Here is a 72,089-nt window from a genome sequence, read left to right as displayed (position 1 = left end):
GAGAATGAATTGATAGACACTGAATTGATCTGAGAGTCACAGGGTTGTGATAGAGCTCATATAATTAAAGATGGACTTTGATAACTAACTCTGACTTGTGTGTGTGGTTTGCTCTCATGATTTGGTAAATAGAGGAAATTTCCACGACACTTCGCTGATAGCCAGGTGTAGTGTTACGTTGTGTTGTGTAGTGGCTTTGCTGGCATGTGTAACAGTATAGCTTCCGTCCCTCTCCTCACCCCAACCTGGGCTCTGCACACATCAACCACGGTCACTCACGAAGCATCGTTACCCATCGCGCCACAAAAGCCGTGGCCCTTGCAGAGCAAGGGGAACAACTACTTCTAGGTCTCAGAGCGAGTGACTGTTATGGGTGTAAGATGGCACAGTGATGCCATCTGTTGGTAAATGTTCATTACTGCAACTCATGTGTTTTACCAGTGTGCTTGAGATACCCGGATGTATTGTGATGTACTGAACAAGACTGGTTACTCGCATCAATGCCTCTGTCTCGTCATTTAACATTCAAACAGTGACGTCACCGACTGAAACACTATTAGCGCGCACCACCGCTAACTAGCTAGCCATTTCACATCGGCCACACTCACCCCCCTTTTGACCTCCTCCTTTTCTGCAGCAACCAGTGATCCGGGTCAACAGCATCATTGTAACAGTATAGCTTCCATCCCTCTCCTCGCCCCAACCTGGGCTCAAACCAGGGACCCTCTGCTCGAACAAGGGACCCTCTGCACACATCAACCACAGTCACTCACGAAGCATCGTTACCCATCGCGCCACAAAAAAAGGCGCGATGCTGAACAGGGGAACAGCTACTTCTAGGTCTCAGAGCGAGTGACGTCACTGACTGAAACACTGTTAGCACGCACCACCGCTAACTAGCTAGCCATTTCACATCGGCCACACATGCATCTAAAATATTTTGGGGGAGTTTGCTCCACCAAGATGTATATGCTAAAATTGCCACTGTCTGAAATATCAATATGGAGATATAATTAAATTGTGTTTTTGAAAAGATGGTCCTGGCTGAGAATAGAACATTTCGTTTTTTACTTTGGTTTGGCACTGTTTACCACAATTTTCTGGAAAAGTCCATAATTAACATATATAGCTCTGGATCCAATGTCATACCACTGTAACACCTTGTGAATTATTTACCCCTTTATAGAATACACTTTTTTTACTCATGACTCAACACTGTGTTACCATTAACATTGGCTGCATATCCATTGTCCTTCTCCCAAAATGTGGACTTGCACATTTATTCTCATCTCAGGGATTTAATAATGTTGTAAAGTAGCTCAAGCCAATGCTTGGATGAGGAGAGTGATGAACAATTGTATATGCAGACATTGATTTCAGCTGGCTTCATAAACAGAGGGTCTGTGTTCCAAATGGCACCTTGTTCCCTTTACATAGTGCAGTCATTTTGACCAGGGTGGTCAAAAGTAGTGCATTATACAGGGAAATGTTATAGGGAATAGGGTCCCCTTTTGGATGCATTCAGCCTCATGAGCCCCACACCGCTAATTGTAAACCATTCCTCCATCCCATTCGCCCAGTCAAGCAAATGAAGGAGTGAGACTGTGATTTTTTTCACCTTTGTTTAACCAGGTAGGCCAGATGAGAACAAGTTCTCATTTACAACTGCGACCTGGCCAAGATAAAGCAAAGCAGTACGACAAAAACAACAACACAGAGTTACACATGGGATAAATAAATGTACAGTCAATAACACAAAAGAAAAAAACACAATAGAAAAATCTATATACACTGTGTGAAAATGTAGTAAGACTAGGGAAGTAAAGGCAACAAATAGGCCATAGTGGCGAAGTAATTATAATTTAGCTTTAACATTGGAGTGATAGATGTGCAGATGGTGATGTGCAAGTAGAGATACTGGGGTGCAAAAAGAGAAAAAATAAATAACAATTAGGGGAATGAGATAGTTGGGTTGGCTATTTACAGATGGGCTGTGTACAGGTGCAGTGATTGGTAAGCTTAAAGTTAATACAGTTGAAGTCGGAAGTTTACATACACCTTAGCCAAATACATTTAAACTCAGTTTTCACAATTCCTGACATTTAATCCTAGTAAAAAATCCCTGTTTTAGGTCAGTTACAGTTTTTCTCAATTGCTAAAACACAATTTCTGAAACCTTGCTCCATTTCCTGAAAACATTAAACACAAAACCTCATCTTCAAGCACTATTTACATAACCTCTGACTCCTCATGCAAAATGAAACATTCGCCTCAAAACAGTTTTTACCTGTGTTCAAAATCAAACACTGCTCTCAAATCATAAACAAAGTGATCAAAATGATATACACTCTCAAGCAGTCAGTAAACAATACACCGAAAAATAGAAAAACGCATTGTTCAAAACATACAATTCTCAGGGAGAAGTACATTTTTAATTAAAAAAAATATTCATATTTTTACGTCAGTCTTTTGATGAACGAAAACATGTTCTATCATAGTAGCTCAAAATTTATCAGAAATTATTACTCTGCTTTGCTCTTTGCAATTTAGTTTTTTGTTCTTCCTCCTCCTTGTACCCCTATTTTTACAGTACTGTACCCTGCATCTCACAAACTTGTCCTTTGTCTCTGGGATACTGTAATACTTGTTCTTTGTTGATATGAACCTGCAACCAGTCAAAATCTATTGAGCAGTCAGTACTGTTAACAAATGGAAAGCACAATGTTCAGGACCATACAATTTGTCCATTGTACAGTATACAGCCTACAATGCACTGTACTACTGTATCCATTCTCAGACTTTCTCCTTCCCACCTTAAACAACCTGTTTGCTCTCTGAACTGGCTTATATTGGTTGTGTCGCATCATTTGAAACAGGTTAAATAAATTTTGAGTGGTTGTGTTCAATCAATGACATATGTTCTCTATTTGTATTGTATTTGCTTGTTGCCACTTGTGTTTACCAGTATGGATGACATGTGCATTAGAGTGCAGAATGTGTTTTGAGAATGAGAATGTGTTTCGAGTTTTGCTGAAAAGTCTGCAAATTGTGTTTTACCATGTGAAATGGTTTAAGGTATTGACAACAGACTGCATAATTAGCTAAATGAGTCCAGGCAACTGAGAACTTTGTTCAGCCAATGGGTTTAGCAATTGAGAAAAACTGTAAGATCACCACTTCATTTTAAGAATGTGAAATGTCAGAATAATAGTAGAGAGAATGATTTATTTCAGATTTTATTTCTTTCATCACATTCCCAGTGGGTCAGAAGTTTACATACACTCAATTAGTATTTGGTAGCATTGCATTTAAATTGTTTAACTTGGGTCAAACATTTTGGGTAGCCTTCCACAAGCGTCCCACAATAAGTTGGATGAATTTTGGCCCATTTCTCCGGACAGAGCTGGAGTAACTGAGTCAGGTTTGTTGGCCTCCTTGCTCACACACACTTTTTCAGTTCTGCCCACAAATTTTCTATATGATTGAGGTCAGGGCTTTGTGATGGCCACTCCAAAACCTTGACTTTGTTGTCCTTAAGCCATTTTGCCACAACTTTGGAAGTATGCCTGGGGTCATTGTCCATTTGGAAGATCCATTTGCAACCAAGCTTTAACTTCTTGACTGATGTCTTGAGATGTTGCTTCAATATATCCACAGAATTTTCATGATGCCATCTATTTTGTTAAGTACACCAGTGCCTCCTGCAGCACAGCACCCCCACACCATGATGCTGCCACCCCCATGCTTCACAGTTGGGATGGTGTTCTTCGGCTTGCAAGCCTCCCCCTTTTTCCTCCAAATATAACAATGGTCATTATGGCCAAACAGTTCTATTTTTGTTTCATCAGACCAGAGGGCATTTCTCCAAAGCGTACAATCTTTGTCCCTATGTGCAGTTGCACACCGTAGTCTGGCTTTTTTATGGCGGTTTTGGAGCAATGGCTTCTTCCTTGCTGAGCGCTCTTTCAGGTTGTCAATATAGTACTTGTTTTACTGTGGATATAGATACTTTTGTACCTGTTTCCTCCAGCATCTTTACAAGGTCCTTTGCTGTTGTTCTGGGATTGATTTGCACTTTTCGCACAAAAGTACGTTCATCTCTTCGAGACAGAATGCATCTCCTTCCTGAGCGGTATAACGGCTGCGTGGTCCCATGGTGTTTATACTTGCGTACTATTGTTTGTACAGATGAACGTGATTCCTTCAGGCGTTTGGAAAATGCTCCCAAGGATGATCCAGACTTGTGGAGGTCTACAATGTCTTTTTTGTGGTCTTGGCTGATTTATTTTTATTTTCCCATGGTGCCAAGCAAAGAGGCACTGAGTTTGAAGGTAAGCCTTGAAATACATCCACAGGTACACCTCCAATTGACTAAAATAATGTCAACTAGCCTATCAGAAGCTTCTAAAGCCATGACATAATTTTCTGGACTTTTCCAAGCTGTTTAAAGGCACAGTCAATTTAGTGTATGTACATTTCTGACCCACTGGATTTGTGATACAGTGACCTATAAATGAAATAATCTGTCTGTAAACAATTGTTGGAAAAATTACTTGTGTCGTGCACAAAGTAAATGTCCTAACCAACTTGCCAAAACTATAGTTTGTTAACAATACATTTGTGGAGTGTTTGAAAAACTAGTTTTAATGACTACAACCTAAGTGTATGACGCGTAATTCTAAATTACCTGTATCTGGGAATTCTCAAAAGTTTCTCCCTTCATGGCTGGTGTAGTAGGAACTGGTGCAGCGGGTAAATTAAATACCACAGCAGAGGACTACCTTGACTGCAGCTGAACTGCTGGGGGTTTCAGATCTAATAGAGAGAAACACAATTTTCTTAAATGACAATAATCATAGAAGTAAACAGACTGAAATGAGTGCAAGGCCGTGATTCAATCAGATCAAGCATTTACTGCCGATAGCCAACATTCACATAGGTGATGTTTAGGCCATGTCTGAGGTGTAAACTGCATTGGATCTGTCAAATCAGTAAGCAGCTGCTCTTGATCATTGTCAAGAAGCTACACCCGTCCTACTCACGTCACAAGTTCAGAACGAGAAAGTGTAGGCAAGATAGAAATAATGACACTCAAATAAAAAATAGCTGTGCAGCGACACTCCCCATCCAACCTGACAGAGCTTGAGAGGATCTGCAGAGAAGAATGGGAGGAACTCCCAAAATACAGCTATGCCAAGCTTGAAGCGTCATACCCAAGAAGTCTCAAGACTGTAATCACTGCCAAAGGTGCTTCAATAAAGTACTGAGTAAAGGGTCTGAATACTTATGTAAATGTCATTTCAGTTTTCTATTTTTTTTAAATAAATTTGCAAAAATGTCTAAAAATCTGTTTTTCTTTGTCATTATTGGGTATTGTGTGTAGATTGATGAGAGGGAAAAGAGAAATGTAATCAATTTCAGAATGAGGCTGTACCATAACAAAATGTGGGGAAAGTAAAGTGGTTGAATACTTTCCGACTGCACTGTATACTATTCTATCCTACGTATTCTACATATATACTAAATATTCTATCGACATACTAATGTCTATACATCCCATCATATATATATATATATACATATATATATATTTATATATACAGATCTAAAAGTAAAATAATGGACCATTCACAGACTCTGACATTGCTCATTCTAATATTTCTTAATTCCATCATTTTACTTTAAGATCTGTGTGTATTGTTGTGAATTGTTAGATATTACTGCACTGCTGGAGCTAGGAACACAAGCATTTCGCTACAGCCGTAATAACATTGCTAAATATGTGTATGGACCAATACAATTTGATTTGAAAAAATGTAATTTGATTTGATTACTTTTCGTACGGTTTCAGCTAGGGAGCAGCGTCATTTAGTTACTAATGGTGCGTGCAAGACAACTGGGAACTCGGAAAAAAACGAGATCAAATCGTCCGTAATCATAAGGTCGGAAATTATGAGCTTTAAAAAGAGGCACGAATTCCTGACTTGGAATTCGGATTTGGATGACCGTTCAAACTAACTTTCCCAGTCAGAGCTCGTTTTTTCTCGAGTTCCCAGTTATCTTGAACGCATTGAAGTCGTTTTGATTTCCGAACTCCAGTTGGAGTGCTTCTGTTGGGATGACGTTTGTTGTCTCCTCTTCAAAAAGCGTGTCCACACCTACAACCCGTCCTAGTATGCCATACTCCGACACTGATAATGTATTAGTCTAGTAATTCGTTCTGCGTTTCAGAGGAGAAAGAATGATGAAGTCTGGCTCAGAGGCTCCCATTCAATCAGAGGAGAGCGAGACGCAGAAGCATGGATTTGGGAAATCGCTTCCAGAAACGCACAGACCATGCAGCATACACAGAAAACGATGGGGCTACATTTCAACAGGTAGACCTAATGTCTTAAATTAGTACAGTGTTATTTTTTCACCAAGCGCAACATAGCTTCAGTGTGTAAATCAGCTCGAAAGATGTGTCAGCATCGAGTAATTGTCTCTGGCCCCCTCCTAGTTAGGGGGAGTGATGAGCTCTTCAGCAGAGTCTCACAACTCATTCGCTGGTTGAAAACTGTTTTCTGCCCCTCCCAAAAGATAGAATTTGTTGATAATTGGCCCTCTTTCTGGGACTCACCCACGAACAGGACCAAGCCTGGCAAGTTGAGGAGTGACGGACTCCATCCTAGCTGGAGGGGTGCTCTCATCTTATCTACCAACATAGACAGGGCTCTAACTCCTCTAGCTCCACAATGAGATAGGGTGCAGGCCAGGCAGCAGGCTGTTAGCCAGCATAGTGGAGTCTGCCACAAGCACAGTCAGTGTAGTCAGCTCAGCTATCCCCATTGAGACCGTGTCTGTGCCTCGACCTCGGTTGGGCAAAACTAAACATGGCGGTGTTCGCTTTAGCAATCTCACTAGGATTAAAGACCTCCTCCATTCTTGTCATTATTGAAAGAGATCGTGATACCTCACATCTCAAAATAGGGCTACTTAATCCCTCACTTCCAAGGCAGTTATAGTCAATGAACTAATCACTGATCATAATCTTGATGTGATTGGCCTGACATGGCTTAAGCCTGATGAATTTACTGTGTTAAATGAGACCTCACCTCCTGGTTACACTAATGACCATATCCCCCGCGCATACCGCAAAGGCAGAGGTGTTGCCAACATTTAAGATAGCAAATTTCAATTTACAAAAAAAAATATGTTTTCGTCTTTTGAGCTTCTAGTCATGAAATCTATGCAGCCTTCTCAATCACTTTTTATAGCTACTGTTTACAGGCCTCCAGGGCCATATACAGCGTTCCTCACTGAGTTCCCTGAATTTCTATCGGACCTTGTAGTTATAGCAGATAATATTTTTATTTTTGGTGACTTCAATATTCACATCGGAAAGTCCACAGACCCACTCCAAAAGGCTTTCGGAGCCATAATCGACTCAGTGGGTTTGTCCAACATGTCTCTAGACCTACTCACTGCCACAGTCATACTCTGGACCTAGTTTTGTCCCATGGAATAAATGTTGTGGATCTTAATGTTTTTCCTCATAATCCTGGACTATCGTACCACCATTTTATTACATTTGCAATCGCAACAAATAATCTGCTCAGACCCCAACCAAGGAGGTAAATTGGTAAATGTACATTTTATGTTGCATTGGTTTAAACCAGAATGCAATAGAAGTCGGTCTCTGTCTTTCTCTGATCAATCGAACCTAGTGGTTAGAGTAGTGGGCCTGTAACCAAAAGGTTGCTAGATCAAATCCCTGAGCTGACAAGGTAAAAATCTATTGTTCTGCACCGGAACAAGGCAAGTAACCTAGTTCCTAGGCCATCATTGTAAATAAGAATGTGTTCTTAACTGACTTGCCTAGTTAAATAAAGGTCAAATTAAAACATCTATCCCAATATGATTTGTTTGAATGCATTTTACACACACAATCCTGTCACAGTATCTCCATAGCAACTCAACATAGACATGAAGCTCCATCCTGAGTCTCCACCTTACCACAACAGACCTCCTGTGACCAGCAAGACTCTTTCATAAACCTTGGTCGTAATTCACTAGACACCAAACAGAAGAAAACAGACAAACGTGTGCACTAATAAATATGACCTTGGATACTGTGTAGCATCAGTAAACTCACTCACATTCTCCTTCACTTAACAACTATGAACAACAAGGTACTTCTGACAGTCTTCCATTAAGAAGGAAGATTGGATCTCCATTCATTGCCAAACCACTGACCAACTGGACTCAGCATCTCTTTCTCTCTCGCCATCTCTCTCGGTTGAATGTTAGCACAGACAGACTGGTACCCAGTGCCCAGGCTACTCACACCCTCAAAGCACTTTATTCTTTCATTTATGCACTTTTGTGGCATTGTATTGTCTATGCTGGCTCTATTCATTGTATTGACAATTCCGTGTCTTGTCACCATTGTCTTGTAGACATTATACACCCATTTGTAATAAACTGTACAAAGATATTAACTACATAGATATCAACTGTACATAGTCACTTTCACTCCCGCTCTTATCCCTTATTGATCCCTCTCTATTCTTTCTCTTTCTCCTGCTGCAACAGAATACAGCACTTTCTCTTCTCATGTTTATGCACCTTGGTAGCATTGTGTTGTTTAATGTGCTCAGCTGGTAATAACAACAATCTCCCCTTGTATCAAAGTGACTCCGAACACCTCACTGCACCACGTTATGCAAGTATGATCAGTAGAGAGACAGACGGAGAGAGAAATGAGAGGGGGGGGTCAATGAGGGGTAAGGGGGGGAGCGAAAGTGACTCAAGTTATCTATTAATCCATTGCCCCTGGGCAGTCAGACAGAGCAGAAGTCCAGCTAGAGTATTAGAGGTGGTAGCTGGCGATAGAGGGAGAAAAGGGAGGGAGTCCTAGACATCCGTCGCAGAGATTCAGGGGGACATTAACCAAGCCTGATCAACTTATCCCCCAGCCATCACAAGCTGGACTCGGTAGACATATGTTTGCTATCAATGTGGGGTAAGGAGCTGAAACCTGGCATCCCTCCCCACCCAACTTGTTGCTGGAAACCCTGAAACCAAACCCTCTCTACAATGTTCCCCATGTTGCTGTAGAGCTGGTGTTCCCTAACCTTTTCACGCAGGCCCCCCTTCCAGCATTGGGGAACGTCCCGCGCAACGTCTCTTTCTATGGGCACAAGCACTGTTCATGATATAAACTGTTCAGACCCCTCTTGTTGGTGGATATTTTTTTTCTTCTTGCAATTCTATACATTTTGCCATGTTTAATGTGTATTCATGTGATATTTCAGTCAAACATTACACAGGTGATCAAATATTCAAATCTTGGTGATGAGTTGGTTGTTTGAATCAGCTGTGTCGTGCTAGGGCAAGCAAAACAATGTGCACCCAGGAGGAGCCCCAGGGCAGAGTTTGAGAAACACCAAGCTAGTTGACTGCTGTGGCTAGCCAAAAATGACTTGTTTTGAAAGTTGGATCATCTTATTTAAGTGTTCTTACACTATGATTTGTAAGATTCAAAGCAACTGGTAATCGTCCATGTCAGGCATTGTTGTCACCTTCGCTTGCTACATAACTTCTGAGTGATAGGAAGCATGAGCACCAACACCAATCAGCCTACATCACTGCACACACACCCGTTGTTACTATGACTAGTGTAGCCATGTCAGCAAATGACTGCTGTCTGAGCACACACATCTGATTTGGTCACTTGTAACTTTAAAAAACAATACTGATTTGAGCATTAAGTTCTGCAGTGTGAAGAAGGCTTTAGAGATGGGCCCGATCCAGGAACAACCCCTAGTCCAGCTCGATGTAAAGCTCACTAATTGGCCAGTCCACATACCCGGTGTCCCATTTTCCTGATTAGATGGAGACAATGAGAGCCAGCAGTACTTTGGTCCTCAAGTGTACAGTACATTTGAACAGACTCACTTTCAGCCAATTACGACGCAATCTGGATGCAGACTAGTAAAAAAAATTACATTTTTACTTTCTGACATTAACTTTTTGTCTTGTTTTATTTACAGATCCTTGCAATACCACCAAGTGGACCAATGTTCCCAAGGCAGTTGGTATGTATACTGAACAAGAATATAAACGCAACATGTGAAGTGTTGGTCCCATGTTTCTTGTGCTGAAATAAAATATTTCAGAAACTGCAGGAATGCCCACCAGAGCTGTTGCCAGAGAATGTAATGTTAATTTCTCTACCATAAGCCACCTCCAACGTCGTTTTAGAGAATTTGGCAGTACGTCCAACCGGCCTCACATCCACAGCCAACATTTTTGGTGTCGTGTGGGTGAGCGGTTTGCTGATGTCAACGTTGTGAACAGAGTGCCCAATGGTGGCTATGGAGTTTTGGTAAGGGTAGGCATAAGCTAGGGACAACAAACATAATTGCATTTTATTGATCGCAATTTGAATGCACAGAAATACTGTGACGAGATCATGAGGCCCATTGTGAGGCTCTTTTAAAGGTATCTGTGACCAACACATGCATATCTGCATTTGCAGTCATGCGAAATCCATAGATTAGGGCCTAATGAATTTATTTCAATTGACTGCTTTTTCTCATATGAACTGTAAATCAGTAAAATGTTAGACATTCTTGCATGTTGCGTTCATATTTTTGTTCAGTATACCATATAAATTGTACTATATTTACAAATTGTTTTGACAATCTTAGATTATAATAGTTGGTTAGGGTGTGCATACACACTGATTTGTGAGATCATCAGCACTCTGGAACAACTCATGATCATTTACTATCACCAGTCACTTTTCTCCCAGTGCTGTACATAGCCTATACTGTATACTGTGCATATGGGCCTACTTTCTTTTTTTGACTGAGGATGTAATAATGCTACCATGCACTTTCATATGTTTTTTTGTAGTGTTTCTCCAATATCAACAGTTGTCTGATGCCACTTTTTGTTCTTATTTTTCAGAGTAAATAACTCACGGACACTGGAGAAGCTTTAACCAAGTTGAATTCTGCCCGAAGGTTCTGTACAGCTGTAATTCAGACAGCCAAACATTTCTCACCATCACAGTTATATACATCCAACTTAAGACACTCCTTCTCTCCAATTCTTACATCTTATGGTTCTACGGGAAGAGGGTAACCAGATACTAAACCCTGATTATTCCCTTAAGGGGATCTGACCACATCACCTCAACCCCTCCTTCCCCTAATCCACAGGTACCCATCTGTCTCCCCTATCTCAACACTTTGCTCTCCTCCCTTCCACCCAACACATTCCAAAGCTATTTGTCTTCCTACAGAGAACCATTAACTTCTGACATTAAAACCCAGTATCTTTCACCACTTCTATTCTAGGCTTCTTCTCTATCATTTATTTAATATCTCAATGTCCAAAGTTTAGCCGATTCCAACAGTAGTTACTTAATTTGTAGTGCATAACACATTTTCTTTCATTTGTTTGAATAGCAGCTGTGTGGTAGATGCAAAGATGGATGTTTATTTTGTGTTTGCTTTTAATTAGTTGCGTCATTATTCAATACCTAAATCTGTCACTTTTAAATGCTTTCTTAATCTTGCGGCTATTTTTTGGACAGATGCCCTACTCCAGAAGCTCTTTGAGACTTCCGATGTCCACGATGAGGTCTCGCCACCATCGCTCACAGCCTCATCAGACTGGGCTAGCAGACAACAAATTACTTCAGAAAGGCTGAGGAGACCATATCTCATTGACAACTGGTAACAGTGTGGTACCAACCCAGCTGTCTTGCACTGTTTCGACCGCCTTCCATGTCCCTTCTTTGGTGCTGATTTTGACAGAGCCAGGCATTCTCTTTTTGTGTTCCACAATCGGGATGCCATGATGAAAGGCTTCCTACAGCCACTGCCTCCTACTGCAGGAATCAGCCATTGACAGCAGCCCTGGATTGCATTGCTGGTTAAGGACTTGTAAGCATTTCACATGCTCCTAATATACCTGTTGTATTAGGAGCATGTGGCAATTAAGATTTGATTTGATTTTCATTTATCCAAACCAACTTGGTAACTTTTACTGTTTTAAAGATCACTAATTCTATTTACCTTCCTTGCCATGTTGAATGTCATTTGGAGTTGAATATCCTTTGTCATTAATTTGTCATTAATTGTATTTGGATATCTGATGTCTTCTGCCTGTAGAGATCCTGCAACGTTTTTGTCTGTGTCCACAACCAGCAATTAGGGTTTGCCATGGCAGATCTGTTGCACTTGTAACCATGGATACTAAGGATGCAGTATACCTTTATTTAGTTTGTCTTATTCCAATATGTTTGAATTTTAAACCAATCAACTTTACTGACCCATTCCTCACTTTTAGGTTGTTATAATCTGGCATTGCCAGAGCTCCATTGTGAGACCTGCAAGGAGACCGGTACAGCAGGCATGAAAGAACTGCAAAGGAGTGGCAACTGGCCTGTCACCATTTTAACTTTTGCCTCATTTTATATATATATATATATATATATACAGTGCCTTGCGAAAGTATTCGGCCCCCTTGAACTTTGCGACCTTTTGCCACATTTCAGGCTTCAAACATAAAGATATAAAACTGTATTTTTTTGTGAAGAATCAACAACAAGTGGGACACAATCATGAAGTGGAACAACATTTATTGGATATTTCAAACTTTTTTAACAAATCAAAAACTGAAAAATTGGGCGTGCAAAATTATTCAGCCCCTTTACTTTTAGTGCAGCAAACTCTCTCCAGAAGTTCAGTGAGGATCTCTGAATGATCCAATGTTGACCTAAATGACTAATGATGATAAATACAATCCACCTGTGTGTAATCAAGTCTCCGTATAAATGCACCTGCACTGTGATAGTCTCAGAGGTCCGTTAAAAGCGCAGAGAGCATCATGAAGAACAAGGAACACACCAGGCAGGCCCGAGATACTGTTGTGAAGAAGTTTAAAGCCGGATTTGGATACAAAAAGATTTCCCAAGCTTTAAACATCCCAAGGAGCACTGTGCAAGCGATAATATTGAAATGGAAGGAGTATCAGACCACTGCAAATCTACCAAGACCTGGCCGTCCCTCTAAACGTTCAGCTCATACAAGGAGAAGACTGATCAGAGATGCAGCCAAGAGGCCCATGATCACTCTGGATGAACTGCAGAGATCTACAGCTGAGGTGGGAGACTCTGTCCATAGGACAACAATCGTGGGTATATATCGTGGGTATAGTCGTATATTGCACAAATCTGGCCTTTATGGAAGAGTGGCAAGAAGAAAGCCATTTCTTAAAGATATCCATAAAAAGTGTTGTTTAAAGTTTGCCACAAGCCACCTGGGAGACACACCAAACATGTGGAAGAAGGTGCTCTGGTCAGATGAAACCAAAATTGAACTTTTTGACAACAATGCAAAGCGTTATGTTTGGCGTAAAAGCAACACAGCTCATCACCCTGAACACACCATCTCCACTGTCAAACATGGTGGTGGCAGCATCATGGTTTGGGCCTGCTTTTCTTCAGCAGGGACAGGGAAGATGGTTAAAATTGATGGGAAGATGGATGGAGCCAAATACAGAACCATTCTGGAAGAAAACCTGATGGAGTCTGCAAAAGACCTGAGACTGGGACAGAGATTTGTCTTCCAACAAGACAATGATCCAAAACATAAAGCAAAATCTACAATGGAATGGTTCCAAAATAAACATATCCAGGTGTTAGAATGGCCAAGTCAAAGTCCAGACCTGAATCCAATCGAGAATCTGTGGAAAGAACTGAAAACTGCTGTTCACAAATGCTCTCCATCCAACCTCACTGAGCTCGAGCTGTTTTGCAAGGAGGAATGGGAAAAAATTTCAGTCTCTCGATGTGCAAACTGATAGAGACATACCCCAAGCGACTTACAGCTGTAATCGCAGCAAAAGGTGGCGCTACAAAGTATTAACTTAAGGGGGCTGAATAATTTTGCACGCCCAATTTTTCCGTTTTTGATTTGTTAAAAAAGTTTGAAATATCCAATAAATGTCATTCCACTTCATGATTGTGTCCCACCTGTTGTTGATTCTTCACAAAAAAATACAGTTTTATATCTTTATGTTTGAAGCCTGAAATGTGGCAAAAGGTCGCAAAGTTCAAGGGGGCGAATACTTTCGCAATGCACTGTATATATATATATATATATATATATATTACTTTTTCCCCAATTTCGCGATATCCAATTGGTAGTTACAGTCTTGTCCCATCACTGCAACTCCGGTACAGACTCGAAGGTCGAGAGCCATGCGTCCTCTGAAACACGACCCGCCAAGCCGCACTGCTTATTGACACACTGCTTTTTTTTCTTTGCAACTCTGCCTAGAAGGCCAGCATCCCAGTCGCCTCTTCACTGTTGATGCTGAGACAGGTGGTGTTTTGCGGGTACTATTTAATCAAGCTGCCAGTTGAGGACTTGTGAGGCGTCGGTTTCTCAAACTAGACACTAATGTACTTGTCCTCTTGCTTAGTTGTGCATCGGGGCCTCCCACTCCTCTTTTTATTCTGGTTAGAGCCAGTTTGCGCTGTTCCTTGTATGGAGTATTACACAGCGTTGTACGAGATCTTCAATTTCTTGGCAATTTCTCGCATGGAATAGCCGTCATTTCTCAGACCAAGAATAGACTGACGAGTTTCAGAAGAAATTTCTTTGTTTCTGGCCATTTTGAGCCTGTAATCGAACCCACAAATGCTGATGCTCCAGATACTCAACTAGTCTAAAGACGGCCTGTTTTATTGCTTCTTTAATCAGTACACAGTTTTCAGCTGTGCTAACATACAGTTGAAGTCGGAGGTTTACATACACTTAGGTTGGAGTCATTAACTTGTTTTTCAACCACTACTATCTACTGTGTGCATGACACAAGTAATTCTTCCAACAATTGTTTACAGACATATTATTTGATTTACAGTCACTGTATCACAATTCCAGTGGGTCAGAAATTAACATACACTAAGTTGACTGTGCCTTTAAACAGCTTTGGAAATTCCAGAATATGTCACGGCTTTAGAAGCTTCTGATAGGATAATTGACATCATTTGAGTCAATTGGGGGTGTATCTGTGGATGTATTTCAAGGCCTACCTTCAAACTCAGTGCATCGTTGCTTGACATCATGGGAAAATCTCAAGAAATCAGCCAAGACCTCAGACATTTTTTTTAGACCTCCACAAGTCTGGTTCATCCTTGGGAGCAATTTCCAAATGCCTGAAGGTACCACGTTCATCTGTACAAACAATAGTACACAAGTATAAACACCACGGGACCACACAGCCGTCATACCGCTCAGGAAGGATACGCTTTCTGTCTCCTAGAGATGAATGTACTTTGGTGCGAAAAGTGCAAATCCATCCCAGAACAACAGCAAAGGACCTTGTGAAGATGCTGGAGGAAACAGGTTCAATATCCACAGTAAAATTAGTCCTATATCGAAATAACCTGAAGGCCTGCTCAGCAAGGAAGAAGCCACTGCTCCAAAACCGCCATAAAAAAAGCCAGACTACGGTTTGCAACTGCACATGGGGACAAAGATCGTACTTTTTGGAGAAATGTCCTCTGGTTTGATGAAACAAAAATAGAACTGTTTGGCCACATAATTACCATCGTTATGTTTGGAGGAAAAAGGGGGAGGCTTGCAAGCTGAAGACCACCATCCCAACTGTGAAGCATGGGGGTGGCAGCATCATGTTGTGGGGGTGCTTTGTTGCAGGAGGGACTGGTGCACTTCACAAAATAGATGGCATCATGAGGACAGAGAATTATGTGGATATATTGAAGCAACATCTCAAGACATCAGTCAGGAAGTTAAAGCTTGGTCGCAATTGGGTCTTCCAAATGGACAATGACCCCAAGCATACTTCCAAAGTTGTGGCGAAATGACTTAAGGACATCAAAGTCAAGGTATCGGAGTGACTGTCACAAAGCCCTAACCTCAATCCTATAGAAAATTTGTGGGTAGAATCTGAAAAAGCGTGTGCGAGCAAGGAGGCCTTCAAACCTAACTCAGTTACACCAGCTCTGTCAGAAGGAATGGGCCAAAATTCACCCAACTTATTGTGGGAAGCTTGTGGAAGGCTACACAAAATGTTTGACCCAAGTTAAACAATTTAAAGGCAATGCTACCAAACCTACTGGGAATGTGATGAAAGAAATAAAAGCTGAAATAAATAATTCTCTCTACTACTATTCTGACATTTCACATTCTTAAAATAAAGTGGTGATCCTAACTGGCCAAAGACAGGGAATTTTTACTAGGATCAAATGTCAGGAATTGTGAAACGGAGTTTAAATGTATTTGGCTAAGGTGTATGTAAACTTCCGACTTCAACTGTATATATACGAAAGTGGTTTCGGCTATTTCATCCACACCTATTGCTGACAGGTGTATAAAATCAAGCCCACAGCCATGCAATCTCCATAGACAAACATTGGCATTAGAATGGCCGTACTGAAGAGCTGTGACTTTCAACGTGGCATCGTCATATGATGTTATCTTTCCACAAGTCAGTTTGTCAAAGTTCTGCCCTTCTAAAGCTGCCCCAGTCAACTGTAAGTGCTGTTACTGTGAAGTGGAAACAGTGTTCAGCTGTGCTAACATAATTGCAAAAGGGTTTTCTCATGATCAATTAGCCTTTTAAAATGATAAACTTGGATTAGCTAACACAACGTGCCATTGGAACACAGGAGTGATGGTCGCTGATAATGGGCTCTACACTTATGTAGATATTCCATTACAAATCTGCCGTTTCCTGCTACAATAGTAATTTACAACATTAACAATGTCTGCATTGTATTTCTGATCAATTTGATGTTATTTTAATGGACAAAAAATATGCTTTTCTTTAAAAAAAAAAAAAATATTTCTAAGTGACCCTAAACTTTTGAATGGTAGTGTATATCAAGCAACTATTTGTATATTCCACAACTATTATCAGATTAACTGTTTTTGTACAGATAATTATCAGACTACTTTCACAAAAGTAGTGTACTGGGCCTTTACTGGTGCTGTGTGTGGCTCAGTCGGTAGAGCATGGCTTTAACGCCAAGCGTCGTGGGTTCGAGCTGGGGCCACCCATATGTAAAAGTAGTGGCTCCAGCCGACTTGTAAGTCGCTTTGGACAAAAGCGTCTGCTAAATGGGATATATATATGTCTTTAGAGCAGTCATTTTTTTTCCTACTGCACCCCCCAAAAAATGTTTTTAACGAATTGCAGCACCCCACCCTAAACTACTTCCCGCGGCTATGCGTGCTGGACGGTGCCTGAACCCGCCTTGTTGGTTCTTGACTGGGGTTAGCTAGCTAGAATTAGAGCCTTCTGGCTAGCCTGTAATTTATGGTTGTAATTACGTTGTGTAACAGCAAAATGTCTATGTACTTGTCATTTGGTTGTAACTAACATTTGTTTAAATTGGCTAGCTAATGTTTTGAAGAGAACAGGCTAGCTTCCTGTAGAATCTAGACCAGAGTGGATGCCCAGATGTGAGGCTGATGCAGTGCCCAGACGAGATGAGAGCAATCTTCTACAGAGTTAAGGTAAAATCTCTCGGATTATATCTTGATTTCAATGTTAAACAAATTTGAAGATTGACATTTTTTTGGTTTACTAATTGAGCTGCTTTTCCTGGGCTCGCGAGTAGCGCAGCAGTCTAAGGCATCACTACAGACCCTGGTTTGATTCCACGAGCAGCCGTGATTTTAATTTACTAGGCAAGTCAGTTAAGAACTAATTCTTATTTCCAATGACGGACTAAGAAGAGTGGGTTAACTGCTTTGTTCAGGGGCAGAACGACAGATGTTTACCTTGTCAACTCGGAGAATCGATTTTAGAACCTTTCGGTTACTAGTCCACGAGGCCTCTATCTCTATCTGCCTCTCCGGAGTCCCATAGGGCAGCGCACAATTGGCCCAGCGTCGTCCGGGTTGGCCCTCATTGTAAATAAGAATTGTTTTTTAACTGACTTGCCTAGTAAAATAAAACAATCCTGAAATTGTCTATCAGATAAAGCTAGGTAGTTGTTGCTCTAATTCAATGTTCATGAAATGAAACAGCCACAACATCATAATCAAGTTGTCAAGCATCTGCAGACCAGCCTATAGAACAATAATAGCTAGCTAGTTATTGTTTTACATTTACATTTTAGTCATTTAGTAAAGTGCCTTGCTAAAGAGCACTTCATATTTTTCCCCTAGTCAGCTCAGGGATTAACTAGATCTGTATTATATTCCATAGTTTTTAATCTAATTGCTATCTGTCTCATGCTATACAGATAATTCGCATGAAGATTGAATTCTGTTGAATTGTAAAGTGGACTAAACTCATTAAAATAACATTGTGCCTCTTTCAGATCTGCCAAACACAACTCTGTCTCTGACAGCTTCTCCCTGTGCTGACCACCGATGGATCTTACACATGAGAGCTGCCGTTGATGGACTCCTGGTCAAGCAACACAGGGAGAAAGACATCCTGAAGCGGGTGGATGGGACATACAGCTCTACCACCAGTGTCATGACTGTGTCATTAACAGCTAAACTAATTTACTCATGTTTATTGTACCATATAGTATGTTTTTTTATCCATACAAGATCTAGGGCAACTGTGCCTCAGAGTGGTTGGCTAAGCTCCTTCCTGGTTGGCCCTGTCCGTTGAACAGCACCAGTAATTATGCTGCAATAGTTTGTACCGGGGGCTAGGGTTATCTTTTCTTATCTGGTGTACTGTGTGTTTTTAGGCATACTCTCACTAATCCCCTCCATTTGTCAACAACAGCTTCAACACATAGCAACATGCTTGACTGAAAATCTTTAAACATGTATATAGACTTCAGTGGAGGCTGCTGTGGGGAGGACGGCTCATAATAATGGCTTGAATGGAGTCAATGGAATGGTATCAAATGTGATTTCCATGTGGTTGATACCATTCCATTGAAACCATTACTGTGAGCCATCCTCCCCTCAGCAGCCTCCACTGATAGACTTTATGGAGGTGATGCTGTTGCCCATCAAATTTCATATGTTATGCCAATATGTCAAAGTTCTCAATTAGGAAGATGATGTTCAGAATGACATGTTCATGACTGTTGATGTTCACAGGACTCTCCAATGCTATGTTGAACGAGCACCACAGATGAAAACAGATAGCTTCTCTCTATCACACCAAGTCATCCAATTTTTGCTTCATTTTCTAAAATAAATACAGAATTAATTTGGTTTCTAATAGTTTTTTATGCTAGATGTGAGTTAATTTAGCAGGTCTATAATGTATTGTCTTGGAATGTTATTAAATATATACTCAGTCACAAGTCATTGCCTTTTTAAATATTTGCTACTTTGTAGATGCTGAAACAGTCATTAGTTTTGGGCTAAGACTATGATCTGTAAATGTCTACAACCCTTTGTAAAAAGTTGAGTGAAATGATTTGTTTTGCTACTGTCTGGTGAGAAAGTGGGCAATATGTAATCAGTTTATGGATGTATAAATGGAGGGCATCTGTAAAAGACATGGACAACGCCAGGGAATAAGCAGGTAAATGTAGAGGCTGTCAATGGCGAACGATGCAGAGAAATAACATTCCTTAGGATAACAGATATTAGATAAGTTTGTGTGTGTGTGTGTGTGTATATATATATATATATATATATAGTGTATGTATGTGGACACCCCTTCAAATTAGTGGTTTCGGCTATTTCAGCCACACCTGTTGCTGACAGGTGTATAAAATTGAGCGCAAAGACATGCAATTTCCATAGACAAACATTGGCAGTAGAATGGCCTTACTGAAGAGCTGTGACTTTCAACATGGCACTGTCATAGGATGACACCTTTCCAACAAATCAGTTTGTAAAATGTCTGCCCTGCTAGAGCTGCCCTAGTCAACTGTAAGTGCTGTTATTGTGAAGTGGAAACGTCTAGGATCAACAACGGCTTAGCCATGAAGTGGTAGGACACAAGCTCACATAACGGGACCGCCGAGTGCTGAAGTCGAGAAAAAATGGTTTGTCCTCGATTGCAACACTTACTACCAAGTTCCAAACTGCCTCTGGAAGCAATGTCAGCACAAGAACTGTTCGTTGGGAGCTTCATGAAATGGACTTTCGTGGCCCGAGCAGCCGCACACAAGCTTTAGATCACCGCCATTGGATTCTGGAGCAGTGTGAATTCATTCTCTGGAGTGATGAATCACTCTTCAACATCTGGCAGTCCAACGGATGAATGTGGGTTTGGCAGATACCAGGAGAACGCTACCTGGCAGAATGCACAGTTCCAACTGTAAAGTTAGGTGGCGGAGGAATAATGGTCTGGGGCTGTTTATCATGGTTCATGCTAGGTCCCTTAGTTACAGTGATGGGAAATCTTAATGCTACAGCATAAAATGACATTCAAGACGATTCTGTGCTTCCAACTTTGTGGCTCCTGTTTCAACATGACAATGCCCACGTGTACAAGCCAGGTCCATACAGAAATGGTTTGTCGAGGTCGGTGTAGAACTTTACTGGCCTGCACAGAGCCATGATCTCAACCCTATCGAACACCTTTGGTATGAATTGGAATGCCAACTGCGAGCCGAGCCTAATCGCCCAACATCAGTGCCCGGCCTAAGTGGCTGAATTGAAGCAAGTCCCAGCAGCAATGTTGGTTATAGCAGCAAAGTCCGTGACTTTGGAATGAGAAATTCGACGAGCAGGAGTCCACATACTTTTGGTCATGTAGCTGGGCGTGGCTAACTAGCTATTTTCAAAACAATGGACCAACTTGAGCAATGAGATCCCAGTTTGCTACTGTAGATGGCATAGCCTATCCAAATATAAACCTTTTAGAAAACAATTTTGTAAAATACTGTTAGCTTCAACTAACATAACAAGCACATAGACCTATTTCCCTGTAAAACAACGTTAGATCCAGTCTATGATATTAGCCAGAAGGCTCTGATGCAACTTTGTTGAAACACTCGTTTTAAAAAATGGCTAAAATGTTTTCCAGAAGCGTATTGCTGTAGCTTTTAAATCATGTGAATGTAATTTAGCAATTTTAACGAAATCTCCTGTTGGATACCTGACATCGCATCCGAAACGGCTTCCCCAGTATGAAGAGCGGTTGGAGCGTAGAATGTGCATTGAGGGTAGTGCGTCCTTCTCTTTAGTCCTTATAATTCGAACGATTGCTCAGAGAACAAGGTGTTTTAATCGGCGTAGGCCTTGCGATTACTAAAATAAGCAGAACGATTGCTCAGAAAACTAGGTGTTTTAATCGGCGTATGCCTTGCGATTACTAAAATAAGCAGAGTAAGGTGTTTACATGGCTAATTACATACTCGGCCTTCTGCCATAATCAGTTTAATATCGAGTGTTTTGTGAATCGTTTCATGAACATTGTGCAGTACTGTACTCGGCCTCTAGGATGTGCCATTGATTCACATTAGGTCTGTAGGCGCACACTGCGTCCATACGGAGACTTAGGAGCTGTCAAAATGGCTACGACTATGTCATGGGCATCATATCTCCTTATTCATTTAGTAATATTTTCATGGTATGTCTTTACGTTATCGGCGAATTGCTCATTGAAAAGCACAGAGATACATCCAGGAGCCAAAACATTTGGAGGCCGCTGGAAATATCTGACTTTCCTCAATCTGGTAAATGTGCTTGGTTGTTGACATCGAGGGCGACGCAAACGAAATGTCATTGGAATGAATGGGACATGTACAGTAGTAGGCAAAAAACGACAGCGTATGTTAGAAATCGGTTCCACATCCTCGTCTGCATTTACATCCCTTTTGATCTACCTGTGGCTTCAAGACATGTTAGACAATGATTAATTCACTGCTTTATTTGTATAGCTAGCCATAGTGTTCAGAGTGGCCTAACCATCACTGAATCATTATTCCACAGGTTTTGCAGACCGTATTCTTCGGACTCGTTGTTTTGATTGACATCATCCACCTGATATTGCCATCCAAAAGTTTGAAGTGTGGTGTACCGCTCCTCCTAGTGAAATTAAGAGACACCATTTTCACTATTTTGGCGTTTCCTATTGGGACAGTAAGTGCCTTTTTTTCTACATTATATGTATTTATATTTTCTGTTCGCGCATAAGCTACCTTTATTACTGATAACTTGCTTTGTATTGGACAAAATATAACCCCTTTCCTCTTCTGTTCTCCCCAGTTTGTGTTCTTGTCCTTCTGGTCGATATATCACTATGACAGAGAGATGGTCTATCCTAAGTTTCTAGATGACATTATTCCTAGCTGGCTGAACCATGCTCTGGTAAGCACACCATCATTTGCACGTGCTAGACTTTGTACTAAAGTGATCCCAATGTATTAATTTAAAAATTGGGCTTCATCCAATTGGCAGTGCTGCTCAGCCTGGCTTTGTATCACATTGCTCTTGCTAGAAATTTCTTGCTAGAAGTTCAAGGGAAGATATTTTTTTTATAGGATCATACTCAAGATTCACATAGCTTTGTCTCCTATGATCATTATATTATGGTTGCATTGTAAATTAATTTATGTAGCCAGTCACACAGCAATTTGGTGTTCCCAATATTTTAACCAACTGAGCCCAATTTAGAGCTACATTAGTAATCTGTCAGTGCATAATGGACACTTCTCACTCTTTCTGGCCCCTTTCTCCACTACACCTATACAGTACATACTTAGCCAGTTTTACAAGTTGACAGTAGAATACTTTGTCAGAACTGGTTTTAACCAGTTGCGAGCTGTAAAACAGTCTAGCAGACACTCTCTGTAGATGTTTCACAACAACGATTACACAATAGCCGGACCTCTTTCTCCATTTCTCCAGTCTATCTCGTTGTTTCTCAATCTGTTCCAGGAGGTGCATTGGTTTTGTTCTGGCCCAACACTAACATGTCATACCCTTGTTTATGTGGCCACAATGCATTAACACGTCCAATGGTCTACACATTTGTTACACATGGGGCTATGATGATAGGGTTGTTTTATGTCATTCTTCAATTGGCATGTCTTTTCCCTCTGTTTGCAGCACACTATCATCCTGCCCCTGGCTCTGCTGCAGATGTATATACAGCCTCATCGATATGGCAGCAAGATGAGAGGCATCCTAGGTCTGGCCTTCTTTTCTGCTGTATATCTGGGATGGTAAGCATAATTCAACCAATCATATTGTTAAGTTGTTGTGGTTTGATTAAACATTTTCCATTTCTTCAAGTCTTCATTGTCTCGCTCACTCCTCCGCTCTCCTTTCCTTGACTGAATGTTATGATACTTTGACAACATTTAGAAAATCTCCTAGAACAATCCTCCATCCCCATCATAGGGTTCTGTGGGTGCACCATGCGGCTGGTATCTGGGTCTACCCCATCATGGAGCGCCTGAGTCCCGTGGGCCTGGTTATATTCCTGGGGGTGGCTTGCATCACCCTGGCCCCCCTCTACCTGCTGGGGGAGAAACTCAACCACAAAATTTGGAGGAGCACTGCGGGATCTGCAGGTGGGACCGCTCTCATACTTTATGACAGGGAATAACCGCACACCGTTTAGATGCCCCCACCATTTTAAAGTAGCAGTGTCTCTCTTCTAGAGTGCCACAAGGCTTATGAATTTGATTTGGCAGTTTGTCAAAGAAGTTTACCTTTGATGTTAAGACATGGTTATGGGTGTGTTATTACTTTTATAAAATGGGTTACCAGCATTAAAAAGCAATATTCTTTCCCAAACCATACATTTTTCAACTAAACGTGATGCTACATTCACTAACACTGGTTGTCAAGTGCAATTTTAGGCGTTCTCTAGTCGTTAGTTATTCGTATTGACTGCCATGTCAAGGAAAACCACCCAGAACTTTGCAGGTTGCTATGGCAAACAAACAAAAATGTTGCTCTGTCTTTCCCCCTTGCTAGCTAGACATCTACACAGTTAACACCATCACTTTAGGCTGAAGTTGTAAAGACGGGCAAACTAGCTGCGTTTTGTTTGACCTGTTTTTTTTTATATAATTACTTTGTATCTATAAAAAATCATGCTGATTCGTGATTTTGACTGGCTGCCTGTCTGACTTGTCCCGACTCGTCCTTTGTTATGGGATACAATGGAGATCGACTTTTAATATTGCAACAATGCTACAAATGTTGGAGATAATGTCTAGATGCTTTTTACAGTGGAGATCAAGTTTATGCATTGCATGGGAGGGCAGATGACGATGGATCTGTCAAAGTAGTAGCAGTGCGTTGCTAAGTAACGACAAACAATGGCACTTTTTATGAATGTACTGGGCATGTGTATGTTTTCTATATCATGGGCAGGATAGACTCTAACACTGAGAATTCCAAACCAACCTTTGAATAATTGTAAATGAACTACTACTACTCTCTTTCGCTCTCTTTAAAAGGACCTCAGAAGAAAAAGAAGAAGTAAGCATGTGCTGACATGAGGGGACCAGAGAGGCCTATATGATGATATCACACGAGGACAGACAGACAGGACACAGCACCCCCAGCACTGATTACCTCAACCAGAAGAGACTGGTGGATCTCTTGTTGGAGGTAGAAGTTGCCCCAAACCACAGATCTAGAATCAGATTACCTTATCCTCAGTCCTCATTTTAACCATTAAGATGAAAAGAAGTATATTATTCTGATCCTATATCAGCAGTTAGAGGCAACCTGTGCCTGCTCTGTATCGCTCAGGCAGATCTCAGGCAGTGGGCATAATGTGCTTCTATGGTCAAGCCAAATTATTTTAAGATTAAATTCAATACTTAGACTTAATTTACTCCACAAGGGGTTATTGTGCTACTTGTCACAGTGAGATAACAGCTCAATATAAAACTTAATATTAAGTTGATCCTTATTGGTTGTGTTAACCCAATTGTTCTCTCACCATCCGTAAAGTAGACTTGCACTGACAGTAGAATAATACTTTAGTATATGCAACTCTAGTGATCTCTCTCATTTTGTGACGCTATTTCCTTTATCATGATACTGTTTAACTTGATACTGTACTGTTGGTTGTGAAAGGGACAGACCCTTATGTGCACTTGCTAGTTTACCCTTTGAATTCATGCGTATATGCTCACTTTTAGAACACAAAGTCCTTATGTAATTTGGAGAGAAATAAGATGAAGACAATTAAAAAGATTTGAAATATACACATTGATGTCACTCCCTTTTTATTAGGTGAAATATTCAACACATTGCAATCTGAGCTGCTTTATGACCAAGGTGAGGATTCATTATATTATACCGCGCTGGAATCTTTGCCCATCACTGCCATTTGTAGCCAGGTGATGGAGCCATCAGGTCAACATTTTCTCCTCTACAGGCAACCAGGGTAAACCTTGTCTAAGGCAAATATCCCCACTCCTAGGGTATCGGAGGGTAGAATGGAGCTACTACCATTTTGTTTTAAGTAAGTACAGCCCTGTTCACACTGCAGGCCTTAATGCTCATCAGTTTTGTTTTTCAAATCTGTTTTGGACTACTGACTGTCCAAACAGCATGTTGCAAGTGACCAAATCGGATTTCTGTGTTCAGACAGCAGTCATTTGCTGACATGGCTACGCTAGTTGTAACGACAGGTGTGTGCGCAGTGTTGTAGGCTGATTGGTGGTGGTGCACATCCTTTCTATCACTCAGAAGTTATGTAGCAAGCGAAGGAGACAACAATGCCTGAAGTTTTCCAGTTGCATAGAATTGTCTAAATCATAGTGCAAGAACACTTTTAAAGGATAAGATGATCCAAATTTCCAAAGAAATCCTGTTTGGCTAGCCACAGCAGTCAACTCGTGAGCTACGTAGCTGTTTTAGCTTTTCTAGCACATTCACTAATTTGTTTGCAAACAAATAACAAGCTAGTTAGCTACCACATGTTATTGTAAAACTGTCAACCGTGTAGCTAGCAAGATACAAGATATACCAAATAACAGTCTAAAAACCACTTGAGGGCAAATAAATCAGATTTAACCCTTCAGACAAGTCACATGACCAGGAATCTGATTTCAACCCACCTACGAAGGTGGTTTGAAATGTGGCTTGAAATATCAGAGTCCATGTGATTTTTAGCTGTTCCGACTGCAGGAAAAAGAACAGATTCAAATCGGATATACAAATAAATAGGATGAGTCACTTCAAACTGCCAATGTGAACATGGCTTTTAGTAGTCTTCTCTGAGCCAGACTGGCCCATAGGAAAGGTTCCTGTTTATGTAACGCTAGGCAGCTTGATGTACAAGTTTACCACCTGGACAGGGCGCTAAGTGTGTCGCAGGGCCTTAATGGGGCATCATTTTAATAATCTTTGGTATGACTCAACCGGGGATTGATTCCCCATCCATCTAAGGGTGGACACTAACCACGAGGTGACTAAGCTGGTATTACCATTTTGTTTCCCTACCAAAACAGGTCTATATGAAGTGACTAGCGGTGGGGACTATAAGTTGTTTATAGATGTTAATTTAGTTAGTGTCTATCCCTGGGCAGCTGTGATCTCACTCATCAGGCCAGGGTAATCTTCTCAACAGCATTCTCTCACCCAGAGGTCATGTATCACCCTCTTTATGTAAGACTGTAAGACTCCTACACAATTAGATATCTGTACAAAAGCGTGTGCAACTAAGCAGAAAAGTAGTGGTATTTGGTCACACTTTAAATGAGGTGATGAGGTAATGGCACAGACCTGCACAATGGTGCATTGTGTCCCCAGAGGATCCAACAAGACTGAAATACTAAGCTTAGATATTAACTAAGATCCTTCTCATCAATTGAGCCCCCTGATCCTGTCACACATTCATGAATCATCTGTTGTGAAAGCCATTGCTGGCAACACGTTCTACCATACCAGAAGGTTCTACTTTACCAGAGGGACGTCAAGGAAACCTGAGGTAACACTTTCTCTTCCAATTTAAGAAGACCCAATTACCATTAATTGTGGAGTCGTTAAAGAGTGGCCAAAGATAAATCAGCGTCATATCTTTTACTTCTTCTTTCCTTCTTAGTGGATGTATACATAATCAGCTTTCACGTACCTCAGGTAATCCAATCAGGAGCTAACTTGACAGTGCTTCCTATGTCATTCAGGCTACTCTGCAGTATCTGAGACTGGATGTCACAGTTAATGAGAGCTGCTTCAGTTAGGTTGTTATTCACATCAACAAACAAACAAATGTATTGTAACTTGAACATATATATATATATATATATATATATATATATATATATATAGCATAGCACCCCAGCATAGCACCCTGAACGATTCCATGAGATTACAATTAATATTTTGGTATTGTAGTGGGGAGCATTTTACATACAACCTTTTCCATATAGTGGACAAGAGCAAAAAGAGACAGATCAATGGTCAATCAGTACTTTTATACCATTTGACCTGTTTGTATTTGAAATCAGTTGTTGACCAACCACAGACCAAATCAGAAGTAATACAACTATGATAGCCAATCAGATCAAACCAGCTAACATTCTCTAGGAAGGGGGTCACGCCTTAGTGTGATGGCCTGAGAGGGACATCTGAGTACAATAGAGGTTTACTCTGAACAGAATACAGATGGCCACAGACATACAGCATATTAAACCTCACATATCCATATAGATGACATCAACGTTCTCAGAATAACACTATTGCACCCATGTTTGGTATCTAACACACATTAAAGTAGTCAGTCCTCTGGATACTGTAAGGCAGAGAGGAATTTTGTCCTCTCAATGGGGAAAGGGATGACTGGCCCTATAAAATAACCATTTGTATTGTTTGGGGAATTCATCTATTTGGACCGAGGTGAAATTGAATGTATTGATTTCTGATCACATGATATCCATAGCTGGTAATGACATGTCAAACAAATAGTATCTCACTGTGGTTATCAACTGAAGGGAGTTCAAACAGATGGTCAGAGATGATCAGTCATTTTTGCTCTACTGTGAGGTGAAGTGGCCACGTGGGCCTTTGCCTCTTGAGCCTACTTCTACAGCAATGAGATTAGTGGGTTAATCCGGAGGGAGGAGTCAGGAATGGATCTAGGTGCAGTGCATGTCTAATGAATAAGGAGTAATGAGGAGCATCCAATGAGGTGTGTTACCATTCAGAGCCATGTTCCAGATGAACCTACACCTCTGATGGTCCTCCTTTCTCTGACACCTCACAATGGAGGCCAGGCCAGGGTACTGTATTCCTATGGCTGAAGCTAAATGCCTGTTCCTGGTGAACATAAAGGATGAAGTGGATGGTGTTGTTGCCACACCCCTAATTTACAAAGATAATCTGGACTAAATTAACTGAAGACCCGAGGTGGTGCAGGACTACCAAAACTGAGAAAGAAAGCATTTGAGGACATTGCTGTGTCAGTGGTCCAATGTGGGAAAGTGGAGTAGTTTTATGTTGATGTCTGAAGATGCTGACGATCACTAGCTCCACAATCTTTTTGCTTCAGGTAAACGTGCTGAGGATACTTTATTGGGAGGTTGCTGTGTTCCAATTCCAAAATGGATTATTACATTATGGATTATAATGGTTGATGTCACCTAGGTCATCATGGATTTTCATCTTTGACAGCTGACACTGCACTCTGATTATGTGTGTACACTGTAAAAAAAAACACACGTTTCTACAGTAAGTTACTGGCAGACAGTTATCTGTAAATTACTATAAAAAAAGTAGAGTATGTTACCGTAAATTCAAAATAAACCTTGGTTTAAACAGTACATTACTGTAAAGAAGTGCTTTCTTTGGAATTTACAGTAACATACTGTACTTGCTTTTACAGTAACTTACAGGTAGGTAACTGCTTCCAGTATGTTTTTTACAATGCAGCCTCGTAAACTGATCAATATAAGGACCTACCACACTATTTCACTATTATGAAATGTAAATGAGGTTTTATCTTAGACTAACGTGAGTGTGTGTCCCAAGGCACTGCCATGGCAGTGGAGGTCTGCTTGAGTATTCGGTCATACAACACTCCACCCTCAGACAAGCAGTGGAGTCCCCTACCCCCTCATGGAGTCAGGTATTGATATACTATATCATTACTCACATTTCTAACATAAAGGATCATGTAGTATCGTTAACTAATATGATTTATCAATCTATTTGAAGAGAGTTTGGGTGTTGCGTTGCTATTTTTATTGTAATACTGTTAAGCCTGGTGGTGTGTGCCAGATGACAGATTAGCTTGCTGTAGATGGCACATTCCCTGCTGAACACCTCATAGTTAAGCTTGACACTACTTCTTTACATTGGGAACACCTCATAGTTAAGCTTGACACTACTTCTTTACATTGGGAACACCTCATAGTTAAGCTTGACACTACTTCTTTACAATGTGAACAGCTCAGTTAAACTTAACACTACTTCTTTATATTGGGAACACCTCATAGTTAAGCTTGACACTACTTCTTTATATTGGGAACACCTCATAGATAAGCTTGACACTACTTCTTTACATTGGGAACACCTCATAGTTAAGCTTGACACTACTTCTTTACATTGGGAACACCTCATAGTTAAGCTTGACACTACTTCTTTATATTGGGAACACCTCATAGTTAAGCTTGACACTACTTCTTTACATTGGGAACACCTCATAGTTAAGCTTGACACTACTTCTTTACATTGGGAACACCCCATAGTTAAGCTTGACACTACTTCTTTACATTGGGAACACCTCATAGTTAAGCTTGACACTGCTTCTTTACAATGTGAACAGCTCAGTTAAACTTAACACTACTTCTTTATATTGGGAACACCTCATAGATAAGCTTGACACTACTTCTTTACATTGGGAACACCTCATAGTTAAGCTTGACACTACTTCTTTACATTGGGAACACCTCATAGTTAAGCTTGACACTACTTCTTTACATTGGGAACACCTCATAGTTAAGCTTGACACTACTTCTTTACATTGGGAACACCTCATAGTTAAGCTTGACACTACTTCTTTATATTGGGAACACCTCATAGTTAAGCTTGACACTACTTCTTTACATTGGGAACACCTCATAGTTAAGCTTGACACTACTTCTTTACATTGGGAACAGCTCAGTTAAACTTAACACTACTTCTTTATATTGGGAACACCTCATAGATAAGCTTGACACTACTTCTTTACATTGGGAACACCTCATAGTTAAGCTTGACACTACTTCTTTACATTGGGAACACCTCATAGTTAAGCTTGACACTACTTCTTTACATTGGGAACACCTCATAGTTAAGCTTGACACTACTTCTTTACATTGGGAACACCTCATAGTTAAGCTTGACACTACTTCTTTACATTGGGAACACCTCATAGTTAAGCTTGACACTACTTCTTTACATTGGGAACAGCTCAGTTAAACTTAACACTACTTCTTTATATTGGGAACACCTCATAGATAAGCTTGACACTACTTCTTTACATTGGGAACACCTCATAGTTAAGCTTGACACTACTTCTTTACATTGGGAACACCTCATAGTTAAGCTTGACACTACTTCTTTACATTGGGAACACCTCATAGTTAAGCTTGACACTACTTCTTTACATTGGGAACACCTCATAGTTAAGCTTGACACTACTTCTTTACATTGGGAACACCTCATAGTTAAGCTTGACACTACTTCTTTACATTGGGAACAGCTCAGTTAAACTTAACACTACTTCTTTATATTGGGAACACCTCATAGATAAGCTTGACACTACTTCTTTACATTGGGAACACCTCATAGTTAAGCTTGACACTACTTCTTTACATTGGGAACACCTCATAGTTACTTGACATAGTTAAGCTTGACACTACTTCTTTACATTGGGAACACCTCATAGTTAACACCATTGGGAACACCTAGTTAAGCTTGACACTACTTCTTTACATTGGGAACACCTCATAGTTAAGCTTGACACTACTTCTTTACATTGGGAACACCTCATAGTTAAGCTTGACACTACTTCTTTACATTGGGAACACCTCATAGTTAAGCTTGACACTACTTCTTTACATTGGGAACACCTCATAGTTAAGCTTGACACTACTTCTTTACATTGGTTAAGAACACCTCACCTCATAGTTAAGCTTGACACTACTCTTTACATGGGAACACCTCATAGTACATTGGGAACACCTCATAGTTAAGCTTGACACTACTTCTTTACATTGGGAACAGCTCAGTTAAACTTAACACTACTTCTTTATATTGGGAACACCTCATAGATAAGCTTGACACTACTTCTTTACATTGGGAACACCTCATAGTTAAGCTTGACACTACTTCTTTACATTGGGAACACCTCATAGTTAAGCTTGACACTACTTCTTTACATTGGGAACACCTCATAGTTAAGCTTGACACTACTTCTTTACATTGGGAACACCTCATAGTTAAGCTTGACACTACTTCTTTACATTGGGAACACCTCATAGTTAAGCTTGACACTACTTCTTTACATTGGGAACAGCTCAGTTAAACTTAACACTACTTCTTTATATTGGGAACACCTCATAGATAAGCTTGACACTACTTCTTTACATTGGGAACACCTCATAGTTAAGCTTGACACTACTTCTTTACATTGGGAACACCTCATAGTTAAGCTTGACACTACTTCTTTACATTGGGAACACCTCATAGTTAAGCTTGACACTACTTCTTTACATTGGGAACACCTCATAGTTAAGCTTGACACTACTTCTTTACATTGGGAACACCTCATAGTTAAGCTTGACACTACTTCTTTACATTGGGAACACCTCATAGTTAAGCTTGACACTACTTCTTTACATTGGGAACAGCTCAGTTAAACTTAACACTACTTCTTTATATTGGGAACACCTCATAGATAAGCTTGACACTACTTCTTTACATTGGGAACACCTCATAGTTAAGCTTGACACTACTTCTTTACATTGGGAACACCTCATAGTTAAGCTTGACACTACTTCTTTACATTGGGAACACCTCATAGTTAAGCTTGACACTACTTCTTTACATTGGGAACACCTCATAGTTAAGCTTGACACTACTTCTTTACATTGGGAACAGCTCAGTTAAACTTAACACTACTTCTTTATATTGGGAACACCTCATAGATAAGCTTGACACTACTTCTTTACATTGGGAACACCTCATAGTTAAGCTTGACACTACTTCTTTACATTGGGAACACCTCATAGTTAAGCTTGACACTACTTCTTTACATTGGGAACACCTCATAGTTAAGCTTGACACTACTTCTTTACATTGGGAACACCTCATAGTTAAGCTTGACACTACTTCTTTACATTGGGAACACCTCATAGTTAAGCTTGACACTACTTCTTTACATTGGGAACAGCTCAGTTAAACTTAACACTACTTCTTTATATTGGGAACACCTCATAGATAAGCTTGACACTACTTCTTTACATTGGGAACACCTCATAGTTAAGCTTGACACTACTTCTTTACATTGGGAACACCTCATAGTTAAGCTTGACACTACTTCTTTACATTGGGAACACCTCATAGTTAAGCTTGACACTACTTCTTTACATTGGGAACACCTCATAGTTAAGCTTGACACTACTTCTTTACATTGGGAACACCTCATAGTTAAGCTTGACACTACTTCTTTACATTGGGAACACCTCATAGTTAAGCTTGACACTACTTCTTTACATTGGGAACACCTCATAGTTAAGCTTGACACTACTTCTTTACATTGGGAACACCTCATAGTTAAGCTTGACACTACTTCTTTACATTGGGAACACCTCATAGTTAAGCTTGACACTACTTCTTTACATTGGGAACAGCTCAGTTAAACTTAACACTACTTCTTTATATTGGGAACACCTCATAGATAAGCTTGACACTACTTCTTTACATTGGGAACACCTCATAGTTAAGCTTGACACTACTTCTTTACATTGGGAACACCTCATAGTTAAGCTTGACACTACTTCTTTACATTGGGAACACCTCATAGTTAAGCTTGACACTACTTCTTTACATTGGGAACACCTCATAGTTAAGCTTGACACTACTTCTTTACATTGGGAACACCTCATAGTTAAGCTTGACACTACTTCTTTACATTGGGAACACCTCATAGTTAAGCTTGACACTACTTCTTTACATTGGGAACACCTCATAGTTAAGCTTGACACTACTTCTTTACATTGGGAACAGCTCAGTTAAACTTAACACTACTTCTTTATATTGGGAACACCTCATAGATAAGCTTGACACTACTTCTTTACATTGGGAACACCTCATAGTTAAGCTTGACACTACTTCTTTACATTGGGAACACCTCATAGTTAAGCTTGACACTACTTCTTTACATTGGGAACACCTCATAGTTAAGCTTGACACTACTTCTTTACATTGGGAACACCTCATAGTTAAGCTTGACACTACTTCTTTACATTGGGAACACCTCATAGTTAAGCTTGACACTACTTCTTTACATTGGGAACACCTCATAGTTAAGCTTGACACTACTTCTTTACATTGGGAACACCTCATAGTTAAGCTTGACACTACTTCTTTACATTGGGAACACCTCATAGTTAAGCTTGACACTACTTCTTTACATCAGGAACATCTTTTAGTTAAGCTTGACACCACTTCTTTACAATGAGCTAATCACAGATACTGTCACGACAGTTTGTTTCTGTAAGAAGACACACTAGTGTATGTTTTATTACATTGATTGGGCTCCACTAGTCAAACTTACATGCATGGTAGTCCATTGAAATATCAGTTCTTTCCAGACTGCAACATAAAATATAATTCTGAATGTATACTGCTGAGGTCAGCTGGTTGAAATGACAGAGGACATTGTTTTACAACACCCCTCCTGTCTCCTTTTAAACCCTCCAACCCTCCATGCGTACCCCCAGTCAGGACACCCCAGTCGAAGTACACATTGGTGGGGGAGGTGATACGTCACGTCATCCCTGGAGCCACACAATGCTCCATAGGGTGTGGAGGTCAGAACTGCAAGTATGAGAACCCTGACCGCTGGAGCAAGGACAAGCAAGCCATCAAAGGCCTTTACTCCTCCTGGTAGGAATCAGAAAGGCTCTATAAAAATGTGTATGATGAATGTAAGTGGATTATACCCGTAAGTTTAATGCAGAAACATGTCTTTCCTTTCAGGGTCACGGAAAACCTACTTGCCATGGCCAGACCATCTACTGTATTAATAGAAAAGTACAACATTATTGACCAATTTAAAAGGTAACACTATATTTTATTTCAGGGTTTGCTGTCACCATAAGTCAATTCAATGCTCCTAGTATAGATCAAATAAATGAATTGATGTGTTATTAATTGTGTGTGTGTGTGTGTGTGTGTAGATGTGGCCTGAAGACAGTGATAAACCTGCAGAGACCTGGGGAACACGCCAGCTGTGGTCCCAATGCACTGGAATCAGAGAGTGGATTCTCCTACCAACCTGAGGTCTTCATGGAGAACAACAGTAAGTCTATGACCATTCCTCTACAATGAGAAAAACTGAAGGGGGCCAATGCAAATTTACTGTGTGAATGGTTGAATAATGACTGTCCTTATATTCCAGTATATTTCTACAACTTTGGTTGGAATGACTATGGGGTGGCCTCCCTCGCATCCATCCTGGACATGGTGAAGGTCATGTCCTTTGCGATGCAGGAGGGGAAAATGGCTGTCCACTGTCATGCTGGTCTGGGAAGAACAGGTAATGTATAGGACAAAAAAGTTGTATTATTAATCAAATGATTATGCTTTGTGGTCACATGACTGACCCTCTCGCTAATGGTTTTGCCACTGTCTTCCATCAGGTGTGTTGTTAGCGTGTTACCTGGTCTTTGCCACCAGGATGACCGCTGACCAGGCCATCGTGTTTGTACGTTCCAAACGACCCAACTCCATCCAGACCAGAGGTCAGCTGTATTGCGTGCGGGAGTTTGCCCAGTTCCTGGTCCCTGTCAGGAGTATTTTCTCCTGCGCTGAGCCCAGGACTAACCCCATCACCCTGTCCCAGTTCCTGACCCGCCAGGGACACATGCTGCATGGCTATGAGCGCCGGGAGCTCAGGCACCTGCCCAAGATCATCCAGGTGATCTGCAAGCTGCTGCTGGACATCGCTGAGAACCGGCAGGTCATCGAGGAGGACATGCTGGACATCCATGACATGACGGCCGAGGAGGAGATGGAGTTTGAGCGCTATCGCGACTTTGGATTCACCAAGGGAAGCTTCGGGGGAGGCGGCCTCGGAGGGCAGCCCCGCTTACCGGGACCCCCAACCAAACCCCGGCATGCCAACGAACCGCCCCTGTTCTACCACCGCAAGAGCCTGAGCTACAGCGAGTCGGACCTGCGGAGGCTGGGCTCTGAGCTGAACCTGCCGACCCTACCTCTCTCCAACTCGCTGTCCGCTTGTAACATGTCTGTGGCCTGTTCTCCCTCCCTGAACACCCTGCCTAGGACCCCGGCCACAGGCAGCCCCATGGGGCCCAGGCAAATAACCACCACCTACGGCTCCCAAGATGGATCCCTCTGGGAGCAGAAGAGCCTCGCGGAGGGATCCCCGCTCCTAAAGAAGACACAGAAAGCCTGCCAGCGCAGCGAGTCCGAGTGCAACCCAGAGAAGAAAGGGTATAGCAGCATGTTGTTTAGGTGGAAGGAGGAGCAGAGGGACAAGTTAGCGAACAATGGTGATGTGTCTCAGATAGAGGAGTCAGAGGTGCCCTTCATCACCATCCAGACAGAGCTGTCCAAGGAGGCCAGGCGGCTGCTGGTGGCCCAGGCCCTGGCTGTGGATCTGGAGCAGGATGGAGAGGAGGAGCACAGGGAGAGACTACAAGCCTGGCAGGTACAAACTTTATGTTGTATACTGTATCTACCTTTTGGAATACTGTACATACAATATTATATATTGAAATAGTCTAGTCATTGACGAATCCTGTTAACCTGAACAGTATCTGACAACTACATTTGTACATGATGTGGGTTTTGGTGACACTGATTGTGTATTCTGTGTGTTTTTGCAGTCAGAGTTGAACATGGGAGGGGCATGGGAGAGGCTGTGTACATTGGAGAAGGACCCGTTTGTGCTGTCTGGGCTGATGTGGACCTGGCTGGAGCAGCTGAAGGAGCCAGTCATCTCCATCAAGGCTATACAGAATCTAGACCGTAACAACAGTGACCCTGCAAACCCAGAGGCTGTCTTCAAACCACTGGACCAGGTCAGCAGCACTTACTGTAGGCCATTACATTTACAAGTACCAGTCAAAGGTTTGGACACATACTCATTAAAGGGTTTTTCTTTATTTGTTATCTTTTCTACATTTTAGAATAATAGTAAATACATCAAAACTATGAAATAATACATATTGAATCATGTAGTAACCAAAAAAATGTGTTAAACAAATCAAAATATATTTTATATTTGAAATTCTTCAAAATACCACCCTTTGCCTTGATGACAGCTTTGCACACTTTTGGCATTCTCTCAACCAGCTTCATGAGGTAGTCACCTGGAATGTATTTCAATTAACATGTGTGCCTTGTTAATTTGTGGACTTTCTTTCCTTCCTAATGCATTTAAGCATTATGTTGCATTACAATATGTTGTGTTGTGAAAAGGTAGGAGTGGTATACAGAAGATAGCCCTATTTGATAAAAGACCAAGTCCATATTATGGCAAGAACAGCTGAAATAAGGAAAGAGAAATGACAGTCCATCATTACTTTAAGACATGAAGGTCAGTCAATACGGAACATTTCAAGAACTTTGAATGTTTCTTCAAGTGCTGTCGCAAAAACCATCAAGCTCTATGATGAAACTGGCTCTCATGAGGACCGCCACAGGAAAAGAAGACCCAGAGTTATCTTTGCTGCAGAGGATACGTTCATTAGAGTTAACTGCACCTCAGATTGCAGCCCAAATAAATTTTGTTCTGAGGAGTCCAAATTTGAGATTTTTGGTTCCAACCGCCGTGTCTTTGTGAGACGCAGAGTAGGTGAACGGATGATCTCTGCATGTGTGGTTCCCACCCTGAAGCATGGAGGAGGAGGTGTGATAGTGTGGGGATGCTTTGCTGGTTAACCAGCATGGCTACCACAACATTCTGCAGCGATACGCCATCCCATCTGGTTTGCGCTTAGTGGGACCATCATTTGTTTTTCAACAGGACAATGACCCAAAACACCTCCAGGCTGTGTAAGTGCTATTTGACCAAGGAGGAGAGTGATGGAGTGCTGCATCAGAAGACCTGGACTCCACAGTCATCCGACCTCAACTCAATTGAGATGGTATGGGAAGTGTTGGACCGCAGAGTGAAGGAAAAGCAGCCAACAAGTGCTCAGCATATGTGGGAACTCCTTCAAGACTCTTGGAAAAGCATTCCTCATGAAGCTGGTTGAGAGAATGCCAAGAGTGTGCAAAGCTGTCATCAAGGCAAAGGGAGGCTACTTTGAAGAATCTAAAATATGAACTATTTTCATTTGTTTAACACTTTTTTGGTTACTACATGATTCCATACGGGTTATTTCATAGTTTGATGTCTTCACTATTATTATACAGTACATTGTAGAAAGTAGTACAAATAAAGAAAACCCCTAGAAAGAGTAGGGGTGTCCAAACTTTGACTGACACTGTACATTTGTCATTTAGCAGACACTTATCTAGAGTGACTTACAGTAGAGTTCATACATTTTCATATTTGTTCCCCGTGGGAATCGAACCCACAACCCTGGCGTTGCAAGTGCCATGCTCTACCAACTGAGCCACACCATGGCTTCTCACTCTGGACCCAATCATACTGTACATGACAGATTTACTACAGAAAACTTGGAATAGCGCCATACTGTATGAAATTAATTTCTACTGACTACTTCTGTTCAGTTAACCAACTCATTTAGGGTGGCAGTAGTCTAGAGGTTAGAGAGGCCGACCAGCAGCTGGAAGGTTGCTGGTCCAACCCTTGGGCCAGGCAACACAAAATGGGAATGGAACTGGCAGCTAAAAGGGTGCTGGTCTTTGATCCCATGTACGATCTCCTGCAAGGCACTTAATGCCCACAGTTGCTCTTCATCCAAGGATGTGTGTATCTGGGGGTGTTGTGAAAGGCAGAAGACACATTTTAGTTCTAACCAATGGACAATTAAAGTTGTATTCTATTCAACCACATCCCCTTCAGGCTCCCAGGGAGATGTTAGTGTGCATTCTGGACTGTATGGCTCATGTTCTCACAATTCCAGAGGAGGTGGAGGCTGCTTTCCTGGAGCGCACCATCAAGGCTTTCACAAAGGTAGAACACTAGATGATGTAGGGTTCTCCTTTTTAACCACGGCACAGTTATAAAAAAAAAAAAATATTCAATGGGTATCTCAACCGTTCTGACTCTCCACAGATGGGAAAAGGCTCAGCGGTGTATCCAGACATGACAGAGATCCTTAGGCTGGTCCTACACGACATGAGGTTTATAGCCATAGAAGAGGATGAGGTACCAGATATGGCGCCCATTCCTACTGTACTGATCCCATAAACCTTCTGTATTCTGTTCCAGACCATCCCTTGCTATACTAATACATATGTTGTGCCTTCCTGCGCAGTTTGGATAGTTTTTCACATACAATATTTTGTCATTAGGTATTGTACAGTAAGTGTATTGTATATGAAAGATCACTTTCCAATGTTTACCTCTGTATAGTACAGTTAAAATGCAGACCCAAGAAAATGCAGTTTATTTGAGAGTTAAAAATAAATTGTCAATTTGGTTTTGATAAGAAGATCAAGGGGCAGTATTTGTTACAATATATGCCCTAATGATTTAGGTTACATTGAACATGTAACATCCAACACAGGGATTTAAATACCTAAGCTCCACATAAAGCCAGCTAAGTGATTATAACCATTCATTCCTGTACAGAAATGTGTTATTGCACAAAAATAAAGTATCATGGCACAGCAAACTGCAATGTTTTTCCTCTTCATACTTGCATGTATGTGCAGGCTTTGCATAACATATAAACACATCCGCTATAACTCTTGATTACAATGTATATTCCATAAGCAGAGGGTTTGTAAAGACAAGGCACAACATCAGTGATTAAACTCCTCAGAAACATGCACAATTAATTGTTAGCGACTGATGGTAACTACTGTAGTACCTGCGAAGTCCTCCTAGAGGACAGTGTTGCTCAGGAGTTGAAAGAGTAGGCCTTCAGGACATCCTTCCCATCCACTGCTTCCACTGAAGCCACAATGGTTGAGTAGTCACAAACCACATAACTGAACCCTCTGATAACACAAGACATGAAATGTACATCAGTTCATTACTACATCATAACAATCCAACTTTAAATACAGAGCCAGAATGTACCATTTGTTTCCTTGACGGACAGAAATGTCTTTCTGTACCTGGACATGGAGTGAGAGCCTCCCAATAAGTGGTATCGACTTTCCAGTGTGAGCCCTTTGTCTCTGTCAGTTTTCCACGTCAGCACTCTTAAGGACAGGTCCCGAGAAGCAGTGACTACACGGAAACTATCCTGAGAAAAAGCCTCACTTTTAGGATAAATTTCATGGACAGCCTTTCCCCGAGCACCATATAACCGTAAACGTCAATTCCCACACACTCTTACCACAAGGTCTATATCCCAAGGGATATTCTGCTAGGTAAGAGCCAAACTATTTAAAAAATAAATCAAAGGGAATATATTATCTAGAACACTGCAGTTTTCCCCATACTATGTATAGTGCTTTGAACTCCAATATATAAATTCCAATGCGTAATTACTACTATCAGTAGTCCATACACACAATAAGAGTGAAAAGCATACCACATAAATAGAGCAGATAGGTTCAGTATGGTCCTTGAAGCTACAGATGAGTTCTCCTTTCACAGTGTAGACCTTCAGCTCTCTGTGAGCAGCTACAACCAGAGTGCTGCTTCCCTTGCCTTCCAGAAGGATGTCTGAAGTCCTGCCCTCAAATACCAACTCGAATTTCTCCACCTGCTCAACTGAAATAGTAGAACATCTGTGAAAGTTAGGCCAACGCTCCATTTCTAGCATAACCACAAAAATGAGTACAACTGACAAAATGGCACATGGGGACAAGCTTGCTAACATAACAGGTAATGATAATCTAAATAGATGAAGATATTAAACGTCTCAACTTGACACTTTACCCTGGATCTCTGTCTTGAATCTGGTCTTTTTTATGATGACGTCGAACACAGAGAGGACCTTGTTGTGATGCGTGTTTGAGTGTGAGTTGTCCTTGCAGTGGACCGTGGCCAGTCTGGCTGGCTGGGAGGGCAGGAAGGCGGCAGCACTGCAGCCTAAGACAGGCAGACACTGGCACAGAGGATCCTCCTCCTCAGAGGGACATGTCACACTCTGACTGGACAACACCTGCCAGTCAAACAACACAATACACATTTGAACAACGATGAAACATTACTACTTTTCAGGACTTCTGGGATCCACAATAATTATTATAGACAAACATGTCAATTGTTACAATTACCTTTGGACTCATATCCATATTCTCTGTAGTTCCAGCTAGGATCCATTTCTTGTCTGGCGATGCCAGGAGTAGGTTTACTTTGAATGTGTCACACACCACCAGAGTGGACAGCTTTGACAGTGAGGGGCTAGTCAGAGTATGGACAGAGCCTTGACTGGTCCCCACCTGGTGAAAAGGAAAAATGTTATGTATTATGCGTAAGTCAGATATTGATCTGGCAACCAACCAGACATGGTTGGCTGTTTGGGTACTTACTGAGAGAAAAGAGCTGCCTTCCATACTGTAGGGCAGTAAGGTGCACTGTGGGGATGCTGAGGAGTAGAAGGATGACATCTGTCCACTCTGACCATCCCAGGCTTTGAGCAGCCCTGTGGAATCTGACGTGATGACCCCACCATGCCCACCGTCAGCTACCATCCCAGTCAGAGGACTCTGAACAGGGCTGCACCACAGCTGTACCCCCTGGTTAAAAGGGGAAAAGGAAACACCATTTCCTAAGTGCTAACTGCAAATGCTTCTTTGTGTAGACCAGTAGACCATATAATATGGCTACTGAAGTGCGGGTGCTACACCTTGGTGGTGGGTAGGATGAGTAGCCTACATACAATGTAAAGCGCTCTGAAGCCTGGTAAATAAAGCCTCATAATAAGTATAAAAGGGTAGTATTGTTTTCACCTGCTGGACATCCCAGGCACGGACTGTACCATCTGAGGATGAACTGCAGACAGTAGGGGTGGAGCTCCAGAAGTCAGGGAGCTGGGGAGAGTTCCCTGACAGGTACACACACCCAACCACCCTGCCTGGAAGATATAGATGTTGTAGACCATACAGCGATCTAAATACTGTTTCCATAGACAGTTCCATCCTTTCTAAAGAAAGAAAGAGGCTGTTTGCTCACCTGTGTGTCCCCTCAAGCTTTTACAGGTGTAGTCCCCACCGGACCTGCCCTTGGTCATCTTCAGCTCCAGGTGAGAGCGACGCAGGAAGTAGCTCTTCCAAGCCTGCTTCCCATGTTCAGAGCCCAGCACCGCAATGTTACAGAAACCCCAACGCTGCAGACACATTTCTCTGGGGGATAGATTACTAGGCATTAATATACAGTTATTATTATTATTATTATTATTATTATTATTATTATATACGTGTTATATAGAATATACAGTGCCTTTGGAATGTATTCAGAGCCCTTGACTTTTTGTTTCGTTACAGCCTTAGTCTAAAATGGATCAAATAAAATCTACAATCTACTAACAATACCCCATAATGACAAAGGAAAAACGTATTAGAAATGCATTAAAATAAAATAAAACTGAAATATATTATTTACATAAGTATTCAGACCCTTAGCTATGAGACTCGAAATTGAGCTCAGGTGCATCCTGTTTCTATTGATCATCCTTGAGATGTTTCTACAACCTGTGGTAAATTCATCTGATTGGACATGATTTGGAAAGGCATACACCTGTCTATATAAGGTCACACCGCTAACAGTGCATCTCAGAGCAAAAACGAAGCCATGAGGTCGAAGGAATTGTCCGTAGACCTCCGAGATAGGATTGTGATGAGGCACAGATCTGGTGAAGGGTACCAAAACATTTCTGCAGCATTGAAGTTTCCCAAGAACACAATGGCCTGCATCATTCTTAAATGGATGAAGTTTGGAACCACCAAAACTCTTCCTAGAGCTGGCCACCCGGCCAAACTGAGCAATTGGGGGAGAAGGGCCTTGGTCAGGGAGGTGACCAAGAACCCGATGGTCAATATGACAGAGCTCTAGAGTTCCTCTGTGGAGATGGGAGAACCTTCCAGAAAGACAACCATCTATGCAACACTCCACCAATCAGGCCTTTATGGTAGAGTGCCAGACAAAAGCAATTCCTCATTAAAAGGCACATGACAGCACGCTTGGAGTTTGCCAGAAGTCACCTAAAGACTCTCAGACCATGAGAAACAAGATTCTCTGGTCTGATGAAACCAAGATTAAACTTTTTGGCCTGAATGCCAAGCATCACGTCTGGAGGAAACCTGGCACCATCCCTACGTTGAAGCATGGTGGGGGCAGCATCATGCTGTGGGGATGTTTTTTAGCAGCAGGGACTGGGAGAATAGTCAGGATTGAGGGACAGATGAACGGAGAAAAGTACAGAGAGACCCTTGATTGAAAACCTGTTCCATCGCATTCCGGACCTCAGACTGGGGCAAAGGTTCACCTTCCAACAGGACAACGAGCTGTTGGAAGCACACAGCCAAGTCAATGCAGGAGTGGCTTCGATACACATCTCTGAATGTCCTTGGAGTGGCACAGCCAGAGCCTGGAATTTAACCCAATCGAGAGACACTTGTGTAAATGTGATATTCCCGTTATAATAATAAAAAAACATTTGAAAACATTTCTAATAACCTGTTTTTGCTTTGTCATTATGGGATATTGTGTTTATATTGAGGGGAAAAAAATATTTAATTCATTTTAAAATAAGGCTGTAACCTAACAAAATGTGGAAAAAGTAAAAGGGGCATTTTTACTTTGAATACTTTCCCGGAGGCACTGTACTTCAAATATGATGCAGCTGACCACATTGTCAAAAACATGCCAAGAGACATTGATGAATAATCTATGCAAATGTATAGTGAATAAAGTATGCAAATGCCCAACCACACTCTCGCGCTCACCCATATCTAAACTAACCTCATACCCACCCAGTATATTATTCATTCTGACATGGGTAAGTAAAACTGATCAGTGGGTAAAACCCTCAAACTCACCGCCACAACCAAGGTGTTTCTGCTGCTTCTTGCCATTCCTAGATAAAAAAGACACAAGGTACAGTGCCTTGCGAAAGTATTCAGCCCCCTTGAACTTTGCGACCTTTTGCCACATTTCAGGCTTCTAACAGAAAGATATAAAACTGTATTTTTTTGTGAAGAATCAACAACAAGTGGGACACAATCATGAAGTGGAACGACATTTATTGGATATTTCAAACGTTTTTAACAAATCAAAAACTGAAAAATTGGGCGTGCAAAATTATTCAGCCCCCTTAAGTTAATACTTTGTAGCGCCACCTTTTGCTGCGATTACAGCTGTAAGTCGCTTGGGGTATGTCTCTATCCGTTTGCACATCGAGAGACTGAAATTTTTTCCCATTCATCCTTGCAAAACAGCTCGAGCTCAGTGAGGTTGGATGGAGAGCATTTGTTAACAGCAGTTTTCAGTTCTTTCCACAGATTCTCGATTGGATTCAGGTCTGGACTTTGACTTGGCCATTCTAACACCTGGATATGTTTATTTTTGAACCATTCCATTGTAGATTTTGCTTTATGTTTTGGATCATTGTCTTGTTGGAAGACAAATCTCTGTCCCAGTCTCAGGTCTTTTGCAGACTCCATCAGGTTTTCTTCCAGAATGGTCCTGTATTTGGCTCCATCCATCTTCCCATCAATTTTAACCATCTTCCCTGTCCGTGCTGAAGAAAAGCAGGCCCAAACCATGATGCTGCCACCACCATGTTTGATAGTGGGGATGGTGTGTTCAGGATTATGAGCTGTGTTGCTTTTACGCCAAACATAACGTTTTGCATTGTTGCCAAAAAGTTCAATTTTGGTTTCATCTGACCAGAGCACCTTCTTCCACATGTTTGGTGTGTCTCCCAGGTGGCCTGTGGCAAACTTTAAATGACACTTTTTATGGATATCTTTAAGAAATGGCTTTCTTCTTGCCACTCTTCCATAAAGGCCAGATTTGTGCAATATACGACTATACCCACGATATATACCCACGATTGTTGTCCTATGGACAGAGTCTCCCACCTCAGCTGTAGATCTCTGCAGTTCATCCAGAGTGATCATGGGCCTCTTGGCTGCATCTCTGATCAGTCTTCTCCTTGTATGAGCTGAAAGTTTAGAGGGACAGCCAGGTCTTGGTAGATTTGCAGTGGTCTGATACTCCTTCCATTTCAATATTATCGCTTGCACAGTGCTCCTTGGGATGCTTGGGAAATCTTTTTGTATCCAAATCCGGCTTTAAACTTCTTCACAACAGTATCTCGGACCTGCCTGGTGTGTTCCTTGTTCTTCATGATGCTCTCTGCACTTTTAACGGACCTCTGAGACTATCACAGTGCAGGTGCATTTATACGGAGACTTGATTACACACAGGTGGATTGTATTTATCATCATTAGTCATTTAGGTCAACATTGGATCATTCAGAGATCCTCAATGAACTTCTGGAGTTTGCTGCACTGTAAGTAAAGGGGGCTGAATAATTTTGCACGCCCAATTGTTCAGTTTTTGATTTGTTAAAAAAAGTTTGAAATATCCAATAAATGTCGTTCCACTTCATGATTGTGTCCCACTTGTTGTTGATTCTTCACAAAAAAATACAGTTTTATATCTTTATGTTTGAAGCCTGAAATGTGGCAAAAGGTCGCAAAGTTCAAGGGGGCCGAATTCTTTCGCAAGGCACTGTATCTATCGGGTTGTTAAATAGGCTGTCACACCAGTCCAGTTATTAAAATAAATCTCAACATATATATTGCAAACTACTAATAACATGATGTTTCAAAGTAAAGCAACCGCTTGACAAAAGAACAATATGTGGAACACTATAACAGAAAATAGAGAATATATTCAGAACTGTTTAACATAACCAGATTTTATGCCTCTACTTCCGCAAGTTTTTGTGACTCTCTTACCTTACAGACACTTGATGCTCGAATTAAGTCATCTTCTTTAAAAAAAGAGAAAATGTGAATTAGGCAATCATTAGTTAGGTAAGGATGATAATCCATTTCGACGTTTTACAGCTATGCTGTATTGCTGGCTGTGAGGTAAATCTATCAGCGAAATATCAATATTTTGTCCGCAATTTCTACATAGGCTACGGGGAGGCTGGAAGGACAAAACTAATTTCGGTTCTTTTTATTTTTTCAATACTACCAATACTTATTTGTCTGCAGATGGCGCTATTATAAAGGGTACAAACATCTCCAAAGCAGTAATGCAGAGGAGACACACTGGACACTTGATGAAGTAGCTTTCACAGCTAAGCAAATCGTGTATAAATGTTGTGCCAACATACTATATATAAAGGTGGCCATTTGTTGGCATTGTTTAATGCCCAGTAGGTTATGTGAACAATTTATCAAGTGAGTGCAATGAAATGTGATGCTTGCAATTCAATTTGAGTTTTTGCGCGGCAGTTCGAGTTACATGCGTGCATCAAGTACAATATATTGCCTAGGCCAAGATTAGTTTTAAACCCATAAAATGCATGTTTGAAGTAGGCATATAAAGGAAACAAAACATATACAAAATAAACAGAAAATGTCAAATAGTTTTTGTAGTTACATATTTCAAAGTATTATTCAATGATAAGCATACGACTTCAGTGAAAGTCATTAATTCTCATTATAGTCACACATTTATTTTGGCGCCGGAAAAGATGGCTGACGTTTCACGTGCTCCTAACCGAATGTGTTTTTTCGTTCGTTTTTTTTCGTTGTTTGTAACTTATTTTTTTACTTATTCTATACATAATGCTGCTACAGTCTCTTATGCTCGCTATTGTTATTTTACTGCTGCTCTTTAATTACGTGTTCCTTTTATTTCTTATTCTTATTCATATATATTTTTTAATTGCATTATTGGTTAGGGGCTTGTAAGTAAGCATTTCACTGTAAGGTCTGTTGTATTCGGCGCATGTGACAAATACGATTTGATTTGATATTGACAACCATCACTATCCACTGCTTGTGTTATTTTTATTAGAACGCTAATTAATGAGCAATTAATGAGCAGGTGAATTGACACAACTGGAATAGTTATAGTTATGGAGAGATTCAGCCCAGGCGGGATTCCAGAATAGGGCTCCATGCCATGGCTTCTCTGAACACGCCCCAGATAGATACACCAGATAGCCTATATAGATCCTGCTGGTAGCAAAAAACACAGTGAGAAGGAGATAATCGCAATACAGCACTTGCTCATCCTCCGTTTTACCTGTGACACCCTCGCAATGATAAAACGGCACAGTAAAGGGGCTACGTAGGGGAGTTTACGGATATCATTAGTCTACAGCTAAGACTAGCCTAATATATAAAATAATTGGCCTATCTGTTGGGGATATTCGTTTGTACCGACTTGAAGTAATTTTGGATAACTTGGACAGTGACTATCGGGAGAATATATATTCATCGCTTTCTCTTACACACTGCATGAAGCTGAGAGTGGAAGCACCATGAGTCGAAAAACTAGACGCTGGATTTTTCGGGTTTTGCTTTGCCTTGGGATTGTCTATTTGAAAATCGGGTGAGTTTGTCATTGGCATGTTCATTAGGTAGCCCGTGTTCATTAGGTAGCCCGTGTTCCAAAAAAGAAAAATAGAAAATATAAGAGTAGCCTATAATAGAACGTTTCGGTTTGAAGTTTGTTTGAATAGACATAGCCTATATTTCTATAAATTAAACTGTATATAAATTATTATAATTATTCATCTAACTAAACTATGACCATTGCTTATTTGACATTGACCCGTCATCATGTCTGAGAGTTTCATTAATCTGTTCTAAAAAGCATATAGAGTTTGAGTTTTTAGAGTTAGAAACCACCTGACAAAGGTTTATTCTGAATGATTTGCCTATCTATAGGCTACACATCAAATAAATGGGTTCCGGGTTAATTTATAAATTAGAGATGGCTTCTGATGTGTCCTTCATATTTTGTGACACACTTGTATTTCACTCAAAGACAGAATAATTGAGTTTAAGATAAACCGTGTTCTCACCACTTATCTCTCGTATTTCTACAGCCCATATGTTTTTATAACCTCCCATAGACAAGAAAAACAATAAATGCGCGTTTAAATTGTATGAATGTTAATCCCTTTTTCACGTTATAAACATGTAGGTTATAATGCTTTAATAAAATCCGTTGGATAGCCTATAGGACATTGAAAGCCTATACCACATTTATCATGGTTATCTGGCAGTCAGTAATTTCTCTTTAAATAGCCACAAAACTACAATATACCATTGTTATATGGGTAAAAAAAAAGTCATTCAATGTCTAACTATTATACCCTTACAGTGGCTTTTCATCGGTGGTCGCGCTAGGTGCGAGTATAATCTGTAACAAGATTCCCGGTTTGGCTCCCCGACAGCGGATAATCTGTCAGAGTCGCCCGGATGCCATTATCGTCATCGGAGAGGGAGCACAAATGGGGATAAACGAGTGTCAGTTTCAGTTCAAAAATGGGCGCTGGAACTGCTCTGCGCTTGGAGAACGGACGGTCTTCGGAAAAGAGTTGAAAGTGGGTATGTTGCAAATCAATTAAAGTTTGGTTAGAACATTTTGAAATGTCATTTCATCACTGAAAATTTTATGTTTATAATGTTTATATAGGCCCGAAGGTTCATTGTGCGTCAATAGCGCACTGTGGCGCATGTAGCCAAATGGCCCGTATCTTTTTGAGTGCCTGCATATCTGCTCCAATGAGAGTTGACACAAATAGTTCCTAGCTTTTCTGAATGTCATTTGCGGATGACACATTATGTGTGCCTTGACAACATGGACAGACTTTGGAGGAAGGTTATTGTGTGTCATTTGAGAACAACATGTGGTGGCAATTACAATAGTTAAATTTGAGCAGTTTCCCATAGGCTATACAAGAGAAGTATCGACAGGGAACTTTCCCTCAAAACCTAAATGCTCATAATTGGTGAACAGATTGAAGCTGTGTCATACACTGGTCTTTCAAGATAGAGACAGAGTGAGAGAGAAAGGATGGGAACTTAACAAGTCCAAAAGGTATCAGAAGCCAGCACTGTAACAGAACTCTTGTGAACATTGACAGCCTGTCTTTTCAGATCAGCGCAGTCTCCTGAGGCATATATTCACTGGTCTTTATCCTTCTCTCTCACTGGGTGCTGTGGCTTTCACTGTAAAGACAGCGATCTTGCCACGGGTATAAGTTACAGTAGATAGAAAGTACAGAGGAATAAAAGCTTTAAATACTGAGCTGAACATACACAGGGGAGTGATGAAAGAAAGGAAAAGTTCAAACGAAGTACTGTAGCTACCTGGTTAGGCAATAGGTTTCACAGCAGTGATGGATGTCTTGGATGTCTTTGAGGACCCAGGGATGGCCTACAGTAGGTGCAGGTTCATGGCTGGTCTACTGGAAGCTGAACTTCCAGTTTTTTTTCTTCTTTTTCTGCTTCAAAACGTTCCCATGTTGTGCCTATCACACATGCCCTGAAGTTGCCTGAATGACGTCTTGGGGTATTCTCCTGTGCATAATATTACATAATATTACCACTACACGGACTGTACAGTTACAGTTACTCTGAATATCACAACAGTAGACGGCTAATCTGTGCAGATTCTGCGGTAGTCACCAGATTGTTGCATATTCAGAGAGCAACTAGAACGTAATCTAGGATTGTATCCTATCCCATCCTGGATTTGGGCTGTTCAGTAGAGTCACACACAACAAATAGCTAGTTGCATTGTAATAGAACACATGTTCTAACCATCAAGCAGCTAGACGAGAGAGACCTTCATACAATGTATTACTATGAATCCACAACTAGTGCATACAATGGTGATTCCTAATATTACTGGTTGGCACTATGAAAAGCTCTTTACAGCTGTTGGTGTGAAGGGCATAATCCTCTCCTGCTGTTCAAGTGAAAGCTGTGGTCTTTCACAATATGTTTTCTTCTTGAATGAGTGTTTTAAGTCACTGAAGAGTCTGGCATAGACAACCATGCAAAATAGATTGGTTTCACTGATCAGATTAGAGGTTAGAAATGAATGCCATTGTTGATGTCTAGCGTGAGTTGGGTGGAGCTTGCACACTCTCGCTTGTGGCAGCCAAAGAAAGGCAGCCTGTATAGGGTTTCTGTTTGCTGGGGTGCAAGGTGCATCTAATGTTTTTAGTGTTTCTGTAGTAGTTTGTGCATTGCAGATCAACCAACACACACATGTAAAGTTAAAAGTAAAATAACATTTGATGTGACTTGTTTAAAAGAAACTGTTCTACACTTGGTGCAATGAGAGTATTCAATTTGCATATGGCTCTTACTACTTACTCACTTAAAACAGGATAAAGCATTGCTTCCGTTGCTTTTAGGTCTTTCCACTCAGGTCTCATGACAAAGTACTGAAGAATTCCTGCCATCCTTTGTTTTGAACCAATGCACTAGGGACTACTGGGGAAAAATTAACAACGGAGCAGTTAGAACTGACTGCCCGGCACACCTTCTTTTTTGGCTCGGGGCCCATCGAATCTATAAAAACGTCCACATAATTGATGCCTCAATATGAGGTTTTCTTTCAATGGCAAGGGCGCAGATCATAGATGTTTATCAAAAACAGGGCAGCAGCACCTAGTGAATCTGGGTTCACCAGGAAGTACAGAGGAAGGTATCATGTTTGTTTTGAAGAAATGTGGAGTAGTTTGTTTACATAGATATAATGGATATTGCCATCAGTAGCTGGTTGTTTGTATATACCGAACTGCAGATGCAGGTATTTCACTCCATATGCATGCATACACAGAATTACAGTTTGGTTAATAATACGATTAATATTGATAACTGAAACCCATTTGTTTGCATCAGGAGATAACATTATACTTAACAAACATATTGGAAAATGGCACATGGATGCACTTGTACAGTAAAAATTGGTATTGGTTTAAGCCATTTTCCCAGTTCTCTATTTGCATAGCGTGTTGGACTTTAAAATAGATGCTATGACTAAGAACTTTTAACAAGAAGCTCACTCTTTCAATCATGACAGGTTAACCTTTAATTATATGCTGATAATTCAAACATCCCGGTGTGAGCAAATGATTTGTTCAGTGGACATGGGAGAGATAACCTCTGAATCAAGATCCTCCTTGCAAGAATACACAGAGCGTACCGAGCTCTAAGCTGATCAATAGCTCATCCTTCTCCACAGCCATCTCATTCATACTACTTTATTGACTAGGAAGTTTACAGACATTTTGATTCTAAGGCAGGCCAGTTTCAAGGTCAGTTTTCAGATGACTGTAGTCCTTGAGTGGTTTGTTTGACAAATATGTTGACATGAGCACTGACACTTAATGGTTAAACTGCTCCCAAGTTGCTATTTTTTAACATACAGTATACATTATATTTGATATACACCATATAGACGGAAGTATGTCATGGAAATCCAGATCCCCCCCCCCATCCCTGTGCCATTTATCAAGCTGTGAAACAAACAGCTGTAGCACCATACAAACAATATGAATTCTCCTAGACATCTGATATCTCCCAGGTATCACACCAGTTTACACATTAAAATGATTAAGCATACTAAATACTAAGTCCCAACTGTGTTCCCTCCTAGGCAGTAAAGAGGCTGCGTTCACCTACGCCATCATAGCGGCCGGCGTTGCCCACGCCATTACTGCAGCCTGTACTCAGGGGAACCTGAGTGACTGCAGCTGTGACACGGAGAAGCAGGGTTTCTACAGTAAAGGCCAGGGCTGGAAGTGGGGCGGCTGTTCAGCAGACATCAGCTACGGCCTGGGCTTCTCCAAGGTGTTCGTGGACGCCAGAGAGGTCAAACAGAATGCCAGGTCTCTCATGAACCTGCACAACAACGAAGTGGGACGCAAGGTACGTGACCACGCCACTCCTCTTCCCTTTTCTCTCTCCATAGGGAAGGATTTTAGATGGAAGGCTGCATGCATTTTGATGGTAAAAATGTAATCCCAGCAAACTTAAACTGGATCCCGGAATATTTCATTAGGTTGTGGGAAAGAAGCAGGACCATTCCAAAAAAAGGTTAAATACAGCTAAATCTGGGGGTAGTTCACTCAACAACAACAAAAATACAACTTTTTTTGTGGTAAGAAAACTAAAATAGATTAATTTTGGATGAATTACTTTATTCTCTTATATGTCTTTACTATAACCGGGAGATAGTTCCTTGAAGATTAACATGTGCTGTAGTTTACTTAAAGCTGCTGTTACACATCACAGCTTGCATGCAATTGTAGTTACTTGCAACTGAGTTGCTTCTTGATTGCTTCATGAAACACCCCGTTGCAACTAATAAGCAACTGATCTGCAACTTGGTTGCATCCAGTTAAAACGTTTCAACCTTGTGCGAATCGTTTCAAGCAACAGCCAATCAAAACAAACACTTTTGTCACATGATCCATTCGATGGTTCGGGAATTACAACCCCGTTGTCATGTCAACATAGCTGTCAGTGCTGCGCAGCAGAATCCTCAATCAGGGCTTTTAGTGAACCCAAACCTCTCAACTGAAATTGTCCCCCATGAACTGTGCTACTGTAGCTAGCTTAGTTCGTTGCTAGCTTGGTTAGCTTGTTCCTAGCTAGCTAGCTGTGTTTGTGGGAGGCAGGTAGCCTAGTGGTTGAAAGGTAACTGAAAGGTTGTTGGATCGAATCCCTGAGATGACAAGGTAAAAAAAAATCTGTCGTTCTGCCCCTGAACAAGGCAGTTCCCCGGAAGGCTGTCATTGTAAATAAGAATTTGTTCTTAACTGACTTGCCTAGTAAAATAAAGGTTCCATTTAAAAAGTTAGCTAAATTGTACAGGCTGCATTTCTTCTACGTCCTTGCTGTTACAATAGCCAAATGTTGGATAAACAAATTATTTGTGAAACCAAGGTGTAATGCAGCAGATGACATCGGGTGAAATTATAATTCTCAAACAAGCATCTTCAATTTGATTGGCTGTTGCATGCAATTTTTAGCACGTTTGAGTTGCTTCATGTAACAGCGAAGTTGCTTGAGATTATGTCACTTGCAACTGCAACTGCAACTGCAACTAAAATTGTGTGAAAGTTGTTTAGTGTAACCCCAGCCTTACAGAGAAGAGACCGAATCTAAATCTGAGTCCGAAGTGTTGGTTAACTACACGGCCTACCGAATATAGGCTAGGCCTCAGTAACCATGGTTGTTGTGATTTAGTAGTCTCCACCATGCTTGGGAGTGGCTGGACCTTGCCAAGGATCTGGGTATTGGGGCCAAGATTAAACAGGCAGTGAAATAAAGGGAAGCTTTTTTAGAGGTGAAGAGCAGTTTAAGTGGCAGGGTTTTATTACGACCCAGATCTCTGGGCTGAAAACAGATTGACACTGTACAAAAAGGCATTAGCCTGCTCCCCTATGATCTGCACTGTTGAGAGAGGATACAGTTACTGTTTATCGCAATTCCTAAATTCCTTGGTTTGTCTGATATCCTAGAGCCAAGCGCTTATCGTGTGTAATAGTCTTGTGCCATGGGTTGCTGTGTGGTACTTAGTATTGTCGAATAATATCTACTGCATCACTCTGTCTCTTGGAAGTCATTACCTGCCTAACAGAGATGTTACATTGACTTGTGTGATACACCTAGTGTTTTGTAGGATTTGTAGTCTGTCAATGACTCACATTGTGGCAAATCCCTTGAAACAACCAAGATGGATCAGGGACTAGGTAATGTTCACATTCTCAGATCAAGGCTCCAGTGCATCCATGGCTGCAGCAAATACTAGATCAGCTCTGAGACTCCAGCAAGTCTGGAGGTCAAAGAATGAGCAGAATAATTGTGCCAAACAACTTGGGCGAGGCTCCTTAGCAGTACACTGGAGTTAGTGAAGAGGAAAGAAGCACCTCTCCCTCCAGAGTCAAGCCTTACCCCTCTCGTCTCTCTCTGTGCCACAGAGGCCTGATTCAAACCACCAACACGTACCCAGACAGACTGAAAAGCCTCCACTCACACATTGTGCTCAACAGCTCACTGTTGCCTTTCTGTGTGGGGCCTGAATTCAGCCCTGCTTATCTAGACAGCTAAATTGCCTCTCACAGTGAAACAGGCTACACTCGTGGATTCCGATTATCAGTTGAGTTTTTTCTTTTTTCCGTATCCTTGGTAATAAATGGCCTCTCTGTTTTGATAGTTGTCCACCCCCCCCTTTATTTATGCTAATCAACGCAGTGACACTGAGAAGGAGCGCAGTTCACAGCCCCCAGGTCCAATACGACCAGACAAAGCCTGTCACAAGTGTTGGTCACAGGGCTGCTGAGGGATTAGTAGCTGGGAAGCCAAGTGTTGTCTGGTATACCACAGAAAGCTAACTGCATTTGTATGCATTTTCAGTACATGGCACTAAAATTCATTTGTTTTATTGATTCTAGAATCAAATTGCATTTGTGGAAAAGGAAAATCCATATATATTTTTCTTATACGACATTTCACTATTTCATTTTTTTTTCTTCACTTTTCACTCATTGATTGCGGGAACTCACAAAATCTCCATCTATCCTAGTATGAAGATAGTAGAATGCCAAACAAGCTCCTCATACATTTTAGTTCAAGGAAATGGGACAAGTAGTGTAGCTATAGTGTTGGCTGTGCCTTTTCAGGTATGAGACACTTGTAATAGTCATCGGAGCAGGCTTTAACAGTTATATCCACATCATTCAGCAGCTTGTGCAGTCAATCCTGACCTTACCGTGTTGTGTTGTGACTACACACGAGGAGACGTAACCTGATCCAGCATTATGGCTTCTGTGTACAGTCTGTACAAAGCTACTGTTTTGTAAAGGGCTGTTGTATTCAACCTCACAAGTAGCTTGTTGCTGATCTAATGCTGCACTGTGCGTACAATGTTACCCACCTCCTAGACTTTAACATACCCGAGTGTCAGTGTGTGTCACCGTGCTATGTTGCTGTTTTCAATGGGATTGCAACAATCAAATTATGTAGGCCTATCATTTACTTCAACCTCCGCTGACCCTTGGGCCCATACAGAATGTTTAGATTTTAGAGGGATCATTTTCAGGTTATTATGACAATAAACATATATGTTCATTATATACACAATAGTATGGTATGTTTGCAGAGGCTTTTCTTTTTCAGTGACTTACTCATGTATAGTAATATAACCTTCAGCAGATGGTTTGCCAGGTCTGTAAAGGTAACCTCTCTCTCGGTTGTTTGTGTGTCTAGATCCTGGAGAAGAACATGCATTTGGAATGCAAGTGTCATGGTGTTTCGGGCTCCTGCACCACCAAAACCTGCTGGACGACACTTCCCAAGTTCCGCGAGCTCGGCTACATTCTCAAAGAGAAGTACGCCCATGCTGTGCACGTGGAACCGGTCAAAGCCAGCCGCAACAAGCGGCCCAAATTCCTCAAGATCAAGAAGCTCTACTCCTACCGGAAACCCATGGACACAGACCTAGTGTACATGGAGAAGTCCCCTAATTACTGCGAAGCGGACCCGATGACGGGCAGTGTTGGAACGCAAGGCCGGCTGTGTAATAAGACTGTTATGCAGCAGATCAGCGGCTGTGACCTGATGTGCTGCGGACGGGGGTACAACACACACCAGTACTCCCGCGTGTGGCAGTGCAACTGCAAGTTCTTGTGGTGCTGCTACGTCAAGTGCAACACCTGCAGCGAGAGGACAGAGGTGTACACCTGCAAATGACAATATTTATTGGACCGTCAGATGTGTGTGTTTGTGTGTCTGTGCATAGTGGATTTTTTTAAACTAATGGATAGAGGCTGTCTTTGCAGAAATATACATTGAGGAACTAAGAAGATGGAACAACAGCGATTTTGTTTGCACACAACGCTCCTCCTCCCCTCTCAATATACATGTACTGGGATGCTTGCATTCGCTGGTGACATAAGGAGCTGTGTGCGATGGTGCAACACATCAACATAAAGGGAAACACTGTGTCTTGGAAGCCAGGATGGGACAGCCTCAGGTCATGAACTATAACACACTGAGCTGCCTACCTGCCTGCCTACCTGGATTGATGTGTACTAGCTACTTACTGTTGACTGTAGAGCTAATGGATTCTCCAACGCTCACCATGAATCAATGCTGGATATAATGCTGGACTGTGCTACTACTGTAGTTCTCTGTACCTGTAGCTCAATAGGACACGCTATGCACAAATGAAATGAAAGAGCCATCTGGAATATTTAACATACTGTATTTAGAGACAAAATAATAATATTAATTTATTTTATAAAGAAACTACTGATTTTGTCCGTTATGGAGCAAGTCTTAATTGTGTAGATGATGGGTGGTTCCCCCAATTAGAGTTTGTTATTGGTTTGTTTGTTGCAATCAAACATAGACCATACAGTCATACACTGGAATGAGTCAGCCTGGAATTTTCCTCTGTGGAATATTATGTCTCTCATATTGTTCCAGGTTAGGCTGGTAATAGACTACTGACATTTACTTTCTCATGAGTTTGGGCTAATCTGAAATCCTATTCCCTTTATAGAGTCTCTGACCAAAAGTAGTGCACTATATAGGGACTATGGTGCCATTTCGGATGTGGCTTTAGTCTTCCTTCTGTTTGCTGCTAGTCTGGAGAGTCACTCACTGTGGTCTAAGGGCATCAACACTACTGTCTGTGTTAAATGACAATGCTCACCTCAAGCTGACTAAATTTAACAAGACATATTCAACCAGACAGACACTCTTTTTTGGTAAATACTGTTAAAGAGAGTATATTTTGTTAAAGCCTATTTTTATATGAATGTCTTATTTATACTATTTCTTCTGGCATAATTCAATTTCAAGCTCTTCCCTCTTTATCCCTCTGTCAAATCCTTGTGGGAAAATGTGTGATCTTGTTTTCGCCACTGGTGTCACTTCACTGCCATTGTTGTCTACTGTATGTGATTGGAACCCTGAGTTTATCCCTGTGAGTATATGGCTGTGTTCAAACTGCTCTGTTTACTGCATTTCATGACTGGTATGGTTGGAATACAGGAACAGGATATGACTAACAAACCATGACTCTGAGGGTTTCATTTCACTACCAACCCTACCTTGCATGATAAAACAGGCAGCTGAAATTGGTTCTGATTTGCAGCCTGAATCTTGCCCGGTCCCTAAAACACACTGTTATTACATATTAATTACATGTTAACTACACATTCATTAACTATGGGGTTTATTACTTGGACTTTAAGTTGATTGTATTGTATGACAGTTTAATGCTGCCATTAGGCTACAACACGCCACATTGGGCAAGCTATTATCTATTAAAGACAATGAAGTTAAAAGAACATAGATTGCATATGGTGATCATGGGTAGGCCTACATGCCTTGAGTTAAATCAATCACTGAAATGGTTCACTTTATGATTGCAATCCGTGAAGTAAGTAGCGGAAAAGAAAGAAAGACATTCTTGGATAGGGGGCAAAGTTATTCAGGCTTAATTGAGGGCCCATCTTGGCCCTGCAGACTGGGAAGGAAGTGGATGAATGTAGCGGAGGAGAAAAGCGTTTGTGCACTAATGGTAGGGTGTTGGTGTAATTGATGAGGCTGGTCGGGCTGGCTGTCATGGCGGTGATGACTTGCTTGGGTAGGGAGGAGTTGGAGCTGTCTGTTGATAGATGACTAGCACATCTGCTTCATTCACTCTTAAAGCCGCTAGTTGCTAGAGCAACTCCCTCTGCGCCCCAGAAAATGTGAGGCAGTCTCCAGGAGATGCCGGCCGACGCATCAAGGAAATGTTAACGATGCTCAAGACCACAATCGCCCGCTTCCACTCCCCATAAATAACTAGAACACGGAGAGAAAGGTGTCAACGCAAAAGTTGGTCCCAATGAATTTGGCACCGAGCTCAATATTTCACCAATGTTGAGTATACCACTTACATTCCTATGGTGAGGGCCCTTCTTTCTCTCCCAAATAAAATCTTCTGATGTAATATTCTGTATCATGGCCGCATTCATAAAGCATATCAGAGTAGGACTTCTGATTTAGGATCAGTTTTGTATTTTAGATAATAATGAATTGATAGTGAGTCCTGATCCTAGATCAGCACCACAGGCCTAAGGATATAAGGGTCCGGCTAACTAAAGGGACCCTGGAATATGTTGCTTTTGATGACCCCTGAAGAGGAACATGAGAGTGAAGGAGGGTAGTAACTGTGACATCTTTTTGATTGACAGAAAACCTCCCATCGTTCATAATAATGCTTCAACAGAGTCCCGCATAAGAAAGGCAGCTGCCTAAACACTCTGGTTAAAGTTAAACCAGGGTTTGTGTTGAAGACCTCCCTCTCTTTACATCTGAGGATCTAATATGGGTAATCTATTTAGAACTATTCACACTCACTTAGTCATGTCTTCAGCTAACCTTTAAATGACTGTGGAGAATCTCAGGTTTGGCTAGACTGTGAATGATGTGTCCTTATGTTAGAGCTGACTTAATGAGGTGCTGTTAAAGTCATATCGTCACCTATCCACTAGTCAGATCCAGTGACCCAAAGAAACCCTACACATGTATGTGTCTGTGTGTATGTGTGAACCACCTGCAGCGTGACCCCAGTCAGATCTACACCACAACAGAAGACACAGTCACCCCCCCACACACACACCGTTTCATCAACCCAAATCCCATGTTCTTTGATATCACGGCATACAGTAAGCCAGAAACCCTACATCAAGTTATAAGATCACAGCATTACTAATTATACGCTAAGCTGTGTTTCTCCATAAACACGAATATGTCACTGCCAAAACATTCAGGTGTAATATCCATGTCACTCTGTAGTGGAGGGTTTGGACCCTTTTGATGAATGTTTACAAGCACACAAACACAAGCATACAGACACACTAACATGTGCGCACTAGAGTGGGCATCCAGCCAGAGTGGGCATCTAGCCAGGATGGATGGTGCTGGCTCAGCTCGCATGGCCTCCAGTGCGTCTCTTCGGCCCAGGACATCCTGCGCCGGCTCTGCGCACTGTGTCTCCGCACCAGGCTTCCAGTGCATCTCCCCAGTCTGATGAGACCTGTTCCGATTCCACGTACCAGGCCTCCAGTATGTCTCCCCAGCCTGGTAAGCCCTGTGACAGCTCCACGCACCAGGCTTCCAGTACGTCTCCTCAGTCCGGTGAGACAGTTCCGGCTCCACGTAGGAAGCCTCCAGTGATGATCCATGGCACGAAGCTTCCAGTGATGATCTATGGTACGAAGCCTCCAGTGATGATCCATGGCACGGAGCCTCCAGTGATGATCCATGGCACGAAGCCTCCAGTGATGATCCATGGCCCAGAGCCTGCAGTGATGATCCATGGCCCGGAGCCTCCAGTGATGATCCATGGCACGGAGCCTGCAGTGAGGATCTATGGCACGGAGCCTCCAGCGACGGGCCCCAGTCCGGAGCCTCCAGCGAGGGTCCCCAGTCCGGAGCCTACAGCGAGGGTCCCCAGTCCGGAAACTACAGCGAGGGTCCCCAGTCCGGGGCCTGCAGCGAGGGTCCCCAGTCCGGGGTCGGCGACGAGGGTCCCTGCACCAGAGGCACCACCAAAATGGGGGGAGTCAGAGGTGGAGCGGGGGCTACGTCCCGAACCAGAGCCGCCGCCAAGGGTAGATGCCCACCCGGACCCTCCCCTATAGGTTCAGGTTTGCGGCCGGGAGTCCGCACCTTTGGGGGGCCTGACCTCACGGCCTGACCTTAAGAGAGTCGTTTTATTTCTCTATTCGGTGAGGTCAGGGTGTGATGTGGGGTAGGCATTCTATGTTTTATATTTCTTTGTGTTTGGCCGAGTGTTGTTCCCAATCAGAGGCAGCTGTCTATCGTTGTCTCTGATTGGGAATCATACTTAGGTAGCCTTTTCCCCCACCTATGTTGTGGGATCTTGTTTTTGTACAGCTCTTGTAGCCTACGGAATGGTACGTTCATTTGGTTTCACTTTGTTATTTTGTTGCTGGTTCTCATTTAATAAATATGATGACCACAAATTACGCTGCGCCTTGATCTCCTTCAAACAACGCACGTTACAGAAGATCCCACCACAAAAAGACCAAGCAGCGTTTTCTGGAGGAGTTTACATGGGAGGAGATACTGGAAGGCAAGGGTCCCTGGGTGCAGGCTGGAGAGTATCACCGTCAAAGGGAGGAGATAGAAGCAATTAGAGCGGAACGGCGAGGATACGAGGAATTAGAGGAACGGCAACTATACAAGAGGTCAAGGCTGGCAAGGAAGACCGGGAAGCCCACACGGGGCACATGGGGAGGTTGGCGTAGCTAACTCCCCTTGCTCACGGCAAGGAGAGTGGTACTGGTCAGGCACCGTGTTATGTGGTAAAGCGCACGTTACACTTTTGATGAAAATACACGTTGTAATGTGATCACGTAGAGTGTTTTCAAATGATTGCACATGTGGAATTTAATGTGAAATCATGTGTTTTTTTATGTTAGGGTCACTTGTACAGTTAATCACTACATACTTTATGTATAAAAATACATCTATGGTAAAGGGAGGTGACACAACTTCACAGCATAAAAGTTTAAAGGAATTCGATATCTGCTTAATTCAAAACAAACCAGACTTTGTAAGAACAATAATTAGCTGGGTTCAAGCACTTCACTCATAGGACACCAGTAAAGACAGTAATTTGGGAGAGGGGAGGAGATAGAACATTTGCTTCTCTCTCTCTCTCTCTCTCTCTCCCTCTCTCTCTCGCTCTCTCTCTCGCTCTCTCACTTTGTCCATAAATCTTCTGACACAAGATTCTGTCAGTCATACTTTTGTTGTTCCTCTGGTTGGGACATGCACAAGCACCTGAGCTCCGCAGCAGTAAATTGCAGAGCACAAGGCTCTCTTTATGCGATCTCTCTGAGATATGGGCACATAGCTCATTGTGCAGTCTCTTAACAGTGTGTGCGTGGTGTTGGAGGCCCTGCGATCGAAGCGGGAGATAGCCGACAATATCCACTCCCAACAAGAGAGATCCTCCACTGTTTGTCTCAAAGCAACCCTCACAGGGTCTATCTGGCTTCCCATGCTCTATCTGATTTCAGATGTAAACACTTTTGGCATGATAGCCTCCTGGTATTGTCAGTGGCATTAACAAAATCAGTAAGAGCCCTTGACAGAGGTCGTATCAGCTCTCTAGGGGACTTTCAAGGAGACATTCAAGTGGAGAATACTGGCCCGTTCTAACAGCCCGTGTGGTTGAGACAGCTCCTGAAATATGTAATCAGGACACAGTAATGCATCTGAGAAATGGGACCTTTGAGTGCACTGTTTAACGACTGCCTTTGATGATTGTGAATGAGCTGTGGAATATAATGCAGTATCTTCAAAAGATCAGACCGGCCCCATATGATACTTTTCCTTTTTTTCTCTGCGAGTGGTTTAAAACAGGGTAGGTTATGGAGGACCCTCATGCCTGCCCCTCTCTGACAACGTCACCTGAGTCAAGCTTACAGTAATCCGCTGACGTCCTGGGCATCCTGACACGGGATGTTTTGAACAAAAACACTAAACTCAGAGACTCTTGGGAAATATCCCTGATCTTCCTCCAGCAACGTGCCAGCCAGCCAGCAAGCCAAGCTGCCCTGAAAACAATAAAAACTGTAATCTCCTATCATTGGATTTTTCCTCTTTGGTTGACAGTGCAACAGGTTCATAACTAACCTCAGAGTCGCGCAGGCTCACTTTTCGTCAGTAGTTGCCGACGGATTCCAAAAGCCCTCTCCAAATAGGGTTCACCTCACCGGTTCAACACATAACCCTGTGATCTGGGAAGAAGAAAGGAACAGTATCAAGCTTCAAATTGAGACTAAGCCAAATCTTCTCCACGTTTTAATTACAGAGATTCATACTCTTACGACTACGTACATATTCATAAACATATCAAATGTCCCGTTTCTTTGATATTCAAGTGGTGATGACCTGCTTAAGGAATGACGAGGGAAGGTGCACAAATAAGTCATTGTGAAGTAAATATTCTGTGTGTACTTTACCGATGGTGTCATTGCTTCCAAACCCTGTCACTTGGCTGAGGGGTTCAGAGGGAGTTGCAAGGTATTCTCTCCTCCAGCATCTTGCTACCTGCCCGGACTTGCTCCGAAAATGTATCATTGCAGGGAACCATGAAACAATTTGAGCTGATGCTACCAGTTTAAATAACTAAACCGTGTGGTCAGAGCTATTATATCATTAATCTTCTGATCCTCTACTCATCCTGTGCCAAGCGATGGATAACACCCTCACGTTCACCCTAAATGATACTGTAAAGTATTTTGTTTGATACACAACACCTTCACGTAGGTATCAAATGTGTGCTAACAATTCTTGAAAACCTAGAACACTTCAGGCAAGTTTCAACTTCATATTTTAGCAGACACTCTTATCTAGTGTGATTTACAGTAGTGAATACATATATTTTCATATGAGTCACCTGTGGGAATTGAACCCACAACCCTGGAGTTGCAAGCACCATGTGCTACAAACTGAGCTACATGGGATCCTCACACAGCATAATAACAGGGGAATTTCAACTTGGTAGGTGTTTTCAGAGACAAGCCTTATTTAGCTGTAACAACACAATCTGTTAGCAGAGAAAATGTGTTCTGCCCAATTAAAAAGAGATTGAAAATCACCCTAGAATTCAAATGATAAAAGAGTAGAAACATAACAGTAGATCTGTTAAGGGGAGAATCTTCCCTCCAGAGTAGTTCTACATTCCCGATTCCCTCATTGTAAATAATCGGGCAAGTGTTTGCTGTAAACAGCTGAAAGTAGAGAAGAGCTCTGATGAGTGGTACCTCCGGTCATTCTCTCTAGAGACACTGGACTGGTTGTTAGGCTATTCAAAAAAATATCTGTTTCCACCATGTAACAGTGTACTGAATAAGGTCCAGTGTGGGAACAGCCCCTTGTGACAGTTCTAGATGGTTCTACAGTTCAGATGGAGGCCAAAGGTTGTTGTGTGGGGCAGAGTACCACAGCTGGATGCACTGCTCTGAGGTCAGCCTAAGTAATGGTAATAAGATAATAAATGGGACAAAAGATGGAGGATAAAGAGAGAGATGGGGGAGAAGAGGATAATTGTATAATCCAGACACTAATCAGAGGTTAGTTTGGCTCTCCAGAATGATTCCATTGATGAACCATATGTTTCTTAGAGCTAGGTGAAGGCGTAGTTGTCTTATGGTTATTTTGCATACAACTTTCCCACAACTTTCTGGGAATGGTGCATTCTTAGCACATTTATTAAGGAACTTGCCAAAAAACGTTATTTTCTTGGTTTTTCATTACTTCCTAAAATGAATTTAATAAAAATGTTGGTAATGTTCTCGGAACATTCTCCAACTGGTTTGACATTGGGAAGTTTCTCAAATAGTTCAGAGAATGTTAAGAATGAATTTCCTTCTGTGAGAATTTCAGTACTTCAGCATAACGTTTCCTACAGGTTTCCTCAAGGTTCTATTTAATGTCATGTTCTCAAATTGTTCTGGGAACATTAAGAAAACTTTCCATAAAAAAACACAAGAAAACTTCAGTAATGTTCAGAGAACGATCTAAGAATTGTATTTAAAAACACTCCGTTCTCAGCATCAACAAAACTCTCTCTGTCCTCTGTCTTGTTAAGTGTGTTCATGTGTGTGTGGGCTACACCTGAACCCTTAATGAGTGCTTGTTTCCTTTGAAATAGGGTCTGTTTGAATGGAATAAAATGAACAGCTTTGTATGCGTAAAAAAAACACAACACACCAGCCCCATCCTGGTGGCATAGTGGACTAATTCAATGGATAGGAACAGAAGATTATAGGTTTGAATCTCACTGATGCTATGTCACAATATAAAATAAATGTGTTTGCATGATTAATGCCTTATGAAATTAATTTCCATGTGTCCTATCTGTGGTTGTAGTTTACAAAAGTAACCCAAAATAAGGTGTTATTACATTCAAAAACCTCCAAATAATTTCCATTGTCAGTGCGTTAATAAAACCTTCAAAGATAACTTTCAAGGAACCAGAATAAAATGTTCTCAGATCCTCCCTGCAACCTAAAAATAAATGTTCCCAGAACAGTCAAAATCTTGACTTCTAAAATATGTTTAGTTTAATCGGTCAGGAAACATATGGCTTAGCTCCTAGAACCGATTGGAAACCAAAAACTTATGTTCCCACAACTTCAAAGGAACCAAATGTGCTAGCTGGGTCTGTATCATTAGGATGGACATGATCAATCATGAAAAAGAGATGTTGAGTCATAATTACAGTACTTGGTATTTAGGCATACATTATTTGAGTATGACAACCACAGGTTGGTAAACGGTGACACTGCATTAAGAGCTAGACAGTTCCAAACTCCCATGAGGGGTTTCTGACAGGAAGTGTTAAGACTGGAGGCTGTTCTGCAATCAAGAGACCAGCCCCTCTGACATGCACTGAGGAGAGGAAGACATTAGTGGCACATGTCAGGGTGGTTAGAGCGAGGCTTAATAAATGAGATGGTGTGGAAGGATGTGTCTATTGAAAGGCCCGTCCCACAGGGGGGAAGGTATACTCTTATCACTATGAATTATTGGCACCACTGTCTTCTTCAGATGAAAAAGAGAGGTTGAGTATTGTCAGCCAGCATAGATACCAGTGCTATCACTTCCATCATAAATTATACTTCTTCAAAAGCACTGATCTCTGATTACAGGAAGAGTAGTCCAGCTGGTAGTCTGGTAGTCCAGCTACAGTAGCATCTCAATGGGAGGAGCGGGATGGTTTAACACCACAAGTAAAGGCAGGTGTTAGAGGGACAACTCACTGAGTTGAATCAGGTATGTTTGTGTGGGGCTACAACAAAAATGTGTGCTGTTGGAGATATTCGAGGACAATATTTCCTGACTGAAAATCTTCCCTGGAATGTGTGTCTGTTTAAGACTGAATAAGCACCACTATTTCTTTACTATTTTCCTTCCTTACCCACTATAATGTAGTACATCATAGCCCAGTAAGCAGTATGCAGGTTGATACAAGATTATCCACTGCAGCATGTGGCTTCTTTTGTATTTCAATCATATATGAAAAATACACAATTTGGCCCAGGGGTTGCTGATTTTCATATGATTGGTTCATAAAATTGACAGATTCTCACAGAATGTCGCAATAGATGTGAGTCCCTTACTAGAGCTTGCATATATCTGGCTTGCTTTGATTATGATATTTATGAAAATGATGATGAGCATTGGCAAGAGAGCTACAATCCGCTACAAGATGAAGCATGACACAGAGTTCTTCCAGGTGAAAGCTGGAAACATCTACACAACTGATGCCTTTAACAGGTGGAAGCTTGCTGCAGGTGGAAGGCCTTCAAAGGCAAGAAAGGGAGACAAGTTTAAACATCAAGAAAACGCTAGGCCTACTGTAATACATACTGTCTATGGGGGAGACTGCATGCAAATATAATGTAGTCATACACACATAGTGATTCAATCAAATTGAAGGTAAGATGAGAACTACAGTATAACCTTTACATGTTTGATATGGTATATGGGTCATGGGTCGTGGACGCAAAAACAGTATCTTTCAAAAAAGTATTACATTTACTTATTTAGCCACACATAATAGTAAACTGCCCAGAATAGAGATACCATGAATGTAAAATGCCTTGCCCCAGTGATCATACATACTCCCTTTAAAAATGTTAAAATAATGTTGTTGTATGAGGAACACAATCTGAGTTGTTATCATCATTTGAGGGCATGAACCTTCTCATGATAGACACATCATGGGTTTCTAACCCAATAGTGTATCTCTAAAGGGCTCTACATGCTGTTTGTCTGGCAGGCAGATTCAGTCACATTATTTATAAGCATTGTACTCCAAGTTTCAGAAGGCTATGACAAAAGTCTATGGTAACTTCTCCACTCCTCTGTCCAGGGTAGTACTGTAGGGCGACCCTTCAAAGACCTGCTGAAGTAAAAGCATTAATAAACAGCCTAGAGTGGTTACACTCCATCAGTATGGAGACAGGGCCCACTTTTTCCTAGGGGATTCATTCATAAAAGTCTGAATGAGTGACTAGTCATCACAGGACAAATCCCTCCCATTCGCTGGGTAATGCAGACATGTTCAGAGATCTGGGCTCCTGGTTGTTATTTTGGAATAGAGAGAAAGGCTGGCCACTTGGAGCCTAATCCACACCCTTGAATGTGTTTTTTTTAAGTGCATTGAAAGGGAGAGTATAATACAAATAAAGATAAAGAAGATGGATGAAAATACTAGTCAGTCTCAAATAAAGGAGTTCTGCTGAGAGAGGGGGCACTGCTTGCGTGGCAGAGAGAATAGAAAGGGAGTGTCGCCCCCTTGGGTTATGGACAAGTATAACATCGCCCTGTACTCGGCATGTCTGCCTATTGTTTGTCAAATATGTCAGAACATTAACCGTGTCAATACAGTATTACTTACCATGAGTAATTTAATTACTGTATCACAGACAGAGGAATAACAATGCTAGGATGTGAGCTAGATCCTCAACACTCCAATAACTGGATGAGACTACACCACAGGTATTTCCCAGGTGATTGAGAAGGTGACAGAGACTAACAGACGACAAGCCGTCTGTGGTTGTTGGAGCTGAGCTCTGCTCTAACCCAAAAGACCGTGAGCAGCCATCTATGTATGGGCAGTAGAGATCTATCCTGGGGGGAATTCCATTCCACCAATGCCCCTCTCTGAACAGACTGCAGTTGTCAACATTTGGTCATATGATGATATATATGTGTACAATGTCAGTGGAAAGATTCCACTATTATTATTATTTATTTTTTTAGAATGTATTTATTGTCATTTTTTACAATTTTGCAATCAGCAAAATATGACACAGATAATGTGGTTATTCCTTCCACCTACACAAAACAGTGTGCTACACAGGACCACATCATACAAAACCCTTCCCACCCCAGCACATGAACACCCCCCTCCCCCCTCTAACGGTATTAGCGTCAATGATTAACAACAAAAAAATAAAAAGATTCACCTTCACATTCAATGCTAGAAAATAATTTATTCAACGCAAAAACAAACAATAATAATAATATATTAATGAAGAAAATAATCATTAGGATGCCAAGGTGACGTCTCTAGAAACTGCTGAAAGTCCCCCTAGACATCAGTAAAGTCAAAGGGTTTATTACGTAAATTGTACATTATTTTTTTCAGGTGGAATATAGGAAGTTAGTTATTTTAGCCACATCTGCTTGCTTGGCAGTGTCACTCTTCCATATAATAGCTGTGCATTTATTGGCTGCAATGACTGCCAATGAAATTAATCTGGTTTTGCTACCAGTATTAACTGGTAGAACAGAGCCATCTCCAAGAAGAATACTGGAAGGATCTACTGGTACCGTCATATTAGTAACCTGTGATAAGATCTGAACAATGTCTTTCTAATAATTACCTAGTTTAGGGCAGGAAAAAACATATGCATAAGTTTGCCCACCCCCAATTTACACCTTGGGCAAATTTAGAATATTTATAATTGATCTTATACAGTCTCTCCGGTATAAAGTAGACCCTATGTAAACTTGCCTTGTGTCAATCTAAAAAGAGCTTTCCCCATTTCTCATCCTCAAAAATGAGACGAAGGTCATCATGCCACTTCATGCAAGCCTTCAGAGCTTCATCGTTCCCCAACAGAGCTTGAAGACTAGAGTACATGTAAGAAATGAAACCTTTTGCCCCTTTCTTCCCCAGCCACAGATTATCAGTTATAGGTTCACCCATGGGCTAAATCCTACCTCCCTGCTGAGTGGCAATATAGTGCCTAACCTGTAGGTACTTGAAGAAATGCGTTTAAGGTAACTGAAAATGAGATGCCTGTCACGTTCTGACCTTAGTTCTTTTGTTATGTCTTTGTTTTAGTATGGTCAGGGCGTGAGTTGGGTGGGTTGTCTATGTTCTTTTTTTCAGAGGCAGCTGTCAATCGTTGTCATCTGATTGAGAACCATACTTCGGTAGCCTGGTTTCACCTTTGAGTTGTGGGTGTTTATTTTCCGTGTTAGTGTTTGTGCCACACGGGACTCGTTTCGTTCATTCTCCGTTGATATTTTGTAGTTTAGTGTTCTTGTAGATAAAGTAACATTATGGACACTTACCACGCTGCACATTGGTCCAATCTCTCCTACTCCTCCTCGTAAGAGGAGGAAGACGAACGTTACAGAATCATCCATATATACCTTTCTGTTTGTTTACGGACTTCAATCCAAATTTAAAGTGTTTTTAATGAAAGGGTTGTTTATGAGACCTAGCAAAGCTTTAGGTGGGCTAATATAAGGTATAGATGCCGATGTAGCAGGGTTCAGACACCCTTCCTCTATTTGTCTCCAAGAGCGTGAACTTGTTGTATTTTTCCATACCCACACAGTCTTTAACTGAGATGACCAGTAATAAGTCAGGAAGAGTAAGTCCTCCTTCTGAGTATGGTTTGCATAAAGTTGTGAGATTCACTCTGGGGGGCTTCCATTTTCACAGAAATTAAGAAACCTTCATATTAAGTTGTTTGAAAAAAAACTTTGGGAATAGGAAAGGACAATGTTTGAAAAATGTACAAGAATTTTGATAATATATTAATCTTTACACAATTGACCTGCCCATAAGATAAATTGGTAAATACCGCCACTGTCACACCCTGATCTGTTTCACCTGTCTTTGTGATTGTCTCCACCCCCCTCCAGGTGTCGCCCTTCCTCCCCATTATCCCCTGTGTATTTATACCTGTGTTCTCTGTTTGTCTGTTGCCAGTTCGTCTGGTTTGTTCAAGCCTACCAGTGGTTTATCTCAGCGCCTGTTTTTCCCTAGTCTATCTTTTTCTCATCCTCCTGGTTTTTGACCTTTGCCTGTCCTGACCCTGTACCTGCCCGCCTGACCAATGCCTGTACCTGATCCTGAGCCTGCCTGCCATCCTGTACCTTGGCCTCTGCTCTGGATTATCAACCCCTGCCTGCCTTGATCTGTCGTTTGCCTGCCCCTGTGGTTACAATAAACATAGTTACTTCACACAGTCTGCACTTGGGTCTAACCTTGATTTCTGATAGCCACCTATCCAATTCTCCCCCAACCTTTTTGAGAAGTGGAGTATAGTTGAGTTGATATGTCTAAATAATTTCAGAAGGAATTTGCAATCCAAGATATGTCATTTTCTGAGTTCTCCAAGAAAATGGCTGCTCTAAGATTGGGATCTGCATAGCTGCCCTGTTAAAAGGCATAATTATACACTTTGATAGGTTTATTTTTTATACTGAAAAGTTCCCATATTCTTACAGGGTGTCAACTAATGCTCGGAGTTAAATTTCTGGTTCAGTGAGGTAAAGCAAAATGTCATCAGCATATGTTGACACCAGATGTTCATGCCCAACTATACGAACACCATGGATGCATGAGATCTAAAAGCTAACACTGGAGTTTCCCACAGCAGTGTTGAAAATGGATTCTCTAATTTCCCCGGACGTAATCTCTTTCTCCAAGTACTCTCTATCCTCATCAGTTAAATTGAGTTTGTTCAAAACTCGTGCATTGTGGCAGTGGCATCCCTTTCAGACTTGTACAATGTTTCATAAAACTCCCCGAAGACTAGATTAATTTCCTCAGGACTGTGAACAACTGTGTTATTGGGCATCTTAATAGAGCTAATAACTATACTAGCTTCCTCTTGCCTTATCTGCCAAGCAAGCAACTTTCCTGCGTTATCTCCATGTTCATAGTAGTTTTGTTTTGTTCTCCTAAGAGCGTTTTCCGCTTTGTGGGTCGTCAGGGTGTTATTTTCCAATCGCTTTGAGTCAAATTTTTGTTGAGTTGAGTCGTTTCCAGATCTCTAATTTCTTTCTCCAATAAATCTACTTGAGCCGTATACATCTTACGAGCACCTGAACTAAAGTATATTATTTGCCCCCTCAGATATGCAAGGAGACCCACTCACTCTTCAGTTTATCATGCTCAAAGTCAGTCAGGTGTGTCTCCTGAAGAAGAGCTATATCAATCTTATGCTGCTTTAGATCTTTCAGAATGCGTTTGCTCTTGACTAGGCACTTAGTACCCCTAACGCCAAGAGTGTGCAAAGCTGTCATCAAGGCATATAAAATATTTTTGTTTTGTTTAACACTTTTTTGGTTACTATATGATTCCATATGTGTTATTTCACAAATTGGATGTCTTCACTATTATTCTACAATGTAGAACATAGTAAAAATAAAGAAAAAAACTTGAATGAGCAGGTGTTCTAAAACCTCTGACCGGTAGTGTACATCTCTAACAATAAACAAGCCAGCAAACGTAATAGTAGCTCAAATTCCTGAAGTAATATAAACAACATAGTTACGCTTGAAACCCAGTCAAATGCCACATAACGTTTTAACCAACTGGACCTCTATGCGTAAAATAAAAGTATACAGCAAAAATGTAACTACCTGGCATAGTGTGGCTGTAGCTATAGTCAAACCCTTGTAAACTTAGCGAGCTGGCTAAATAGCGCAGCCAGCATTAGCTATGATCCAACTTCACCTCGGCAGTCATTATCGCGCTAGGCATCGAGCCAGCCAGCCAGTCGATCATATGAATAATTTTGTTGATCTTCATGTTCTAACAGTTTACTATCCACTGTCTCCAAGTTCAAAAGACAGTTCCTTATGATGTAGTAGTAGTTATTGAGCTTTCCCTTTGCTCAGGCATTTGTAATGACAAATGCCCCGGGTTCAACCAGGCCAGGCAGCCACCCCGTAGTGTGTGATGGGCCCTCTCGATTTCCAGTGGGTGCACGGAAGGGGGTAGATCCAGAATTTTGGGAATCCATTCTCTTCCCTCCATGGCCTCCGGGAAACCTTGAAGTCTCAAATTTGAGTGCCTATGGACATTTTCGTAAGAATCAGCAACTTCTTGTATTTTTGGTCCACGTCCTCGCAGACGTCCAGGGTGGCAGCCTGGTGTCAGCATGGTATTTTTCTAACTTTGACACTCATCCCTTTGTGATTTCCTGGTCTTCGTGGAGTTTATCGACCAGTACATCAATTTTGCTGAGGTGTTCAGAAAGTTTCTCTTGTATTTTTGTTATACCCTTGTCCATCACCATTCTGAACCATGCTGGTGCTTCTTCCGAGCTAGCATCTTCCGAGGCCAAAGAAGATGGGGTCATTTTTAACCCGGAAGCTTATAAGAAATCCCACTGTGCCCTCCGACGAACCATCAAACATGCAAAGCGTCAATACAGGACTAAGATCGAATCGTACTCCCCCAGCTCCGACGTACAATTGGCCCAGCGTCGTCTGGGTAAGGGGAGGGTTTGGCCGGGGAGGTAGGCAGTCATTATAAATAAGGATTTGTTCTTAACTGACTTGCCTAGTCGCTGTACTGAGTACAGGGTCTGAATTCTTAAGTAAATCTGAGATTTTAGTTTTGTAAACAAGGTTCCTCCTTTCACAAACCGTCTCAGAGCCAGTCAGGCAGGTTTGCTGTAATTACATGAAAAATGGCTTCAGTCATATCGAGAGAGAGAGAGAGAGAGAGAGAGAGAGAGAGAGAGAGAGAGAGAGAGAGAGAGAGAGAGAGAGAGAGAGAGAGAGAGAGAGAGAGAGAGAGAGAGAGAGAGAGAGAGAGAGAGAGAGAGAGAGAGAGAGAGAGAGAGAGAGAGAGAGAGAGAGAGAGATGGCTTTAAAGGCTCTCCCATCCCATCCCAGGTTCAAGCTGAAGTAATTACAGTAAAATAATGAAAAAATAAATAATGAATGATGATTATGTGAAGCATGACACTTTTATTTGACTTTTATCTTATGATGGTTTCAAATAAAAACCTATGATATTTTGGTCAAAAAATACCTTTATCAGACATATTTAGAAAATACATAAATAAAATATCCCCTTCAATTGAAAGTGCACAGCAACGTTTTCAGTGTAAAATGTCTAGTATTGAGTCATGAGTTAGATTAACTCTAAGTGTTAAATTAACACTCCTTGGTGCAAAATAACCCCAGTGTTGGTGTTAATAACCAGAAAACCATGACCATCATTATCATTTCTCAGCATGCTCTATTGCAGGTTGATTTTTACAATTGTTTGTTTCAATATCTATGTTTTTATATGTACATTGATTGATTAATTAATCTTATGCTACTCAAATATAAATAACATGTTTTTTTCAAAGTAATCTAATCTGTGACTTGGATTTATTGCACCTGTTACTGAAATGGTTGTTCCAGTTTAGATTCTTTATGTAGTCTCATATCTTAGTCTTCCCAACCCTGGCAGTCATTCTGAATATATTTGAATGAAAATGCCAAAAGTTGGATACCAAGCCAACATGTGATTTGCAGGCTTTATGTGGACTGTCAATCAGGGGTTCCAGTTTACTCTATTAGGACGAAACTAGAACTTCAAAATAAGGCCTTACGAAATACAAATTGTCTTAAATAATTCCATTTGACTGATTCCATTTTGACATAGGATCTCACTACATGACGGCCACAGACTTAAAAATGAAGGAATGTAACAACCATGTCTCCGTCACAAACAAATACAGTCATGGATGGTAAACTCTACAATTCACTTGAAAGGCACACTGGGAAATATGCAAATAAGGCTGTACCCTAAGCAAACTGTTATTTTAACACTGAAATGTGTGGACCCGTATAGACACTGGAACAGCGTTTAAATTACCACCCTGTGTTGATTTAAAAGTGGAGAATTTGATTTGTACAGTACTGAGAAAAGAAATGAGAGGGCCCAGACTACATAGAGAGATGTATGTGACTACAAGACATTCAAAGAGTTTAATCAGTCGATTGATTTCAAAA

The 72,089-nt window shown here is 41.4% G+C and overlaps 4 protein-coding genes across 4 annotated transcripts; 3 read left to right on the top strand and 1 right to left on the bottom strand.

Annotated features, from left to right (window-relative positions):
* The first annotated feature begins 21,428 nt into the window (after positions 1 to 21,428).
* Positions 21,429 to 25,128, top strand: adtrp1 (androgen dependent TFPI regulating protein 1). Its single transcript, XM_064923437.1, has 6 exons — positions 21,429 to 21,643; positions 21,900 to 22,049; positions 22,176 to 22,277; positions 23,019 to 23,134; positions 23,313 to 23,485; positions 24,383 to 25,128. The coding sequence occupies exons 1-6, from the start codon at positions 21,479 to 21,481 to the stop codon at positions 24,406 to 24,408; spliced, it is 732 nt and encodes a 243-aa protein (XP_064779509.1). The 5' UTR covers positions 21,429 to 21,478; the 3' UTR covers positions 24,409 to 25,128.
* On the top strand, positions 24,444 to 38,643 carry ptpdc1b (protein tyrosine phosphatase domain containing 1b). Its single transcript, XM_064993532.1, has 10 exons — positions 24,444 to 24,536; positions 28,898 to 29,007; positions 33,873 to 34,034; positions 34,128 to 34,208; positions 34,328 to 34,449; positions 34,549 to 34,686; positions 34,790 to 35,823; positions 36,002 to 36,196; positions 38,152 to 38,262; positions 38,365 to 38,643. Exons 1-10 carry the CDS (start codon positions 24,444 to 24,446, stop codon positions 38,497 to 38,499), a joined length of 2,181 nt encoding a protein of 726 aa, XP_064849604.1. The 3' UTR covers positions 38,500 to 38,643.
* A 39-nt stretch (positions 38,644 to 38,682) lies between these two features.
* Positions 38,683 to 45,376, bottom strand: fbxw12 (F-box and WD repeat domain containing 12). The gene is made up of 10 exons (XM_064923435.1): positions 45,180 to 45,376; positions 43,251 to 43,288; positions 41,386 to 41,555; positions 41,163 to 41,287; positions 40,743 to 40,949; positions 40,488 to 40,652; positions 40,147 to 40,372; positions 39,797 to 39,978; positions 39,375 to 39,505; positions 38,683 to 39,254 (listed from the first exon to the last, which is right to left on the bottom strand). Exons 1-10 carry the CDS (start codon positions 45,273 to 45,275, stop codon positions 39,155 to 39,157), a joined length of 1,440 nt encoding a protein of 479 aa, XP_064779507.1. The 5' UTR covers positions 45,276 to 45,376; the 3' UTR covers positions 38,683 to 39,154.
* A 1,068-nt stretch (positions 45,377 to 46,444) lies between these two features.
* On the top strand, positions 46,445 to 56,511 carry LOC135504670 (protein Wnt-7a-like). The gene is made up of 4 exons (XM_064923436.1): positions 46,445 to 46,794; positions 47,572 to 47,798; positions 50,866 to 51,137; positions 54,483 to 56,511. Exons 1-4 carry the CDS (start codon positions 46,724 to 46,726, stop codon positions 54,963 to 54,965), a joined length of 1,053 nt encoding a protein of 350 aa, XP_064779508.1. The 5' UTR covers positions 46,445 to 46,723; the 3' UTR covers positions 54,966 to 56,511.
* Positions 56,512 to 72,089: the final 15,578 nt, after the last annotated feature.

The sequence above is a fragment of the Oncorhynchus masou genome, chromosome 18, assembly GCF_036934945.1.
Source record: "Oncorhynchus masou masou isolate Uvic2021 chromosome 18, UVic_Omas_1.1, whole genome shotgun sequence".
In the NCBI taxonomy this organism is placed as follows: domain Eukaryota; kingdom Metazoa; phylum Chordata; class Actinopteri; order Salmoniformes; family Salmonidae; genus Oncorhynchus; species Oncorhynchus masou.
The sequence above is the reverse complement of the archived record's forward strand: the minus strand, read 5'-3'. Positions and strand labels throughout refer to the sequence as shown.

Bases quoted from the DNA above. Each gene is read 5' to 3' on its own strand.
- ptpdc1b (XM_064993532.1), top strand. From the start codon at position 24,444: ATGATGATATCACACGAGGACAGACAGACAGGACACAGCACCCCCAGC. The intron at 34,035-34,127 runs GTAGGAATCAGA...CTTTCCTTTCAG, and splicing joins AAAGGCCTTTACTCCTCCTG to GGTCACGGAAAACCTACTTG. The intron at 34,209-34,327 runs GTAACACTATAT...GTGTGTGTGTAG, and splicing joins ATTATTGACCAATTTAAAAG to ATGTGGCCTGAAGACAGTGA.
- LOC135504670 (XM_064923436.1), top strand. From the start codon at position 46,724: ATGAGTCGAAAAACTAGACGCTGGATTTTTCGGGTTTTGCTTTGCCTT. The intron at 46,795-47,571 runs GTGAGTTTGTCA...ATACCCTTACAG, and splicing joins ATTGTCTATTTGAAAATCGG to TGGCTTTTCATCGGTGGTCG. The intron at 51,138-54,482 runs GTACGTGACCAC...TTGTGTGTCTAG, and splicing joins ACAACGAAGTGGGACGCAAG to ATCCTGGAGAAGAACATGCA.
- fbxw12 (XM_064923435.1), bottom strand. From the start codon at position 45,275: ATGGATTATCATCCTTACCTAACTAATGATTGCCTAATTCACATTTTC. The intron at 40,373-40,487 runs GTAATTGTAACA...TTTGACTGGCAG, and splicing joins ATATGGATATGAGTCCAAAG to GTGTTGTCCAGTCAGAGTGT. The intron at 39,979-40,146 runs GTAAAGTGTCAA...CTACTATTTCAG, and splicing joins ATTCAAGACAGAGATCCAGG to TTGAGCAGGTGGAGAAATTC.
- adtrp1 (XM_064923437.1), top strand. From the start codon at position 21,479: ATGGCTACGACTATGTCATGGGCATCATATCTCCTTATTCATTTAGTA. The intron at 22,050-22,175 runs GTAAGTGCCTTT...TGTTCTCCCCAG, and splicing joins TGGCGTTTCCTATTGGGACA to TTTGTGTTCTTGTCCTTCTG. The intron at 23,486-24,382 runs GTGGGACCGCTC...TCTCTTTAAAAG, and splicing joins GAGCACTGCGGGATCTGCAG to GACCTCAGAAGAAAAAGAAG.